This window comes from Saccopteryx leptura, chromosome 5 (genome assembly GCF_036850995.1).
Source record: "Saccopteryx leptura isolate mSacLep1 chromosome 5, mSacLep1_pri_phased_curated, whole genome shotgun sequence".
Taxonomy (NCBI): Eukaryota; Metazoa; Chordata; class Mammalia; order Chiroptera; family Emballonuridae; genus Saccopteryx; species Saccopteryx leptura.
In genome coordinates, this window is record NC_089507.1 from 199004975 (window position 1) to 199076556 (window position 71582).

Genomic DNA, 71582 nt, shown 5'->3' on the forward strand with positions numbered 1-71582 from the left:
GTAAGCAAGTTTCGAAATCTTAGATCATTTCATGAATGACTCAGTGTTTCCTTCTGGAAAATTGGCTTTCATTAAAAACTGAGCTTTGCAAAAAGGTTCTACATATGGAGTGTCCTTTGTGCTATCTGAGCCCAGCCATCCTCCAATCTTCATTTTTATAGTTTCCCCAGGAATTTCATTCACTTGATAACATGGGCTTGTTGAAAAATAACCTGTCACTTACTTCCTCCTTTAGGCTTCCTGTTCTTTCTGAGAAAAGCATTGAGGTTGTCTCTTTTTCTCCCTTTGTTCTTTTATTGTAAAATATACAAAATAGCATGTATCAAATCAACACAACCTTAAACTTACGCCATGTTAGGAGTCCATTATAGCTCAATTAAGCTGGAGAAAAATATTCAAAATATAAAGCTATTACTCTTCTTTAAGAGACAAGAATAGCCTGTCACCGTATGAGACCATCATACGATGTATCTTTGAGTGTGTGAAATACATGACTAAGTATGTTTCAAGTTATCTTTAATTTGGGCACATTTCAGTTTTAGAATTAAAAGAAAAAATTAAACAGAGAACCCCTGTCTCTTTCTGCACATAAACAGTTCTAAGTTCTAATACAGAAGACATCCATTCTTCCGGCATTACTGCTATTTGAATCCAGCTCAGAGCTATAAACGCAGAAGATGTCTCAAATGACTCATTACTGGAATAAATGTTGCTAATGTTAAAGGTATGCAAATAGAGCTTAAACGGGTGAAGGAAGACTCTGCAATTCAATAAATAAAGTTGAGAATGTTACTGTGGTTACCGTGGACTCTATTTGCATACAGGCTTATCTTGTTTTTAAAGCAGGAGGTGGGGGGGGGGGCAGAGGAGGAAGAAAAAAAATCCCAACTTTCACCGCCCGTTCTCAAAATGCAATCTCTTAAGGCCCAACCGTTCAAGCCACGTTAACAAGCAAAAAGTGCTTTGTGTGGAAAATCCGAAACAAGTTGAACACATTTTCTAGTATGTAGAATGCAAACACGGGACTGGCCTCAGGTCATCTTACTGAGAAAATTGCACAATCCAACGTTGTGTCACTCAAGTCTAGTGTGTTCAGTTAGGACTGATTCTGTCATTACTCGGGTCTCAGGAGTGGCCCTGCCTGAGGTTGTTGGGCTCATCACTGGGGGACCCCTGGCTCCTCTTCCAAGCCAGACCCACAGTCACACTAAGATAGAATGAAAGAGACAAAAGAAAAGAGAGGCGCCCTAGAGTAGAGCCTGACATTATCTATCAAATTACACATCTTGCAATATTGACTCCTGTGAATGAAAGCCAGAATGACTTGTCATTTGAGAAGCAAAACTCACACTGTACATCTTATTTACGTCTGTGCAGGCACATATTTATCCATCCCGGGCTCTGGAAAAAAAAAACTGCTTCCTTGCGACTGCTCATCCGTGTAAGGTGGAAACAGTTCAAGGAAATCAGATGAGCAAAGTCCACACTGACTCAGGAGGAGAATGGATTTGAATAAATGCTTCAGAAAATGTCTAAATTTAGTCACACCGGTGTAGGTAGGACAGGGGAAAAGCTCATCAGAGTCGGGGTCATGGAGAAAGCCCTCATATGGCGTCTCACACTTCGCATTCCAAATGGGACAGCAGTCCACCATCCAGCCCCTGATTCAGCATCTTTTAGTTTTTTGAATTTATTGATTGATTTTAGAGAGAGAAGAAAGGAGAGAGAAACATCAAATTTGTTGTTCCACTTCTTTATGCATTCATTAGTTGTTTCTTGTACGTATGCGCCCTGACCAGGAATTGAACCCCTAACTTTGGAGTAAGGGGATGATGCTCTAACCAACTGAGCTACCTGGCCAGGGCAAGATTTTTTTTTAAAGGGAAATAATTACCCTGTCAATTTGGTTTTCCTTTACAATGTGAATACACTTTTGTGCTCTATTTCAGGATAATTCCCTCTGAAATATCTTAAGCTACAGAGGGATGAAAAAAAGAAAAAGAGTTTTGGTGGTATGACCATCTTTGCCTGTTAAGGTTTTAATTCAATTGTCACAGAAACCTTTTTTTTTTTTTTTAATTTACTTACTGATTTTAGAAAGAGAGAGAAACATTAATTTGTTGTTCCCTGTATTTATGTATTCATTCGTTGATTCTTGTATGTGCCCTGACCGGTGATCAAACCTGGAATCTTGGTATGGCGGGAGGACTCTCTAACCAACTGAGCTACCTAGGCCTGACCTGTGGTGGTGCGGCGGATAAAGCGTCAACCTGGAATGCTGAGGTTGCCGGTTCAAAACCCTGGGCTTGCCTAGTTAAGGCACATATGGGAGTTGATGCTTCCTGCTCCTCCCTTCTCTCTCTCTCTCTCTCTCTCTCTCTCTCTCTCTCTCCCCCCCTCCCCTCTAAAATGAATAAATAAAGTCTTTTAAAAAAAAAACAAAAAACTGAGCTACCCAACCAGGGCCAAAACCTTCTTCTTCTTCTTTTTTTTTTTTCCTGTTTCACTTTGCACAGACATTCTGCCCCATCCTGCTCTACCAGAAGGTGTTGTGGGAGGGTGGGGAGGGGAGCTAGGGAGGCTGTACAGCATTTGTAGTTTCTAAATTTTTGTAAGAGAAAGAAAACAGGTGTGATTGAAGAAAGTAACATTTTTAACTCATGAGGCAAATCATCTTTGGAAATGACAGGGTGAAACAAAAGCAAGATACTACCAAGTATTACAGCCATTTTTTTTTTTTCAAGAGCTGAAAGCAAACACCAACATGGCTACTGTGATTCTTTCTTTCTTTCTTTTTAAAATTTTTTAAAATTGATTTTAGAAAGAGAGGGAGGAGTAGAGAGAAAGTAAGACAGCAACATCAATCTGTTCCTGTATATGCCCTGACCAGGGATCGAACTGGCAACCTCTGCACTTTGAAACAAAGCTCTAATCAACTAAGCCACCCAGCTAGGGAACGACTGTGGTTATTTCTGAGTGTTATATGTTGGGTTTACATGTGATTTCTGCAGCTTTCAAATTTTGCAAAATAAACAGTAAGATTTTCTTTTTTTAAATTTTCCTTTGATTTGGGAGAGAGAGAGAGAGAGAGAGAGAGAGAGAGAGAGAAGCATCAACTTGTTTCACTTCACTTAGCTATTCCATTTAATTCTGCACTCATTAATTGCTTCTCCTACATGCCCTGACCAGGAGTTGAACCTTTGACTCAGTTTGACCCTGGTTGGGTCAACACTTTATTCACTGAGCCACTAGTTAAATTTTCTAATCATAAAAAAAAAAGATGTTTTAAAGATTGTACATTGTGTACTAGAGTGTATCCTCTGGTGTTTTCTAAAGATACTGGAAACCAGGGGTCTCAAACTCGCGGCCCATGGGCCGCATGCGGGCCGCAAGTTTGAGACCCCTGCTGGAAACTCTGAGAATTCTTGTATTTAAAAAATAGTAGGTACACAGGCCTAATAACAATATTATTCTAGCTTATTGTGCAGCTATTCCAAATAATTCTGATTCATTTACTGAATATTATAGTTACATTTGGTTAACACACATTTAATTATAGTTTAACCAATGATAGCTATATAATTTCCATTCCTGTCCCCACAGTTTAGAAGATGGTATTTCTTCATATTATGCAGGACATTCTTTAACAGTTCAATAAATAAAAGTTAGATTTGAATATTGAGGATTTGATCAGCTTTTTTTTTTTAATGGGTGTGTTCTGACACTTATAAAAAGCCTCAGAATGGACCATAGACACTCTATTAATATTCTATAAACTCCTCTGGCAGTAGCTTCTTGGCTTGATCAGCTTAATGATTCATTTATACTTGTAATGTTATTTTTCAGTTGTGTGCCTGTACTTAAAGTAAAAAGGACAAAAATAAGTTTGAGGAGGGAAAAAAGACATTTTAATTGCTTTCAAATGTTCCAATAAAATTCAAACCCATACACTCTTGCTTCAGAATTTCTTTGCCAGATTATTACATAGTTGCTTGCCAAATCTCTCTAGCTTTCTCCTATTTTCTTAATCTTGGGAACTACAGATAATATTAAAGGTTGCTGGCTGGTCAGAACACGTAGATGTTTTCAAAAAGCCTTTAAACACTCAACTGTCATAGGAAAGAATAAAAGAAAAAATCAGATCTCCACTCTTAAAAACAACTAAAAGTTTATGAGTCAGAAAATAGCAAAATAATCTTAAGTTCCTGAGAAGAAAGTTTTTTATTTTTGCATTCATGTTTAAATAACCATTTTGTAATCTTTTTAACTGTAGTTCCTACTTGAGAACATCCCAATAAACAGCCCGTCTCTGTGACTAAGGAAATACTCCAATTTATGATTCACTGATAGGGGAAGAACTATCAACAAGGCCAGGAGGTCTCATAGGTCCCTATCTAACAGCCGGTGGCACCACCGGCACAGGCCCAGCAAGATGATGAAGGAAGGAACGGTGGTTGTGCCCAAACCATGACAAGTCTGTTAAGATTATTTCAGCCCATTGAACAACACCAGGCGGGCACCATGCCTACCAGATTTTATGGAGATGAACGTAATAGAATATGCTGTGGATGGTGAGTGTCCTGAGTTCCAAGTCAAAGCTCTGAATTATCACAGGGTGAAATTCCAGTGTTTCTGTGATAGATTTGCAGTGTGTTGCCACATACTTGAAAACTAAGAAAGACTTACTTTAATAACATGGAAAAGTAAAGGGGAGGCAGAAAATTTGTTTTTTAATATACAGAAATATAAGGAAACAAAACTTTAGTGTGAATTCAAATATCTTCTTTTTGTCACAAGCAAAACTATCTGAGATGTCAATACCATCCCCCAGTCTGACCTGTGGTGGTGCAGTGGATAAAATGTCAACCTGGAAACGCTGAGGTTGCCGGTTCAAAACCCTGGGCTTGTCTGGTCAAGGCACATATGGGAGTTGATGCTTCCTGCTCCTCCTCCCTTCTCTCTTTCTTCTCTAAAATGAATAAAGTCTTAAAATTTAAAAAAAAATACCACCTCCCAAATATTCTATTTTTTTATTAAGTAAGAGGCAGGGAGGCAGAGACAGACTCCCGCATGCGCCCAACTGGGGTCTACCTGACAAGCCCACTAGGGGGCAATGCTCTACCCATCTGGGCTGCTGCTCCGTTGCTTGGCAACTGAGTTATTTTAGTACCTGAGGCGAAGACATGGAGCCATCCTCAGTGCCAGGGGCCAACTTTGCTTGAAGACTGGAGCCATGGCTGTGGGAGAGGAAGAGAGAGTGCAAGAGGGGGAGGAGAAGGGGGGGGGGGTTGGAGAAGCAGACGGTCGCTTCTCCTGTGTGCCCTGACTGGGAATTGCACCCAGGACATCGACATGCCTGGCGGACTCTCTACCACTGAGCCAAATGGCCAGGGCCTGCAAAGAGTATTTTTAAAGTGCCTGTCAGCCCGTTGTCCCATAGCTCAGTGGATGGAATGTTGTCAGTTTTGATCCCTGGTCAGGGCACATAAGAGAAGTAAACAATGAGTGCATAACTAAATAGTACAACTAAGTAGAGCAATGAGTTGATGCTTCTCTTTCTTTCTCCCTTTCTCTCTCCCCCTCCCTCTCTTTCAAATCAATGGAGAAACTAAAAAAAAAAAAACCCCAAAACAAACCCCCCAAAACAAAAAAAGTGCTTGTCAAATCTGTCCATCACTTGCTTAGCATTATTTTATATTACTTTAAAACCTCAAAGTTCAATGTAAATAATTGTTAGTAAGGGTTAAATCCACTATTTACACCGAGAATGTTTCCTGAGAATTGACCTTTCAGTTAAGGTTGCAATCTTGTCAAAGGTGATCAAATAGATCACATTGGAAAATTATAATCTTGTTTGGAAATCTTCCCTACAATCTTGCATACTGTATGAGTTCTGCCAGAGAACTTTAGTACAAATCAGTAACTTAATTTAAGTAATTTGTACTAAAAAAGAAACTTCTGGCCCGGTACATTACTTTGAATCTTTTGACTATTTTTTTTCTTTTGACTATTAATAATGAATAGAACTGTATTTTCAAGTTGGTGAAGCATTCATCTGTTCTGCTCCCAACGGTCATCTCAACACACACAGGGTGTCCATGAAGTCCAGAAACGACGAAGAATATGCATAATGAGGTCATTGCAACATTGTCAATCTGCAAAACGCAGACCACAGTGGAATAGAGTATATCAGAATAAAACAGGGAAAAACAAAAACAAAGGTTAGTCAAGTCAAGTCAGTAACACTATGCAGATTTCCAAACTTATGGAAATCCTCTTTGTGAACTCACAGGGTGCTTTGGGCCAACTGAGTAGCTGGATGAAATGGGAAACTCCGCCGCAGGAAGTGCTGCGGCCGCTAATTAAGGAATGTGGAACCCTTCCTTCTGAGTCAGCTGGGCGGTGTGTCGAACTGAGCTGCTTGCTGCTTACACGGTGATTGCAGGAACTTTAGAAAGAAAACCAGTGTATCCTGCCCCCTAACATTTAAGAGGCAAGACGTGGTGTGTAGTGTGTGTGTGTGTGGTGTGTAGTGTGTGTGTGTGTGTGTGTGTGTGTGTGTGTGTGTGTGTGTGTGTGTGTGTGTGTGTTTTAAATGGCTCCTAATCTTTAAAATGGCTCATTGCAGCTGGCCTTTCTATCAGCTGATTATATTTCCAGCATCATCTCCTCGGATGGCAGGGCACTATCCCCTAGACAGGATATGGACCATTTATTTACGAGCTTGCATTTTCAGGTACAGAGCCTTATCTCAGCACTCCGAGGATTCCCTACTATTACACAGCAGTAAAAATGTCTCTGGCAGACTGTCAACTCTCATTTTTAACTTCTTTTTGGAAAAAGCAATGTTCATTTCTCTGATTTCAAATGTAATACAAGCATATTATAGAAAATAATTCAAGAAAAAGAGGAGCCAGGAAAAGTTGGGGCAGCTTTCATAAAAAAAACAACAACCAACCATTAAGAAATTTTTTATATGTGGCTACTAGCCATATATGGCTATTTAAACAAACATAAAATTTTTGAAATGTATGTGGAAGTAGAGAATCAATCATAAAACAAAGGTTTCATCCATAACACCCAGCTCTGCAGTTTCAAGATGTTAATTAAGCACCTTTGTTTCAGTTCTCCTAGTTTTTATATTTGCTGAAGTATTACAAATTGTAACATGCCATGTCATTCTCCACCTAAATGCTTGTTTATGTTGCTAAAAATATATATACATTTTTTCCTAATAACCCCTAACGACATTATCAGCTAATGAATTAATGATAAGTTCTCGGTAACACATAATAATGTACTACCCATACTAAAATTTCCCTGATAAAGAAACCTATTTGAATTTTTTATATATACCTATATCCTCCCTTATTGCTCCCTAATAAAAATAATTTATAGTTTGTAAAAAAAAAATACAATTTTTGCATCTTGATTTTTTTTAATTTGCTATTATAACTATTTCTCAATGGCTGATTTTTCAAAACTTGCTTATTTCGAAATGGCTGTGTGCAAGAGTGTGTGTGTGTGTGTGTGTGTGTGTGTATGTGGTGGGGGGGTGGTAACTTGGGTGATTAATCATTCTTCTATTTGTCTGTTTCCACGTGTATATATGGAGAGTGTGTGTGTGTTTTTCTTCCCCTTATAGTAAGCTTGTTGCCATGAATATCTTTGTTCATAACACCTTTTCCTCCATGAGGACTGTTTCCTTAGGATTCATTCCAGGAGTGTTATTGCAGCACCCAAATGTATGAACATGACCAGGCCCTTGACATGTCTCTCCGAGTTGTTTACAGAAGGACTGTACCAATTTACACTTCCACTTACAAAGGATGAGAGAGCCTCTATTAAAATGTTTAAAGGCAGTGCTTTTCAGAGCTCTTATAAATCATTGGCTAGGGCTGGCTTATGTTTGTCATACAGTTATAGCCATCTCAAAATAAATAAATACACATTTTCTATAGCTCTGAAAACACGGCGTGCGCAGACTGCCAAACAACCGCAAACTAACTTTGATTAGAAGAGAAACCGATCTATTTGAAAATGTGGTAATGAGATAGTTTCCACCCCCCGGGAAGCCCAGTCCTGGAGGGGGAGGGGAGCCTGCGTTTCTTCTAGCCTCTCTTCCCATCCTGAAGAAGGTAGAAATGAACAGGTCAGCGTTCTCTTCGTTTACTTTACGATTTAAAAAAAAAAAAAAAAAGCTGGGTGTTTTATTTGTTTCCATCTGCTTGAGTTGAGGATGCAAAAATACGGTTGAAAACCAGCAGAAAACTTCTGGTGGCGGGCGTTTCCTGTAAACGCAGCCCCGGAGTACTGGGTAACAGAGGATTAAGGCAGAGCCATTTTAGCTGCGAGTCCAAATTCTACTTTGTTTCCTTGGGGACACGTTGTTCTTATTTGTTGACTTCAAATGAAATTGCCTCAGAAACTGTTTAGTTCGGTACATAGCATTCTTATTTTCTTTAAGGAATATAGCATATCAGTTACAAATCCTTGTAGAAAATTCAGTTGTCTTGGTTTGGAAAAATTTATGTGACAGATTTTTTTTTTTTTTTCCTGGAGGCAGGGAGAAAGAAAGACTATCTCATTACTGTTGTGTTTATGGGGGAGAGGGGAAAAAAGAGGAACTAATAAGAAAATACTTAGCAAGATGGTCTTTAAAAGTCCAACATCTGAATCTTTATTTTATTTTTTTGTCTCTCTCTCTCTTTTTTTTTTTTTTGGAAAAAGTTCAGGAAAGATGATCCTATTATCCCTAATTACTTTTTACCTCACTCAACGACGCTGAAGTCGTTCCTCAAAGCAAGTGGGGACAAAATGTAATCTTTTAAAATATTTTTAAGAGGACATGCAGATTTGGCATTTGTAAAAAAAAAGAAAAAAATCAACAAATGTGCTAACCACATTTAAAAAGAAAAGTTGGCAAAGGAGCCTGAGGGACTTAGTTGAGAGCTGTTTTATAATAGGGAGACATCCAGGAAGAATAATGGCTAATGTCATTTTGACTGACGTTTATTGAGTGATCACCATGGGCCAGGCAGTTTTAAGGTTTCATCACAGTTAGTTCATTTAATGCTCAAAAGTACCTGATGTGCTGAGCCACAGTGTTATTCCCATTTTACAGGTGAGGCGCCGGGGTTAGGTTACTGGGCTGAGGGCTCCCAGCCCCCAAGCAATGGAGTCAGCATGGGGATTCAGGCAGGCTCTGAAGGCTGTATTTTATTCAGTTCTGGTTTCTGGGAAGACCTACCGTGTCTGTGTTGTGAGCAAAAGCTCATCAGATGATGGTGGAGTGGTGAGGTAGAGTGGCTTTGGGTCTACTGAAATTTAGGGCAGCTGTCTGAGCTTAGGTCTAGACTCCTGACTGTTTTGATCAATTTATGCCTATCAAGGGTGTGGCTCTGACTTTAATCTCTTCTCCAGCATCTTCCCCAAATCCCAGTATCCTCTTTGAGGGCGTGGCTGGAGAAGGCACACCTTACAGTCTGGAGACTTGCTCATCCATTCCGGGTCTTACCCTGCTGCCACTCCCTCCGGACCCCTTCCCGAGTCTCTCAGATCTCGCTTGGAGAAGATGCCCAAGGGACACCGAAGGGCAGGTCGTCTCCCAGCTTTCTGAGGATCACCCAGATCCAGGTAAGTTTTGTACTTCATCTGTGTTGGTTGGTAGCTGATGATTGATAGTTATTCAGGTTTTGGAGCGGACAAATGCAGGTCCAAATCCGACTGTCTCTCTTGCCTTGCCTGCTATAAACATATTTGCTTCTTTTAATTCACCTGCTGGGCCCTGTGGTGGTTAAGAACAGACCTGGGTGTGTAAGCCTGTGAGCTTCTGTGCCATGGGCAATGGTCTTTATAATAATGGCATGTCTTAATTGAGTTCTTGCTATGTGCCAAATTCTCCTAGAGCATTTTACATGTGAGGACTTGTTTATTCCATCCAAATATACTTGTCAGTGAATACTCTTACCTCCAGCTGTAAAATGGGTATGCAGAAGCAAAGGGGGACACGTGAGGTGGCAGAGGCAGGACAGCTGGAGGCCTGGTTTGAACCCAGAAAGCCAGATCCAAGAGCTCACTCGCCATATCATCTCTCAGGCACAGCTTTCTCTCTGGGAGATGGGTACTGACTCTGCCTGGTTATCCAGAAATGGTGCATATAACATAGTTGTCCTATAATAGGTTCTTTTTATTCATTTATTTATTTTGTATTTTTCTGAAGTGAGAAGCAGGGAGGCAAAGAGACAGATTCCCTCATGCGCCCCATCGGGAGCCACCCGCATGCCCACTAGGGGGCGGTGCTCTGCCCATCTGGGGCATTGCTTCATTGCAACCATAGCCATTCTAGTGCCTGAGGCAGAGGCCATGGAGCCATCCTCAGCGCCCGGGCCAATTTTGCTCCAATGGAGCCTTGGCTACGGGAGGGGAAGAGAGAGACAGAGAGGAAGGAAAGGGGGAAGGGTGGAGAAGCAGATGGGCGCTTCTCCTGTGTGCCCTGGCCAGGAATTGAACCCCAGACTTCCACACGCCGGGCCGACGCTCTACTACTAAGCCAACCAGCGAGGGCCTATAATAAGTTCTTTTTTTTTTTTTAATTTTAATTTATTTTAAATTTTTTTAATTTTTTTTATTTTTTACAGGGACAGAGAGAGGGATAGATAGGGACAGACAGACAGGAACGGAGAGAGATGAGAAGCATCAATCATCAGTTTTTCGTTGGGACATCCTAGTTGTTCATTGATTGCTTTCTCATATGTGCCCTGACCCCAGGGCTTCAGCAGACCGAGTAACCCCTTACTTGAGCCAGCGACCGTGGGTCCAAGCTGGTGAGCTTTTTTGTTTTTGCTCAAGCCAGATGAGCCCGCACTCAAGTTGGCCTTGGGGTCTCGAACCTGGGTCCTCCGCATCCCAGTCCGACGCTCTATCCACTGCGCTACCGCCTGGTCAGGCTATAATAAGTTCTTAATCAGTGTTTGCTATTATTATTGTCTGTTCTCCTAAAGCTAAGGTCAACCACTTATAACAAAACAAGAATGGCATGAGTCAGTATGGGCAATTAGATCAGGTTAGAATTTCACTTTATTCTTGTTGTAGAACCTCAAGGAAGTTAGAGAAGTTAGTCAGAAAGCGAGTTAACCATGGGTGGCCATAGTTTCCTCATCTGCCCAATGAATTAAATACACAGATTATTAGGAGAAGGAAGTAACACCATGATTGGATCAACTGCATGTGGAGTTCAGACTCTGGCACATAACAGGGGCTCGATAAATTGTATTATTTTCTCCTTTTCTTAAGCTAAGCTCTTCTTATTATTACTATTGTGAAAATAGCAACACATTTAAATATCTGAGCGATTTCAGCAAAGGAGACTGACTATTTGCATTACTATTTTAGGAGTAGGCTTGGTTTTATCAGTCTGTTTAATAAGCCTCTTAATATTTGAGCCAAGTCATTATTCCTCTGCTTATACCATTCAGTGACTGTCAGGTTCATTCAGAATAAAATGAGGTTTTAAAATTTGTTCTGTTATTAATTATTATTTATTGAATTTATTAGGGTGACATTGATTAGTAAAATGTCTAAGGTGTACAGTTGTATAATATGTCATTTGTGTACTGTGCTGTGTGTTCACCACCCCAAGTCAAGTCTCTTTCCATCATCGTTCATCCTTTTCTACCTCCCCCCACCCCCCTTAAAATCTGCTCTTTACAATGACCCAACAACCTTATCTTAATTTTTTTAAATTATTTTAATTTATTTATTCATTTTAAAGGAGAGAGAGAGAGAGAGAGAGAGAGAAGGGAGGGAGGAGCAGGAATCTTCAACTCCCATATATGCCTTGATGGGGCAAGCCCAGGGTTTTGAACCGGCAACCTCAGCATTCCAGGTCAATGCTCTATCCACTGCACCACCACAAGTCAGGCTTAATTTTTTTTTTTTTTTTTTTTTTTAAATTTTCTGACTTGTCTCCTCTGCTTACACCACACAAGCCACATTGCCATGCTGGCTTCCTTGCTGTTCCTTGAACCACCGGGCACATTGCTTTGAGGTCTTTGCATGCCAGTCTCTTAGTCTGGAGTGCCCTTTCCCAGGAACTTTGCATGGCTTCCACTGTTGCCCTTAGAGGTCTTCACCTGTGAAGTCTCCCTGTACGAGAGAGCGTACTTAACATCACCCCTACCTACGCCCCCACTTCCTGACCCCTTTGGCTCCCCCCCCGCCATTTTCCTCCATAGCATTTATCATTTACTGCATGTTATTTAACACACTCTGTTAACTCCACGATGAGAGGCATTTTGATAGGTTTGCTTTCCTGTTGCGTCCCCAGAACCTAGATCAGTGGCTGGTAGGTACATGGTGGGTGCTTAATATGTATTGAGTGAGAAAGTAAATGAATGAATGGATAAAAGAATCCAGGGAGCATATTTATTTAATTAAACAGAACAGGTATCTAATGGGACACATGGGACACTTCCTGTGTGCAGCCATTTTCCACAACAGGGAGGAAATGGGCCCTCCCTTTGAGCGGCCTGCAGTCTAGTCAGCTGGTAGGACAAACACACATCCAGGGTGAGGGTAATCAATCTAGCCACTGTCACAAAGGAGGCGCCGAACAAAGGGTGGCTGAACAAAAAGACAGTGGTGACATCCGGAATGGTCTTTGGAGGATGGTTAGGATGGGTGCAGATTGATTTTGGCATACACAGGGCATGTGGTTTGGAGAGACTGAGCGTCAGGGTGGGTCAGGCAGCAGGCCCAGAGTGAGGAGCTGGGTACTTAGAGAATGCTTTCTGGAATGTGTATCATAAGGTAGTGTGTGGGTATCCTGCACATTTTATCTTTCATTCCCCAGGGCATTGAACACTTTGGGATTCTTTGTTAATAGGCAACAAGTGTTAACTGTACAGGTTAAATATGAGTATGTTTTACTTGTAAAAAGATCAAAATACTTAGCCACCACTAAACTGGCCTTGAGTCTTGTCCACATTTGGGAATTAAGCGCTTTTGCTAAAGATATTTCCAACTTTCATGTATTTGCATCTTTCTTTTTTTTCTTCTTTCTTACTTATTGTCTTGTTTACATATAACTGACATATATTAATTTTACATATAAAACATAATTATTTGATATTTGTATATATTGTGAAATGATCAGCATATATATATTTATAATCTGTGTACTATATATAAAACATATATATTATGTGTTTAGTATATGTGTATAGATGTATATACCTATATATTATACACATCTACATATTTTCCTTTACAAAATATGTTTTAATGTATGTGTTGAAACTTTTTTTTTAACTTCTTGATTTCTTGGTGATTTAACCACATCTGTACATGTAGCCTTACTTTATTCTTCATATATATATTATATATACATATTTTTTAATGGATTTTTAGAGATTAAGGGAGAGAGACGGTGATTTATTGTTCCACTTATTTATTCATTCATTAGTTAATTCTTTTTCATTTTCATTTTTTGTATTTTTCTGAAGTTGGAAACGGGGAGGCAGTCAGACAGACGCCCGCACACGCTCGACCGGGATCCACCAGGCACGCCCACCAGGGGGTGATGCTCTGCCCATCTGGGGCATCACTCTGTTGCGACCAGAGCCATTCTAGTGCCTGAGGCAGAGGCCACAGAGCCATCCTCAGCACCCGGGCCAATTTTGCTCCAATGGAGCCTCGGCTGCGGGAGGGGAAGAGAGAGACAGAGAGGAAGGAGAGGGGGAGGGGTGGAGAAGCAGATGGGCGCTTCTCCTGTGTGCCCTGGCCGGGAATCGAACCCGGGACTCCTGCACACCAGGCTGATGCTCTACCACTGAGCCAACCAGCCAGGGCCCATTAGTTAATTCTTATATATGCCCTGACACGGAATCGAACCCACAACCTTGGCATATTGGGATGACATGCTTATCAAATGAGTTTCTTGGCCAGGGCCTTCTATCTATATTTTTAAATTCTTTAAACCATTTTTATTTTCAATTACAGTAGATATACAATATTATATTAGTTTCAGGTATACAATCCAGTAGTGATTAGACATTATATAACTTACTAAAGCAATCCTCCTGATAGGTCTTGTACCATTTGACGCCATACCTAGTTATTAGAATGTTATTGACTATATTACCTATGCTGTACTTTACATCCCCATGACTATTCTGTAATAATCAGTTGGTGCTTCTTAATCCCTTCACTTTTTTCACCCGTCTCCCCAACTCCCTTCCCATCTGGCAACTGTCAAAATGTTCTCTGTATCTATGAGTCTGTTTCTGTTCTGCTTGTTTGTTTTTTTAGATTTGATTGTGGATAGATATGTACGTATTGCCATTCTATTTAGTGTTCATATTTTTAATTTATTTTCTCTTCTTCAAGAAGACCCTTTAACATTGGAGATATACTAATTTATGTAGCCATTTTCTTTTTCATGGACATGTGGGTTGCTTTTAACTTTTCACTATTATAAACAGTGTTGCAGTGAACATCCTTGTGTACCTGAGGGTTTATTTATTACTCTAGGGTAGGTTTTATAATTATATGCTTATCTATTTATTTATGCTTTTATTTGTTTAATTCCTATTTCTCCTATTAAAATATAAGTTCCACGAGGGCAGAAATACATTTGTTTTGTACCTCACTCATTAATTACTACCTTAGCTAAGTCATTGAGACAAAGGCGTCATCGGTAAATATTTATGGAGTGAATGTGCTGGGGCCATGGAGTGGTTTTGCATCCTTAGAGAGGGAATGATGACTTTGGTACAATGTGAGATTTTTGCACAAGGTGGTAGCAGATGGCATTAGTGTAGGGGTTTAGGAAGAAGTGTCCAGGGCTAGGAAGAAGACTGGTTTGGGAAGCACGGTGATGAGAGTCTTGTACAGATCAGAAGGAAACAAGAAACAAGGAACAGAAAGGGAAGGGTGCGTTTGAGAGCTATGGGGAGGATAGGCTCTCTGACGTGTTAATTGATTAGCTCTAAGGACTTAGTCTACACATTCGTTTTATAAACATTCATTGCCTCCCAGCTCTATGCAAAAAGCACTCTGCTAATTGCTGCTGGGACATGAAATTGCATGACCTTTCTCCCCTACCGTCAAAGGAGAGTGCAGTCCGTTGGGGCAGATGGACAAGTACACAGGTACACCAAGAATGCAGGGAGTGACTGAGGTGGGAGGGGACTGGCCCTGGGGCGACCAAGTAGACTCTCGCTCTTCCAGAAATAGGGGGAGGGGTGGGAGGTTAGAGTGAGGATGCTTCACCCTTGCCCCAGAGCCACGTGCAGCTGACAGGTGAACATTCAGGAAATAGGGTGTCCAGAAATGTGCATCAGTGTAGATTTTTAGAAATTAAGGAAATTTAGGTTGGTGACAGAGCTGAGGGTGGATCCTGAGTTCACACGGCCCTTTGGCTTCAGTGTAGTCTGGAAGACAGGGACTCATATTGTGAGCCCTGTGACCGCAGGCAGGCTACTCCACCATCCTGAGCGGCAGTTTCCTCTTTTTATTTATTTATGTATTTTGTAAATAACTTTTTTTCTTTTAGATTTTTATTTATTCATTTTTAGAGAGAGAGGGTATATATATATATATATATATATATAGAGAGAGAGAGAGAGAGAGAGAGAGAAAAGGGGGAGGAGCAGGAAGCATCAACTCCCATATGTGCCTTGAACAGGCAAGCTGGGGGTTTCGAACCAGCGACTTCAGCATTCGAGGTTGACACTCCACTGTGCCACCACAGGTCAGTCTAAAATAACTACTTTTTTTTTTTTTTTCAGAGACAGAGAGAGAGTCAGAGATAGGGACAGACAGACAGAAACAGAGAGAGATGAGAAGCATCAATCATTAGTTTTTTGTTGCGCATTGCAACACCTTAGTTGTTCATTGATTGCTTTCTCATATGTGCCTTGACCGCAGGCCTTCAGCAGACCGAGTAAACCCTTGCTCGAGCCAGCGACCTTGGGTCCAAGCTGGTGAGCTTTTGCTCAAACCAGATGAGCCCTCACTCAAGCTAGCAACCTCGGGGTCTCGAACCTGGGTCCTCCGCATCCCAGTCCGACGCTCTATCCACTGTGCCACCGCCTGGTCAGGCTAAAATAACTACTTTTTAAAATGTTCTTTTATTTATTGATTTTAGCAAGAGGAAGGGAGAGAAAGAGAAAGAAACCCTAATTTTTTGTTCCATTGATTGATTCATGTATGTGCCCTGACCAGGGATTGAACCTGCAACCTTGGTATATCAGAATGATGCTTTAACCAACTGAGCTACCTGGCCAGGGCTCAGTTTCCTATTTTTAAAGAAAAGATTACAGCGAGTCCAGTGACAGGTGTTCTGGTCAGAGCTCTGATGCTATGGTCATGCCCTGGCCACACGGCAGGAAGACGTCCATTGAAATGGAAGGACTGGTGTGTCTGTTTGCGTGCCCTCTTTGTGTAGCCAGGAGGAGATCGTGGAGGAGATAATCTGTCAAGGAAGAAACACTTGAAGTTAACAGTTCTTTTGGTTTTACCTCCATTTCCTTTCAGTGGTTTCTTTGTGCTCTTGGGAGTAAAATCCAAAGTCTGTACGGGGTCAGACAAATCCTGCTGGCCATGGTCTCAGGATTTCTGTCTCTATCTTAAGAGAAGGTGGGAGTTTTAGGCAGGGCCCCGATGTAATCAGATTTGACTTTTGAAAAGATCAGTGTGACAGGTATGTGATTTCTGCGGGGATGGTGGCTCTGTGAATATGGAGCTTATGTTCCTTCCAGCTGTATCCCTGGCACATGGGAAAAATGCCAGGAACGTCACAGAGTAGGTGTGTGTTCTGTTGGTTGAATGCACACTTCACCTCTCTGCCTTTAAAGGAAGACTAAAAATAGCCATTTGGTTGTGTTAGTAGGGGGATGTAATGAGATAATGGATACTATCTATGCCTGGTACGTGGTAACCATCCACTCATTTTTCATCCTGTATTTAATGAGCATCTACTATGCACTAGGCATGATTCAAGGGGATACTGCTAGGGTGTGGGGGTGAGGCTTGGCTAGTGTCTGCATGGGAAGGGAAGCTTCATGGTGAAGGATAGCTGGTGTGTGTGGGGGGGATAGGAGCTGAGATTGGGGACCAAGCAGGGGAGTGGCTATGAGAGAGGCTCCATATTTGTGGATAAGGACAAGACCTGAGAGGCAGGTGCTAGATTTAGATTTAGACTCCTAGCTCTACTGCTGCTTGTGAACAGTGGGCTTTGGGAGAGCCACTTAATCTCTTTTTGTCTAGGTTCATCAATAAAAATGTAAAATAGAGGTTCTAACTCAGAGGTTTGCTAGAAATAAGATGAAATGAGTTACAGAGAACATAATAAATGTTAGTACTTATCGGCTAGCCTCTTGGCGTGCTGATTCTGCATCTGGCGTAGAATTTTTTTTGGAAATACCAGTGCTCCATCCCATGGCAGAGAAATGAAGAAGTCACTCCTGGGTGTGGGTTTGGACAAGCCCCTGCTCTTGATGGAGTTAATAGTCAGATTCAGACCAAAAAATGAAAGAAAATAAAATTCCTAACCAACCAACTATACAAACAACTTACTAGACCATTTATGTCATTCCAAAAGGGAGGCCGAAAGGAAAAGGAAAAAAGGGAGGTCAAGGACTCTTAGTGTTTTTCCTAGCAAACTGTGGAAACTCTTGGGTTCCAGGTCTGATGTCAGTGGCATCAGGAAAGCTGAGAGTAAGGTGCCAAGTATATTCAAAGGGGAGGCCTACACAGCCCTTTGTGGAGTTGATACTCAGTACAGTTGACCGCTGGGCACCACAGGAGTCAGTGGTGCCCACCCCTGTGCAGATGAAAATTCAACTCTAACTTTTGACTCCCCCAAAACTTAACTACCAAGAGCTTACTGTTAACCGGAAGCCTTACCAATAACATGGATCAATTAATGCATATTTTGTATATTATATGTATTATAGACTGCATTCTTACAATAAAGTAAGCTAGAGGAAAAATGTTCTTAACAAAATCATAAGGAAGAGAAAATAGATTTCCAACATTGTTTCTATTGGAAAAAAATCCATGTGTACGTGGGCCTGTGCAATGCGAATAGAGTCATCCTGAAAACAGCCTTTGGCTGGTGTACAATACAGAGCTTCCCCTTTGCTATGACACAGGGCAACCCAACTAACCAGTGAGGCAGGGGAGCGCAGGTTCCAATCTCTATTCTACAGATGAGGAAACTGAGCCGAGGCCCCGGTGACTGGTCTGAAGACCAAATTTTAATTCCCTTCCCATTGGAACTCACTGTGGCCAAGCTCTGTATACTATTTCTTTTTTTTTTTTTTTTTCATTTGTGACAGAGATAGAGAGAGTCAGAAGGACAGACAGACAGGAAGGGAGAGAGATGAGAAGCATCAACTCTTCATTGTGGCACCTTAATTGTTCATGATTGCTTTCTCACATGTGCGTTGACCCGGGGTCTACAGCAGACCGAGTGACCCCTTGCTCGAGCCAGCAACCTTGGGCTCAAGCTGGTGACCTCGGGGTCTTGAACCTGGGTCCTTCGCGTCCTTCGCGTCCCAGTCCGATGCTCTATCCACTGTGCCACTGCCTGGTCAGGCTTTTATTCCTTTCTATATTCGTTTTATTATTTTTTATTTTTCTGAAGCTGGAAACGGGGAGAGACAGTCAGACAGACTCCCGCATGCGCCCGACCGGGATCCACCCGGCACGCCCACCAGGGGCGACGCTCTGCCCACCAGGGGGCGATGCTCTGTCGTGACCAGAGCCACTCTAGCGCCTGGGGCAGAGGCCAAGGAGCCATCCCCAGCGTCCGGGCCATCCTTGCTCCAGTGGAGCCTTGGCTGCAGGAGGGGAAGAGAGAGACAGAGAGGAAGGAGGGGGTGGGGGGTGGAGAAGCAAATGGGCGCTTCTCCTATGTGCCCTGGCCGGGAATCGAACCCGGGTCCCCCGCACGCCAGGCCGACGCTCTACCGCTGAGCCAACTGGCCAGGGCCTATATTCGTTTGTTTTGAACACATTTATTGATCGCTGCTACAGGCAGACATGGAGATACAACAGAAAACAAGACAGAGTAGCATCTATTTTTATGGAGCTTAGTCTCAGAGGAGGACAGGCAGGATCAGGTAATTACTACGGTGTAATGTGTAGGGAGTATTGTCTGCATGGGTCTGAGCTCCAGAGGTATCTGGCAGGGGTGTGTGATCTAACGACCGTGGCTAACCCATCTCTCCGTCCACTCTTTCTTCATCAACATTCACTTCCCACAGAGTCTCATAAAATCCCATGATATTACATATCCTTTGGGGGTGGAAAGTTAGGGGAGAAGGTCTGAGAGTGAAATCTAGAATTCATTACTGGACATCTAAGTGGAGATGGAGTAGGCAGTTGGAAATATGTTTTGGGAGTTGAGGGGAAAGGTCTGGGTGAGAAATATATACATTTAGAAGACTTGTAGGTCTTTTGAGCCATTGAATTGGATGAAATCACCTGGGGAATAAATAAGGAACAGAAGGTGCCAGCATTGGGCCCTGCGCACCTTCAAGTCTGGGGTCAGGGAGCGGTGAGAGAGCTGGCCACGGGGACTGAGAAGGGGCAGCCGGTGAGGGCTGGGGAAATCTGATCTCCAAATCAAGGCGAAAGGAGTTTCAAGGAGGAGGAAGGGAGAGACTCCACCAAGCACTGCAGATGTGGCAGATAAATGAGGATGGAAAATTGTTTTTCTGACCTCCTGCTGCAATTAAGAGTCAAAAACCAGTTCTTGCCACTGTTTTTCCAAGGCCCATCCCGCCTTAATTCCTGCTGCCCTGTCTTCACTGGCTGGACCCCAGGTGGTTCAGGCCAGCCTCCCTGCCCTCCTGAGCCTTCCCACCTTCCGCTCCCACCTGGCTTCCTGGAGGTCCCTGCTTCGTGGGGACCCCCAGCCTGAAACAGCAGGCCCCTTCGCCTCCCCAATGGCCCTTCTGTTGCAAGTAAAACTACACTGCTTACAAAAATTAGGGGATATTAAAAATGAGTGTGAAGCAATAAAATATCCCCTACTTTTTGTGAGCAGTATATCGGATGTTGTCTGTCTCCCTCTAGAACAGTGATTTCAGGGGCACTGACCTCTTTTCCCCAAGATTGTCAAATAAAAAAAGGACAGCTAACATAATAGCCATCTGGTACAAATGAATCAAAATTATATCTTTTTTTTTTTTTTTTTTTTTGTCAGATCGCCAAATATATATATTTTTTGGTGTGCCACAGAATTTTATGTGTTGGTGCTGAAACCCTAAAACAAACCCAGAGAATTCTTTTTAAAAAATATTTTATTTATTGATTTTAAAGAAGGGATATATAGAGAGAAAGGTAGGAAGAGGAGCAGGAAGCATCAACTAGTAGTTGCTTCTCTTATGTGCCCTGACCAGGCAAGCCTGGGTTTTGAAGCACCCTCAGTGTTCCAGGTCTAGGCTCTGCCCACTGCACCACCACAGGCCAGGCTGAACCCGCAGATTTTTTTTTTTTTTTTGGTGAGACAGAGAGAGGGACAGAAAGGGACAGACAGGAAGGCAGAGAGAGATGAGAAGCATCAATTCTTCATTGCGGCACCTAACTGTTCATTGATTGCTTTCTCATATGTGCCTTGACCGGGGTGGGGTGGGGGGCTACGGCAGAGCAAGTGACCCCTTGCTCAAGCTAGTGACCTTGGGCCCAAGCCAGCGACCATAAGGTCATATCTATGATCCCACGCTCAAGCCAATGACCCCGTGCTCAAACTGGTGAGCCCCTGCTGAAGCCGGCAACCTAGGGTTTCGAACCTGGATTCTTCGTGTCCTAGTCCGATGCTCTATCCACTGCGCCACTGCCTGGTCAGGCTGAACCCGCAGATTTTTAGTAATTAGTTTATGTGTGCCATGAGATGAAAAAGGTTGAAAAGTCCAAAGGGGCAAGGACTTTGTTTGGCTTACTCTAAGCTCTATCTCTAGAGTTGTGCCAGGATCCCCCAAACTCTGGGCATACAACTTTGCAGTGTCTCACTTAATTCTCTATAGTCTTATATGAAAATAAATATCATTTATAATATATATTTATTTTACCAGTTTTATTGATACAATTGACATGACACTGTATAAGTTTGTGTGCAACATGATTTGATGTATGTATATGTTGCAAAATAATTACCTCAGTAAATTAACACCCATCATCTCACATACTTATTTTTCCCTTGTGATAAAACTTTTTTAAAATAATTTTTAAAAGATTTTATTCATTTTTAGAGAGAGAAAGGGAGGAGGAGCAGGAAGCATCAACTTCCATATGTGTTTTGACCAGGCAAGCCAAGGGTTTTGAACTGGTAACCTCAGTGTTCCAGGTCGACGCTTTAACCACTGCGCCACTACAGGTCTATTTAAGTGGTTTTTTTTTTCTTTTTTCTTCCTCCACCGCCTCCTCTTCACCATCATCCCATTTTAGAGATGAGGAAGCTGAAACCCAGAGAGATTAAATAATATTTCAGAAATTAATGCAGTTTTCAAGAGGCGGAAGCTGAGTGTTTGAGTCCAGAGTGATTAGAGAAGACATTCCACACCTTGGCAGAAGTCCCCCTCACCCCCCAGGAGTACACGGGGTTTAAACCACTGGTAGGAGGAACGGAAGTTGATTTCCTGAACGAATGGGGAGGGAGCGCTAGGCTGAGGGAACCACAGGACTGAAGGCTCTGGGTCAGACAGGCTGAAGTTTATAACCCTAAGTGGAGGGTTGGTCAAGACTCTTGAGGCTGGGAGTTACTTAGGCAGAGGCCAGATCTACTGGGCTGGTGAGGCAAGCTCTGCAGTTTGTTCTTTTTTCCTGAGGCAAAAGGAAGCCATTAAGTAGGGCGGTGACATGATCTGATTTACACTGTGAAGGATCTCTTGGGGTGGAGAATGTAGTAAGGCAAAACCTAGAAAGAAGCTCAAAGAAAGCGTCCTTTAGTCAAACAGGCGCAAGAGTTTGTGGTGGCGTGGAGTGGTAGGCTCCTGTTAGAGATGAAGTGGATGGAGTTGAAATGTATTTAGAAACGATAGGGTTTGCTCATGGATTCAAGGTGTGTGTAGGAGGTGAAACATAGTTTGGCTTCTGGCTTTTCACTTGAGTAAGTGGGTAGATGGAAGAGGATTCCATTTATTGACATGAGGGTGGGAATCGGAGTTCAAGAAATGTTACTTACCTTCCTCTTCCCTGGCTTCCTCTTATCCCCAAAGGTCCCCATTTGCAATATCAGATGAGGGCAAAAAGCTTTAAAGAAGTGTTCCCAAAGTTATGTGACACGTAATTTTTAAAGAAAGTTTACACTTACATGTCAAGTGACGTCAACCTTGGAAAAACCATCCAGAATATTAGAGGAAGACAAAAATTGTGCTTGCAAAGGGGAGGGGGGGTGGTGCACTGATCAGATTTACCAGTGGGACAGATATAGTTAAAATACACCCCCCACCCTGCATGTTATCAAGTTAATCTCGTCGTGATGGAATTATCTAGACCTCTATTTAAATTGAGCTTTATTCTTGGCCCCTCCCTTTTGGGTTTGCTTGTAAAATCCAGCAATCACATCTCTTCTAGTATTGTTCTGAGCCAGGTGGACTGGCAAACCCGGAGAGGAGAGTCTCCAGGTTCCAGACAACTGCTTCCACTTCCGAAAGGTAATTTCTGCTATTTATTTTTGCCATCTATTCTATTAGGATGTGTTATAGAGGGTTTACAATTTTGAGATCACTTGAGTGAAATCAAGAAACTTCACAGAGAAGGGAGAAGTGTGGTATTCCCAGCAGTGGTTGGTGATCCCTACTTAATTTAGTGCATTCAGTCGTGTTAAAAGGGCTGCCCCGGTTTCTTCTCAAATGTCCTTTGTAGTTTGCAGAAGCTGGCAGGTTTGGCTAACTTTCTCATTCTCCTTTCCTGCTAACTCCTCACTGCAGTTTTTCAGGTTTTCCTGCCTTGAACACTAAATTCTTTTTAAGTCAAGTATCTATGTTGGCTCCGTTTCAGCTCCTGGGTTTTACAGAGTTTCCAAATTGTTTTTCTGTAATAGTTCCCCAGTAAAATAAATACTTGTGGAATAAGAAGATTATACTGCATTCTGTTCTTCTAATTAAGGCTAAGTCCCAAAGGATGATTCCAATAAATGTTAAATATAGCAATTCAGAAGGGTTTTTTTTTTGTTTTGTTTTGTTTTGTTATTAGATCTGGAGAGAAAAATCATAAGTTAGCTAAAAGAAGAGGTCTCACATCACTAGGATTAAATTAGAGATAATGGTGCGATTTTTACACCGGGAAATATCTTAAGGAGGGCTGGTCTGTTTAGATAATTGTGAAAAATGAAGTGTAGCTGATGTTTGTCGCATTAAAAAGAGGGGAAGTGGGCATTTTCTGCCCTTTCCCTGAGTAACATGTGTAGAGCATCAGCTCACATGTGAAGGGACATTTCTGGTTCCATTCTTTCTTTGTGTTGCCTGCGTCTCTGCAGCACCTGACTCCTTAAGAATTAGTCTAGCTAGGGGGTGATGGCAAAACAGGATTACTCGGGGGTGGAGCTAAATCTATGTAGACCAACGTTCGATTTTCATTTTTCATTTCATACAATAATATGAATCCTTCGCTTTTATTACAAAACCAAATGTTCCCAGTGTCCTGTTACTTTTGGAGTTTCCATTTTTAATTCTTTTAACTCTATGCGCTTTCCAAATACATCTTAAATATGCTTCTCTCCATTGTGAGGGGAGATTGTGTATCTCAGACACCCTTACAGTGGATTTAGATCACTCGATGTCCAGTTAAAAACACAGTATGTGTTTGCAACCCAGCACTCAGTCAGTGGCAGAATTTTGCAACCATTTCCCAGTTTTTTTTGTTGGCATGATTCCAGGAATAAGGTTCTTTGTAATTCTTGCTCAAACATAAGGATCACATATAAAACTCTTAGCAGATAGATCAGTTAATGCAATCATCTTTCAATTTCAAAAGCTACAACATAATAAGGTTTTTTCGGGGGGGGGGGAGGTAGAGAGAAACAGTAGCTAACAAACCATATGATGTTATTATGCTAAAACAGTGGTAGCTTTGTGAGGGCAGAGAGAAAAAAAGCACAACCGTTTTTGCTCTGAAAATAATTCAGTAGCAACAAGGTCTGAGAGCCAGGAGCCTATTGTTCTTAGTGAAACGATTATTTGTCAAAACATTTTATTGTTTCCCTAGTCCTACTGAAAAGTTTGGACTTTCCCTTTTTGCTCAATTTTGATAGGATTTTAAACTATCACTGGTATTGTGTTTACAGCATTCAGGGCTTCAGGGTTCAAAGGTTATCCATTCACATGTAGAGTGAGGCTACACTTAATGTTGAGACTCAACCTGGTTCCACTAGTAGTTCATAGTTTCTTTGTTTAGGAGCAATGCTGGAAGTCATTGTTTTGATAAGTTAAGTGAAGCTTCTTGTTTATGAGGAGTAGGTCTCTGGACTGTGTTTTAGGATGTGACTATTTATAAGGCTCTAAAAAGTATTTTAAAGAAAGGTATTTGTCTTTTCTGAGAAAGGGAACCCTGGTATTAGAAGTAATCGTATCTGTGTACTTGAGTGAAAAAAGAAAAAAACCAAGAGTTCTGGCCTAAGAATCTACTTCTGGCACTGCTAATTAATTAAGTGTGAGTAAATAATTGGTTCACTTCCTTTTTAGAAAAGACTAACCAGACCATATGTGAGGCTAGTAGTTATATATAAAATGACAGCAAACCATCACACTTGGCAAATTCTTCCTCTTTGCTAAGAAGCTGCCTCTCCAATTCCATTTCCTATTTACTAGGGATTGCATTGCTCACCAGCCTAGCATTTATGCAGTGTTTTTTTTTGGTCTTGATTTATTAAAATATATTTTAAGTGCCTTTCTTAATATTTTTTAAGTTTTTCCATTTTGGATATACCGAAGGCCAAAAAAAAAAAAAAGGAAAAAAGAAACTGGCCTGGTTTGTTTGTGGTGACTTGCAAAGCTCCGTTTTTATTTGCATTCGTTTGCATCTTGGGGTAGAAAACTTAGTGGGTGTTGATTGTGCTTCTGTGGTTCCTCTTGGGGCTTAAAATGGGGGAAATCACTGTCCCTGGAATCAGAACCTTTTTTTGTTTGTGTGTGAGCAAGGGAAAGGAAACGCTTTAAATGAACTGGGCGTGGGGAGGAGAGGGAAAAGTTTTTTTTTTTTTTTTGGTTCCCAGTTTAACAAACCCGGTTTCATCCATGTGGATTTCTACTAAACCCAAGTGGGTTCTTGGAACACAGGCCAAGTTTAGAAATCTCAAGTTATAATAGCAGTGCAAAAATCAGTCCTTTCAGAAAAATAACAAAGGATAGCTTTATTTAGATACTAATTAAAAAACATTTTAGTCATCTTGTCTCTTCGACCTTCTTCACACTTGAGGAAAATCTGAAAAAAATGTTTGTGTACAGCTACCTTTTAAACCACCCAAATGGGTGTAAAGCCTTTTTGTTTGTTGGTAATTCAGGATGACCCAGGAGTTCGGGCTACCAGCCCCTCCCCTCGCCTGGGCACACCTTGCAAGGGAGGGGGAGGCGGTGAGGCGGAGGCCTGCATCTGCGCCTGCGCGCTGCCCTCGTGGCCCCCCGCTCCGCGTACCTGTCACTGGAACCGCGGGGCGATCGCGGGCCACGTTAGGCCGGATGGCGGTAGGCTGAGGGGGGGGGGGGAGGAGGAGGGCTAGGGGCGGTGAAAGGCGCGCGCGTGCGCGAGAATCCCGGGGCGAGAACAGGGAATGCGCGTGCTCGTTCGTTTGCTCGCGCCCCGGGGGCGGAGCCCGCGGCGGTGGGCGGGGCAGGGGCGCGCCAGCGGAGATCACGTGGGCGCGGGGCGGGGTCTCGGGAGCGGTCGCGCGGCCGGTGAAGACAGGAGGCGGAGCGTATTCGAACGACGGGGCTGAGGGAGGGCGCAACAGCTGCTCCCTGAGCACTTTCTGACCCAACAGTCCCGGTGCGCCGGACGCGCCGCGCCCCGGCGGCTCTAGGGACCCCCCGCGCCTGCACTGTCCCCTCGCGGACGAGTAGGGGGCGCCCGAGCCTTTGCCCCCCGTGCGCACCCCCACCCCGCTCACCTTAGCCCCGCGCCCGAGGTGAGCCCGGCCCCCAAACCCTCCGGGCGGGGGTGGGGTGGGTGTGGGGGGGCGCCCCTTTGGGGGGTCTTCCAGGCGCGAGGCGCTGCGGGGGATGGCTTCGCCTCTGGCCCCGAGGCCCCCCGTGTGTGTTGGGGGGCCGGAGCCGGCGCGGGATCCGGGAGGTGTCCGCACAAAAGGCTGAGAGAAACTCCCCGGCGCTCCCCTCCCTCCTGCCTTCCCCGCCCCCTCCCCTCCTCGCCGCTCCCTCCTCATTCAAACCTCGGCTCGCGCGTGTGGTGTCAGTTCAGTCCCGGCCGCCGCCGAGCGAGGAAATGGCCGAGGAGCCGGAGCCGCAGGTAAAGGGGGCGCGCCCCCGCCCGCGCCGGGCCCCAGGGGGCGCCCCGCGTCCCCCCGCCGGCGTCCCCCCGCGCCCGCCCTCGAGGCTCCGGGGCTCGTTACCGCGGCCCCGCCCGGCCCCGCCGTCCTGCCCGGGGCTGCCCCTCGGCGGCGCCCCTGCCCTGCCCTGCCCTCCCGGCCGGGAGGTGTCGGCGAGCCCCGGCGTGCACAGACAGTGTTTGACCAGCACACACTCTCGGAAACAGTCGAGGTGGCTCGGGGGGAGGAGTCGCCCCTCGCCGGGCCGGGCGCCGGGGGCCGCCGGCCGGAGGAAGCCGGGGCTGGCGTGCGAGGGTGCGTGGGGCTTCCCTGAAAAGTTGGCGGCTCCGTCGGGCGGGTCTCCCGGGTTGCCGACCCAACCTGGGAGGCGGAGGCCGGCAGCCGACGCGGGGTCCCCGTGATGGCCCGGGAGGGGCCGGGGCAAGTTGGAAACAACCAAAACAATGCATCCTAACAGGCGTCCCCCGCAAACAATGGCCGGGACCGTCCACACGGGCAGGGCGGAGGGCGAGTCTACACGGGCCGGGGGAGGGGCCTGGCCTGGCCGCGGACCCCGACACGCACCCCCGCTGGTCCCCTGGGTGCCCCCAAATCCGTGCCCTGGAGTCCCGCTCTTCTGCCCTTGTCTGAGGAGGAGGTGCGCAGGGCTACGTGTCCTGGATGTGCGAGTAGAATGATTTTCCCCCTTTAATTTTAAAGGTTAAAAAAAAACAAAAACACTTTAAAAATAACCCTTAAACGCTTAAAGAGTATCTTTATAACTCAAGTCTAGCGGGAGCCCCAAAGCCAGCTGGAAACAGAACTAGGAACTCCAAAGGGCAGGAGGAATTGAAATGTTAGCCTGAAAGGGTTTTTTTTGAAGAGGGAAGTTTCTGCCACCAGGCGCTGAGAGGCGAAACCGCGCAGTTTCTGATGTAGAGCCCTCTTCCCTCTCTATTTGGCCCCAAAAGGCGAGCGGCACAGGATGAGGAGGGCGCTGCTGGGGGCCCGGGAGGTTGGATTTGGGGAGGCCTGGGCGGTCCTGCGCCAGGCGGGGTGCTTAAGCCGGTACCTGCGCTCTGGGGACCACAACCATTCAGATCCCGGGTGGGACCCCACATTTTAGGATTCGGGGTAGGGCCCCCGAAGGACTGGAAGCCGCATTCTTCGGCGGATGGGGTGGGCGGGCCGGAGTTTTCCCGCAAGGTTTAGTTCCAGGAGCTTTTGGAAAGTGCTACCACTGGGCACTTAGGGGACCCCTATAATCTGTTCACACTTGGAGCAGCAGAAACTTTCCTTTTTTTACCGCCAAGAAAAGGATAGTCAAGAGTTTGAGGTTTTGGTGTGTTGTTCCCCTTTGAAATCTTCGAACCTCTATTTGTCTCTGAATTAGCCTGTAGGGCTTGAAGCGTTGAACATTCCTGAATGTGGATTAAATTAAATAAATGGCGGTTGTAGTGGTCCTATGGCCAGTTTGGGCCCCTGTATTATTGACCACTGTGCATAACACAGCCTAGCTGGTTTCCTGGTTTTCTAGATCGTTTGCAACCATTAAGCTGTATGTTTTAAGAAGCCTAGGTCTGATTTAGTTCAGGTTGATTCAATTATGTCTTCATCGCTTTTGAGTTGGTTGAATGAGTTGACATGAGATTAAGCTCAACAAAAGAAAGGCAGGGTAACAACAGCTGCGGGCCAGGCCTGGCCACTAGGTAGGGGTCTTTGGAGACCTTTTACCTTCTATGTGTCAAGAAGTTCATTTAAAATGCCCTTTTACTGTACTTTGCCCTGGAATGGATTGCCTTGATATCAAATAAGACTTAAAATACTAAAGTTGAAAATATTCTGAGAATGAGTAATAGATCTAGAGCCCTTAGTGTTTGTAGTGACAAGTGCAGAGCAATAACGAGTAGTTTTTGTCTGAAAAATATAACAGCCAAACCACTAGTTTGTGCTTGCTTAGTTAATGTGTGCTAAGAACTTTTAAGGTGTGTCCTTAATGGTAGATAACTTTTTCTGAGAAGTCATGTTTATTTTAGATACTGTTTTGTTCAGTATTACAAAGACTAGTAGTAGTGTGTGTATATGTTTAATCTTGGTGTTTTAATTGAAGTCATCCCTCCTCCCAGTTGCTGCCTTTTTAAATGTTATGTAAGTATAAAATTCTAGAGGCACAGTGCCTTGTTAAAAAACCCAGAAGTCAATAGCTCCAAGATAAAATTTTAATTTATTTGGCTTGCTTGTTAGAATAGGGTTAATAATCTGATTGGAATTTTAGTTATTGTGAGGAGGAAGGCTGTTCTTTAGCTCTCTCTGCACATTGATTTGCATGCTGGAGGAGGAAGTAGGGGGAGATTACAACTTCTAGGTGGACATACTTTTCTTCAGTGTGGAACTTTCAATCCTTTTATCTTCCCAGCACCTTGTAAGACTGCAGGTTGACCTTTGCTGTTTTTTAAATAATAATTTAGGAGATTGAAGTTTAGCAATTCTTGGGTTTATATTATTCCCTTTCACTTCTTTATCAAATAAAGGGGAACTAACACCCCTGAAATAAAACTTGTAGAAAAACATATTCCCTTTTCCGCCTGAAGAATCTATTTAGATAGCAGCTTGGACCCCCCCCCCCCCCCCCACACACACACACTCACACACTACTCCCATAGGTAATTGGGGAGGAAGAGGGAGGGGTGAAGGTGTTTGGCTTTGCCTTTACTTTTAAGATGGAGGTAGATTTGCATTCTTTCTGTAAGCCTCCATTTTTTGGCAGTGGAACTTCTGGAAGGAATAGCAGCCTAGTGGTCTTTTTAAGAGGAAACCTGAAAATTAGACTTAGATCACTTACAAACGGATGAAATAACTAAGGAATCTAATGGCCTGGCAAGGACAGTCCCTCTGTCTCATTTCAGATAAATGCTAATCACTTTTCTCTCTTTTCACAGTAGTTATGATGAAATGGCATGTTTTTGTCACAGCAGGGTTGCCTTTTCCTGACTCCGGAGCACTCACAATTCTGAGAGGCTTGATGAGAGCCTCAGGGGTCCCCAAAGATGTGTTTTCCCACTTTATAAAATTACATTCTTTTCTCTCAGTTGTAACAAACATGATATTGCCTGATAAGAACTTGGAGTAGTTTTAATGACTCTTGACTGCCTACAGTCTACTACTTACATATTAAAAAAAAGATATGCTCTTATCTCTTAGAACTGTGATTGGCTCTCTCCTACGTTTTACATGAAGCTTTGTTTCCATTAGCTCAAAAAAAAAATTAGTTTAAATTGTTCCATCTTGTGGATGCCAGTATGGCCTATATGTTATGGTATTTGAGGGTTGCTGTGTATGACATTTTAAATGATTTAGTCCTGATTTCCTATTTCAGTTTAATCTTGGAGCTGTATGGTTGGTACATGAAATGAAAAGGTGAAGCCCAAGTAGTGAACAGTGGTTAGGTTTTTTTTTTTTTTTTTTTTTTTTAGTGGCTAGGTATTTTTAAACCTTTGAGTTAATACACTAGGAATAAAAACAGACAGTTCTATATACCAACGAGTATGCCAGTAGAATAAAACAAATGTAATGAGTTGGAATAAATAGAATAGTTTTCATATTACCGAGGTGTTAACAAAATAAAAACCTGGAAGGTATTTACAGACCAGGCATTAAAGGAATCCAATCATATCAAGTATTCTAAATAGTAAAAGGTTTGGTTCCAGCATGTAAATTAAACCGGGACAGTGGGGAGAGTGGATTTGTCCACCTCATCTCCAGATGTGGGGGAGGGGTGGTGATTAGTTTAAATGCACATGGAAGAAAGTGAATTACACAAAGACAGCAGGAAATTTCTTAAATTCGGGTGAGGGAAGCTTGATCATTATAACTTAATGGCCTCATTTTGGGTGCAGCCCAACAACTTGACTGAAATACTGGCTTTTAAGGATAAGGTGATTTGGCTTGTTTTTCTGCAACCAGTAATACGGTTAGGCGAATTTGCTGCGGTATGTGGGGCAAAGGATTTTGAAGTGAGACCATGAGGGCAGATAGGAATCTGACTTTGAGGAAGTGGGAGGACAGAGGGACCATCCTTTCTTAAAATCTGCAGTTCTGATAACCAGGGTCAATTCTTATATAAATCTTCCTTCCAGCTAAATAGAGGGGCAGCCCCCTGCCAGCACCTGCCACCTCCTATTGCCCCTTTATGTCTAACGTTGGAACACTCGCGGAAAAACCTTTGCATTTGAACATTTGTTGGCTGCCTGTTCTTCACATCCTCATTACTTCCTGCCCAGGGTAACAGCATAACTGGGTTACTGGAAATTTGGGGCCTGTTTGGTAATTTTATAAAATTGAGAAATAAAATTACTAAACCTGAAAAGAAAATGAGTAAGTTGTATGAGAGAATCAGTTTAATTCCTTAGCCTTTGTTCTTAAACTTTACCAGGATTTAAGATGCTGGTTTTTATTCTGGTCCTGTTTTGTGTATTGGTGTTCATTATTTTCTATCTAGTGTCAGTGAATTTCTAATGTCTAGTGAATTTAAAGTCATTTAAAATTTGTAATTCTATGGCCTGGATACTGAGGGCCCAGATCTGTTTTGTTCTTGAATAAGCATTAGGAGAAAATATTTGCTTTTTCCTATATGTATTAAAGTGGAGAACTTCAGAAACAGTCCACTAACACCAGAAGTGTTTTTTTCTTAACAGTGGATATGTTTTGTTGTTTTTGTTCTATATATAAACCCACTGAACACTGACTATGCATTAATTGGAAGGAGACTTTTTTTTCATTAATTTTGAAAGCAAACAGGTGATTTGAAAGGGCCAGACATACAACTTTAGTATTTACTCTTTGCAAGAACAGGGAGAGGGAGTATTTAAATATCTTTAAGGAAATCTATCCTGCCTTAAAAGGCATTGCTAAATTTATATTTAATCTGAAGTTAAGTTGTGTGCAATTATTCACCATTTGGCCTGGTGGAAAAAGAAGTATAGTAGTGTAGGATAGTGGTGTGGTATAATGCTTGAAGTTACTTGTATATCTGTGTATATACAAACATGTATTTGTGTACACATTCAGTGTTTTCTTTTTAGAGAGTTACAGAATACAGGTAAAGATAGAACAGTTTATTTTTTTTAGTTGTCTGAACTTAACCCTGTCTTTGGTGCAGTTAACAATATTCAAAATATTAAGGTAGTTCTGGTTAAGTCATAAGATGTAATAGGAGCTCACTGATAGGAATGCTTAATCTTGTTTAATTAATCTTTTTTTTATCCTCTTTCAGGACAGGATGAAAAAATTTAAAAGTCTGTTTACAGTTCACAGTATCTGATAATAATTGATAATACTGAAACTAACACTAATATATGGTGCCTTATATTCCTTTAATTGACCTTATTGATTTGGAGTGAATCAGGCAGAGGTTTTTGTTTTTTGTTTTTTCAATGTTTCATTTCATTTAAAATTTTCTTTTTCTGGGGCAGAATTTTTAATCATGACATTCAAATATGCTAATGTGATTACATTTTTACAGTACTACTTTGATCTCTAATCCTATTTAGAACTGAGCATTTATATAGAATTTCAAGAAAATGAGACTGCCCTGTAGGACTTCCCAAGCTCTGCCTTTGAACAGTCATTTGCTTTTGAATAGTTTAGTTTTGGGATGTTGAATATCAACTTGGAGTATTTAATCTTTTTCTTTCACTTAACTTTTAATCATCTTTGCACAGCTATATTAGGAAAGTTGGGTTGATCATTGAGCTCATGGGTATGACCTTGGTGATTTACTTAAAATAGTGTTGAAGGATTTTAAGTTACAGGTCTTGATTGCTACTGTAGATTACTTCACTCATCAGATTAAGAAAAACTAGTATGTGTAAAACATGGAAGGGAAACTTCTCTAAAAACTATAAGTTACTGAACCAGATCTTGGAGATAAATAATTTTGTAGTTAAAGGCACAAATGAATTGGTCAAACGACTAGCAGTTTGTTTAGGTTGAATGTTTTAATGATCACTTAATTGGGCACTTAAGTAATAAGGAGGGTGGAGGGGGCCCAGTAGATTTGCTGGATACCTCAAATTACTTAGCTATAAGTAGAATTTTATGTGTTTTTGACAGTTTTTGAGGACCATGAATATCTTATTGCTCCGTACTATTGTAATGAATATTCCGTGTCAAGAAATGTAAGATAAGCTGTTTGGCTGCAGTACAGCGGTGCTGTCTACAGGCTAACAGTTTGAGACTGTCTGTAGGGAAAGAACATTGAAAAGTTCAGTTGTCAGCATGGTGGCATTTACGTCTAATTTGTTGTGCTTAAGCACAAATTACTGTTTTTCATTAAGCATCATATCTTGAAATTAGCAAATACTACACTTTTCAAGATTTATGGGTAGTGGCAGAATTCAGAATTCACAGTAGCTCTACACACGAACGAATATTAAAAAAAAAATGAAATGAAACAGAAAAAAACAGAAGAAATGACTTAAAGTAGTGGTCCCCAACCCCTGGGCCACAGACCGGTGGCGGTCCGTGGGTCATTGGGTACCGGTCCTCAGAGAAAGAATAAATAACATGAAACGTCAGAATAACAAATTTAAATATAGCCTGAATAATGAGGACATGCTCATTTCTCCTTTAACTTAGCTCAATAAATATCGTAAGTTCGACAATTATATTTTAAAATACCACAGTTTTTACGCTGGTTGCATAATTTTATTTTGTGCATTTATCCGTCCCACCCTAAAGGCCTGTCCGTGAAAATATTTTCTGACATTAAACTGGTCCGTGGCCCAAAAAAGGTTGGGGACCACTAACCTAAAGAACATCAGACATCTATTTCAAGTAGTTATAGCAATAGGGTTCCTACTTCTTTTGAAAGATTATGTTGTAAATTAAAACTGAGTAATCACAAAATAAATTAAGCCCTAGTACTCTCTCAGAATGTAAGATTATATTGAATAACCTCGTGCCTTAGGGTATATGACTGAAGGTTAAGTGCTGTTATTACCTAACTAAAGGTTTAGAAAAATTTTTTTTATATGTTAAGAAATATTTTTGCCAAATGCCTTTCAGTAAGCTTAGAGTGTTCAGAATGCTCACTTTTCTACACTAAAGCATTTGTACTGTAGGTGTCAGGTTAGACTGTTCTCCTTCCCCTGCCAGTTCTTTGTGAAGAGACAATTGACTTGGTGTCTATCAGCAGTCATCGGTTCTGTTGGCTCCACACTGAAGGTCTGGGAAGGCTGTGTGCACGCATACTTCATTTGATGAGAAATGGTGGTGGTTACTAACAGTGATTAGGTTAGAATGTCTTATGTCTCCTAAGTTCTGTTATTATTACAAAGTTTTTATTGTAATCACTAAACATTTTTGCTTAGCTGATTGGTAAGTGATGTAGAAACTGATTTATAGTTTAAGCAAGTGTAGTGTGTTGTCTACATATAGTTCCTAAGGCAAGAGTCCTGGGCATTTGCTATCAGAGGCTTCCCTAGCATGGCCATGTCTTTGTTTCCATGGATCCATGAGGAGAGTGGTTTTAAACCCAAGTGATTGCTTGTGCTAGTCAACTTGATAATGTGGTTAAGTGATTTTTTTTTATTATACTCTTGAAATTGCAGAGAATGGTAATTAGATGGCAGTCATAGATAGCCATGTGGAAGTTTTGATGAACATTTAAGTTAAATTCAATATCAGTTATGGTTGCTGACTGTGCAAACTGACTCTACACCTGTGCTGATTATATAGTGTGTGTTCATTTATTTGTCAGGTGTTTATTGAGGGCCTAACCTTGTGCCTGGGATCCCTTCTTAGGCACTGGGGGGCAGCAGGGGAACCAGGCTGACCAGGTCTCAGCTCCTAGGAACTTTATAGGGATGGCCCAGTGTTTTCATGTCTTTTGGGTGAGTAGTAAGGATTTCGATGACCCAAGGTTGTCTAGTGCTTAGGACAGTTGGGTAAAGGTGTAATGACTATCAGAATCTGTCTCAAGCCTGCCTATAGGAAGAGCTTCAGTTTTCTCTGGGAAGGTGGTCTTCCCACCTACTACACTAGAGGACTCCCTGCCCAGGACCATCCTTACCCTCATCTTCAGGCCTCGGCCCAGTTCTCTACCCCTCCTGCCCTCCCCAGACAGAACTGAAGTTTTTTCTCCCAAGATTTTTATTTTATTTATTCATTTTAGAGAGGTGAGAGAGAGGGAGAGAGAGAGAGAGAGAGGAGAGGAGAGGAGAGACAGGGGAGGAGCAGGAAGCATCAACTCCTATATGTGCCTTGACCAGGCAAGCCCAGGGTTTCAAACCAGCAACCTCATCTTTCTCCCAAGATTTTAACACTGCCTCCTTTACCAATCCTTTCGGTCTCTGTTAGAGCTGATGAAACCTACTCAACCCAGATTCTTAATATTTCATAGATAAAAATTGAGACTAAATCGTCTTTCCAAGCCGTACTTCCAGTCTTTGCCATTGCCTGGGGTGGGAATACAGAGATGTACCCACATCATGTTTTAATCCAGAGATTAGGGTTGTGTCTTTTTGGAAATGATTATTTATAGAAAAGTGGAATTCCCTAAAACTTAAAAAGTCACAAACGAATCAAATTTCTTTTTTTTAATAGTTTTTTCTTTTTAATTTTACACTGATTTGAAAGAGAAAGGGGGGAGTGGGGAAGGGAGAGAGAGAGAGAAGCATCAACTCATTGTTCCACATAGTTGTGCCATTTAGTGGTACATTCATTGGTTGCTTGTCATATGTACCCTGAACACAGATCACACCCACAACCTCGGCACACTAGGACAATGCTCTAACCACTTAACCACCCAGCCAGGGCTTCAAATTTCTTTTTTTATTTTTAAATCAGTGGGGGGGGGGAGGTAGAGACAGACTCCCATTTGCATCCGTACTGGGGGCCCTTGATCTGTAACTGGAGCCATTTTTTAGCACCTGAGGCAGAGGCTGTGTAGCCATCCTCTGCGCGCCTGGGGCTAACTTGCTCTAATTGAGCCAAGGCGACAGGAGGGGAAGAGGAGCGAGAGAGGGAGGAGTGGAGAAGCAGATGGGTGCTTCTCCTGTGTGCTTTGACCTGGAATCAAACCCAGGATTTCCACTGGCCAGGGCCTCAAATTTCTTTAAAAAAGAAAATATAGTAATGTTGAGGTTTGGATATGGGAGACTAACTTTGATTTTTGCCCAATTAGCACAGTAAAAAAACCCCTACTATTTGCCATTGCCACCCTTTCATTTTTTAAAAAGGGTATTTTGGTCAATAAAGGACAGTCTTTATTCAAGTTGAAATTAATATGAATTAATATGTGTTTCTGTTTTTGGCCAGTGAAAACACTGTTGTCAGAGTTTTGTAACTACTTTTCTAGAATATTTTCAGTTAAAATATTACCCGGGACACTGGCATTCAGTAAATATTTGATGAATGAGTAAATGCCTTTATAGAAACCTAAATGATCAGTTACATATCCAAATATCACTTAATATCTTGATTAATATAGTCATTAAATATTCTTTTGAGAATATCTGTGTATAAATATAGATCTACCCCCTAGAATCATAGTATTTTAGTACTCTGAAGCAATCCTATAATTTATCCATCTGCAGTAATAGACACAGTTGAGGTGGCCATGTTAAGGTTGTGACTCAGAACAGGACTAGAACTCAGGTTTCTGGAGTGTTCTATTAGCTTTCCATGCTGGTAGTCAGCCCATAGGGTTTATCTTCCATTGTGATGGCAACAAAAGACTTAAGAAATTAACATAAATACTTCAGTGTATTCTTTCTTTACCCTAATCTTTGATCTGCAGTCTTATTTAGAAAAGTTTAAAGTTTAGTTTTTTCAAAACAAAAGATTACAAGGAATATAAGAAATTTCTCTTTTATGAGTGTGAAGAAGTGTTTCCTCGTTCTCTGAGTGTGTTCTTTGAGGAAGTGGAGAGAAGGAAAGTAAAATTTTTTTTTTTTTTTAACGCTGCTTGTCATGGGAGTAGTTTGTATGCCTTTCTTGTTTTTTTGGGTAGAATTAACTGACTTCGGTTAAAGTAGGTGGGATTATTTTTAAAAAGTTCCTATGCTTGCCATAAAGGTGGTGGGTTTTGGCTTTAGAGGTTAATTCTTCTCCAAGAGTGAAAATTAGCTTCTAAATCAGAGCCTGCAGAGCTAAATAAAGTCATTCACGTTTCACCTCACTAATGCAGGATGTGAAAGGTGGATAAAAAAGAGGATTGATTTTTCCGAGGTTTATAGCATCCAGTGAACTGGAATTTATCACGGATCCCCATGGCCAAGATGAACAACTGATCTGAGGTGTTATGTATTTCTTGATTGGGAATTATAGGGAAGGTTCCTTTTTTTGTGTTGATTTGATGTGTAACCTCCGTATGATTGTAGGCATGCATGTTTCTTGTCTGTTTGTATGAAGCTCTGACTTTTAAATTTTTACCTAAAGTGCTTTCTTTGTCATCTTATTTTTACTATTCTTATAGTTTCTAGATTTGTAGAGGCTGTTTATGAGGATACAGATGTGCATTTCAGTGACATTTTAAACCTATTCAGCGGAATTTAACAGTTTCTGTCCTGAAACTTCACATTTCAGATTTAAACCATTAAACCTACCATGTTTTAAATTTCTTAATTGGATGAAATTCTAGTGATTTAATAAATTTACTGATTGGATAAAATGAAATCATTAGATTTAATTACCAAGCATGCCTAACAGGCTGGCATTGTACTAAGTTAAAAGGGAAGCAGCTGTATTAGGTACCTTCCCGGCTATGTGGGTAAGGTCCCTATGACTCATACACCCAGCCTTCTCTTTTCTCGGATGGTAGCTAACTGTTTCTATTTTTTCCCCCCTGTAGGTTTTGGAAATCTCCTTGTCTCCAGGTTGCTGGAATTGACTTCTTGCTCAACTGAGTCACTCACTCAATGGAGACAAAGAGAACTAATGCTTTGTGCTGACTCATATTTGAATCAAAGCATCGGGGAGTCTGTCTGCCTTGTTTGTGGATAGAACCAGTGATATTCTCTGTCACTGAGCTTCTAAGACTTCTGAAGATTAAGTTAGAGGAATATATACTTTCTTTTGAACTTTTATAACAAATATTTGCTCTAGTTTTGAAACCCAGGGCTGCTGGGGGTGTGAGTGACAAGTCTTACAAGTGGCCTTATTCCAACTCTAGAAGTTCCTCAACCAGATTCTTATTTTTTACACAGTCCTCAAGTGACAGGAAACATGCCCACTCAATCCCTCTTAGTGTATATGGACGGACCGGAAGTTATTGGCAATTCCCTTGGCTCCCAGATGGAGCTAGATGATGCCATGTCAATAAAAGGGCCTGCCGCTGTCCCTTTCAGAGCCACGCAGGAGAAGAGCATCATCCAGATAGAAGGCTACACGCCGATGGACTGCATGTTTTGCAGTCAGACCTTCACACACTCTGAAGACCTTAATAAACACGTCTTAATGCAGCACCGGCCCATCCTCTGTGAACCCGCAGTTCTGCGTGTGGAAGCCGAGTATCTTAGTCCTCTTGATAAAAGTCAGGTGCGAACAGAGCCTCCCAAGGACAAGAGTGGCAAAGAAAACGAAGACTTGAGCTGTGAGGTGTGTGGGCAGACGTTCAGAGTCGCCTTCGATGTGGAGATCCACATGAAAAAACACAAGGACTCTTTCACCTATGGCTGTCACGTGTGTGGACGGAGGTTCAAGGAGCCCTGGTTTCTGAAGAACCACATGCGAACACACAACGGCAAGTCGGGGGCCAAGAGCAAGCTGCAGCAGGGCTCAGAGAGCCCAGCCACCATCAACGAGGTTGTCCAGGAGCAGGCTGCCGAGAGCATCTCTTCTCCTTACAAAATCTGCATGGTTTGTGGCTTCCTATTTCCAAATAAAGAAAGTCTAATTCATCACAGGAAGATGCACACCAAAGACAAGGCTTCCGGTGGCAGCAGTCCCCAAGCAGACTCTCAGCAGGCGGGGATGCCGGGCCCCGGAGACGAGTTCTTGCAGTTCCTAAACTTAAGACCCAAAGCTCACCATGAAACTGGGAAACAGCCCGCCAGATGGATACCTCAGCTCGACCCATTCACCACCTACCAGGCCTGGCAGCTGGCCACCAAGGGGAAAGTCGCCGTCTGCCGGGAGGTGAAGGAGCAGCCTGGGCAGGAAGGCAGCACTGACAACGACGATTCGGACAAAGAAGAGCTTGGAGAAATCTGGAATGTGAGTAAAAGCCATCCTGAAAGTTCTGGAAGGTCCAGAGCAAATAAGAGTGGTTGTGCAGGCCTTGCACAAGATAAGGAGAAGCCTAGACATGCCAGCGGTGAAGTGCCTTCCGGGGATGCGGACCCCAAGCTGTCCACTAACAAAGAGAAGCCCACGCATTGCTTCGAGTGTGGCAAGGCTTTCAGAACCTACCACCAGCTGGTCCTGCACTCGAGAGTCCACAAGAAGGACCGGAGGATGGATGCTGAGTCCCCAACCATGTCTGTGGACGGAAGGCAGCCGAGGATGTGTTCTCCAGACCTAACCAGTACCCTGGACGAAAATGGAGCCATCGATCGAGAAGGTGGTTCTGAAGATGGATCTGAGGACGGACTTCCCGAAGGGCTCCATTTGGGTAAGGCCTTCTGCAGGACATGGGCAGCTTATAGGGTTCAGGGGCTTTGAGTCCGGGCTGTTTGGGTATCACTGTATCATAAGTCACTTAATCCTTTGTGGGTTTTGTTGAAAGGCCTACCTATCAAAGTTTCTTCCTGCTCTGAAAAGTCTGTGATTTTATGTTTTGCTAACAAAGGACACACATTAGTTTAACTTGTTCATCAGCCTAAAGCAGTGTTTCCTAATTGGAGTGATTTTGCCCCAGAGGATGCCTGACAGAGTTTGGAGACATTTTTGGTTGTCATTATTGCATGGGGATGTGTGCTGCTGGCAACCAGTGGATGGAGGCCACAGATGCAGCTAAATATCCTGCAATACACAGGAACTCCTACAGCAGAGAAAGATCTGGCCCCGAATGTCACTAGCACCAGGATTGAGGTGCTGGTTGTCGCTTAAGTTTGTTTTGGCATTCTTGATCTTTTCTGTGATAATAAGTTATTCTTATATGCAGTAAACTTGCCTATCTGTCTAGGCCCAGATCTTACGTGTTTATTGCAAGTGGATTTCCAGTGGTGACAAAAGGTGCTAGGAATGATGGTTAACTGGAGCAAGAACACTGCTGTTAGGGACACCATTTGGTGTTGCCTGGTAAACTGTCCTTTATGTCTGGGCCTAGTGTTCATTAACAGCTCAGAAACTAAATATGAAGAATACAGCGAATGTGAACACACCACAGATGTTTTTAAGAAATCTCATTTGCTTGGTCAAATTTTTAATGTGCTAATGACATTTCTGGGAAACAGAAGCTGCTGTTGTAGGCTGGTTGACATTGTTTCTGGAGTCCCACTGGGCATTATTCAAGGCAAAGGACTCTACATGTGGAAAGTCTTGCCCACCTTCACTTCATCCATTTGATCATACTGTTTGAATAAAGGATTCTGCTGTTTGAAAACAGTTAAAAATTCCAAGTGGATGATGAGAACTTGAGTTAGTTTTAGGGAAACATTGTGATTTAGAGAAGTGTTTTTCAGTTGAGGGCCTTTTGTTGTGACTTGACTGTGTGGATGTCTCTGAGAGCTCTGTGTGAGACCCAGGATGAGTTTGACCAGATAGTACATTGGACTCTCCATCCTTTTTAAGCCCTGCCCTGTTCTTTTTCTGATCAGGTGATGGATGTGAGAGCTGTGATTTTTAATATCAAATATTTAGAATGTTTTGAGTTTCCTGGGACACAGGAAACCTAGCACTTAGAGAATTGCCATCTTCAGTTTTCAGAAGTCCAGAAAACACGTTATGGTGTCTTACGGACATCATAAAAAGCTTTAAACCCAGACCTCTAGTCTTCTAAGTGGTTTCTTTGAGTGTCAGTACTATTCAGGGCCATGTGGTCATGAGGAAATAATTAGGCCCCAGGATGCCCCAGTGCCCTGAAAGAAATGATGTAGTCATGTTCTGCCAGTAGGTGGTGTGGCAGAAGAATCTGGTAGAAAACTTGGGCTCGGTCCTCAGGCAGCTAGAATACCCATAATAGCTGGGAGCGCCAAGACTTGAGTTCAGTCTGGTTCTCCCACTGCATTGTTTTGTGACTGATTATCTGTTGCTTAACCTCTCTTTGCCCTGATTTCCCTGCTTTCAAAATTGGTTCATTGAAATTATACTTACCTTTGTTTCCCAAGGATAATTTCAATAGCCTATTTATAAAAAGTTTAGTCCTTTAAAGGACAGCACTGTAAAATCAAAGGTAATGCTAGAAAGAGCAGACACCAGGTATGTGTGGACATTTCATGTCCTTTCTGTTAAAACAAAGGCATTTCATAACTTTTTAGTTGTGATGCAACAGACCATAAATCCTGACACATAGTTGGAAGTAGGAAATTGCAAATAAGGTACAAGCCCAGCTACAAACTCAGCTAGTGGGTATGATTGTAGAAGGAAAGCTGGGCTTTCTGTATATAGGGAATTGTTTTTCCCAGGTTTATACGGGGTGGGGGCAAAAGGAAGTTTGCAGTTGTGAGGATGCGAACAGTTTATTTTTGTATTATTACTTATTAAATTATGTATTTTTCATATGAACAACTGCAAACCTACTTTTGTCACACCCTGTATTTGGAAGTCTTCTGGTCTCAATTTCTCTTATTATAATTTACTATTAACCTGGCTTTCTTTAGATTTACTTTTAAGATCAAAAAGCAAAGTTAAATAATTCATTAAACTCTTTTTCTCTTTTTTTACCTTTTATAAGTGGGTTTAATAATAGTTGCTTATGTGATGGTTTATTTTTTTAAGTCTTCACGGCACCTTTTTAGATCAAGGGCTGTCTCAGCCATTGTAGAATGTTTGGAGGTGTTTAGAGGTATAGAGGTGGATACGTTCTCCTTGGGGATTTAGGGGTGACAGATTGTACATTCCTGTCTTTATAGTACCTGGAGGCTCACCAAGGGGTTGCTTATAAGCTGCTTTGTATTTATTTATATTTTGTATTTTTCTGAAGTGAGAAGCAGGGAGGCAGAGAGACAGACTCCCCGCATGCACCTGACTGGGATCCATCCGGCATGCCCACTAGGGGGTGATGCTCTGCCCATCTGGGGCATTGCTCCATTGCAATCGGAGCCATTCTTGTGCCTGAGGCGGAGGCCATGGAGCCATCCTCAGCATCTGGGCCAACTTTGCTGCAATGGAGCCTTGGCTGAGGGAGGGGAAACTAGAGAGAGAGAGAGAGAGGAGAGGGGGAGGGGTGGAGAAGCAGATGGGCGCTTCTCCTGTGTGCACTGACCAGGAATCGAACTTGGGACATCCACATGCCGGGCCAATGCTCTACCAACATCCAACCGACCAGGGCCAAAAAGATGCTTTTTAAAATCAGTGAGCCATAAATAATTTAGAATGAAATGTGGAAGGAGCCAGGGGCCTTTTTGTTAGAAGTTAAGTTTTTCAAAGCAAGGTGACCAGTTTAGTTATGCTACATTTTAAGAGATGTCCCAACATGTCATATTGTAATGTACATAAGATGAGCTACAGTAAGAGGAAGTTTATCTAAAACTTACTTATTTTGGGAGGAAGTGGGTATTTTAACCGTAGCATATCTAATGTCTTTTGGAGGGCTGGTGTTATGTGACATGTAACTATCACAAACACCAATTAGTGTCCCCAGCGGGTCTTTACTCTGTGGCATGTAACATACACTGTCCCAAACATCCTGTTGAGATGGAAGTTTAAAGTTTGAAAGCATTGTAATATGAGGACACAGTTTGATTAACAGATATGCTGCGGCCATGTGAATGCTGTGGACAATGCAATGTGCTTTCCAAAATGTTGCTAAATTTTGACAGACTTCCCTAGGTGTTGGCCTGTGGCAGGCCTTTATTTTCTGTGAAGATTAAGTTGTGCTTGCTACCCTCTAGTGGTAACTTGCCCAACCTTAAGATAAAAAACTTATTTTTCCCAAGTGGTTGGGAAAGGTGGCGATTTATATTGGCTCTGTTTTCTAAATGACTTACTCTCAAGAAGCTGGTTATTCCAGCCGTTGGTGTAGGTCCGGCTCCAGCTGGCCAGGTCCTACTCTGCCCAGCCATGCTTAGAAAAAGAAAGTGTCCATGCTTCTGTCTGTCGACCTTTCCTGTTACTACCACATGGAGAGCTCAGTCTTGAACAGCACCCCCCAAAGAACAAAAAAGCACGGTCGTGTTATAAAACTTGAGACAAACAACATTTGGTGTGTTTTTAGGCTTTTTGGTTTACCCCAACACTAATATAAAGGTTATTTTATGCTTTCCAAAACTTTCTATTAAGAACATTGCAGTCAACTTGCCTTATTCATGTACTTGAGCTGTCTTCTTACATATTTTTGTTTCTGCTTTAAGATAAAAATGATGATGGAGGCAAAATAAAGCATCTTACATCCTCAAGAGAATGTAGTTATTGTGGAAAGTTTTTCCGTTCAAATTATTACCTCAATATTCATCTCAGAACGCATACAGGTAAGGAATTTATTAAGATTAAAAAAACTTAATTGATTTCAGAGAGAGAGAGAGAGAGAGAGAGAGAGAAGACAGACAGACAGACAGCAGTGTCTTCCTGTGTGTGCCCTGACTGGGGACTGAACCGACAACCTTTGTGTATCCGGATGATGCTGTAACCAACCACACTGTCCGGCCAGGGCTTCTTAGATATTTTTAAAGGATGTATTAGTCAAAAGAATTAAGATACAGTGTTCTGTGTCTGATCATTTTTTTTTAATTGTTCCAATAATCTGGTGGGTCCTCAAAAGAGCTTAAGAATAAATGTGTAGTGTGTGAATTATAGCTGTAATTTTAATTTTTTTAGTGTGATTGTAGCAAACTATTGTTCCTGTTTTGAAGTTAATATCCTGTTTAGTTTCTGATTATCATATCTTCTTATTTTGAAACCTCTTTAATGTCTGCCACTGCTTATTTGTATTTTTATGGTGTAGAATGAAATGAGAATATATTTCGTAGTCTTTATATTCTAGAAACAGCTGTAACAGTAGTTTAGGAGCCTGCATGCACTTGAATTTTATCTCTTCTTCTTACTCGCTGTGCAGGCTTGGGCAAGTTATTTAACCTTTTTGAGCCCCCATTTTCTGAGCTGAGAAAGTGGGATGGTAATATTTACTTCCATATGGCTATTATGAGAAAATTAAAGTTTAAAGTGTTGCTTTTTTTTTAAGGTAAAGACATGTATACACATGTTTAAATATTAAATATTCAGAATAGGAAGCTGATAAAGCAGACACTTCGTGGAGTCCTGGATGTGAGGATTAGTAGAGGGGAAAGGACAGACCCCTGTATTTCCTCTTAACTTCTTCCAGTTTCCAAAGATCTCTTATGATTCTTTTTTTTCCCTTGTATTTTTCTGAAGTGAGAAGCAGGAGGTAGAGACAGACTCCTGCATGTGCCTGACCGGGATCTATCCGGCATGCCCACCAGGGGGTGATGCTCTGCCCATCTGGGCTGTTGCTTCGTTGTAACTGGAGCCATTCTGGCGCCTGAGGTGGAGGCCATGGAGCCATCCTCAGCACCCGGGCAAACTTTGCTCCAATGGAGCCTTGGCTGTGGGTGGGGAAGAGAGAGACAGAGAGGAAGGAGAGGGGGAAGGGTGAAAAAGCAGATGGGCGCTTCTCCTGTGTGCCCTGACCAGGAATCAAACCTGGGACATATACACACTGGGCTGATGTTCTACCACTGAGCCAAATGGCCAGGGCCTCTTGATTCTTTTCACAAACTCTGTAATAACAGCGGCATTTTTCGTTTTAGGTGAAAAACCATACAAATGTGAATTTTGTGACTACGCTGCAGCCCAGAAGACCTCTCTGCGGTATCACTTGGAGAGACATCACAAAGATAAGCAAGTTGACGGTGCCGCTGAGGTCAAGAGCGATGGGAAACACCAGGAGTCCGAAGATGCACTACTCACTGCTGACAGTGCGCAAACCAAAAATTTGAAAAGATTTTTCGATGGTGCCAAAGATGTTAAAGGCAGCCCACCTGCCAAGCAACTTAAAGGGATGGTCCCTGCCTTCCAGAATGTTCTGGGCAGTGCTGTCCTGTCGCCAGCACACAGAGATACTCAGGATTTCAATAAAAATGCAACCGAAGACAGTGCTGATAAAACAAGCAAAATCCCTGCCCCTGTTTATTTGGACCCGTTAAAAAAGAGACCAGCTGTTGAACCTCAGGCCAGTAACCTCATCTGCAGAACGGATGGGGATGTTGCTCATTCTCACCCAGATGCCGCTGCGGTCCGTAACACCCGTAATGCCCGAAACGCCAATGTCAGCCACAAAGAGAAGAAGGCAGAGGTGGCAGCCGACGGTAGAGTCAGGCCAGTCATGGACTGTCAAGAAAAACCTTTAGACTTATCCCTCAGGGCTCATCACAGTTGCCCTGCCATTTCTTTGAGCAAGAGTTTAATTCCAAGTATTACTTGCCCATTTTGTACCTTCAAGACTTTTTATCCAGAAGTTTTAATGATGCACCAGAGACTGGAGCATAAGTACAATCCTGACATTCACAAAAACTGTAGGAACAAGTCTTGGCTTAGAAGCAGACGCACTGGCTGCCCTCCAGCTTTACTGGGAAAAGATGTGCCTCCCTTGTCCAGTTTCCCCAAGACCAAGCCCAAGCCTGCCTTCCCAGCCCAGTCCAAGACCCTGCCATCGGAAAAGGGGAAGCCAGGCCCCCCAGGGCCAGGCAAAGCCCCTCTGACCTCAGGAACGGACTCTAGCACTTTAGCCCCCAGTAACCTGAAGTCGCACAGGCCACAGCCCAGCGTTGGGGCACAGGGGGCTCCGGTGGCCAGGCAGCCGCCATCGGAGATGTTTTCTAAAAGTGGAGTTTCTGTTGCCGCTGAGAAAACGAAGAGGCTGGAGACAAAACTCAAAGCTCCAGGGGTCACTGTGTCCCAGCCCGCACTGGGCAGTGGCGCCGTTAACGGCTCGGCCGACTTCCCTGCCAAGCATGATGGCCCATGGGTGCCCCCGGGGAGAGACTATTTCTGTGGCCGGAGTGCGGGCACTGGCCCGGAGCTTGGAGAGCCACTTCCCAAACGTCCGAAAGCCGGGCCAGTGGCTCTGGACGCAGAGCAGCCTGGGCCTCACTACAGAAGGGGCCTTGACCTGCCCAAGTACCAGGTCCGCGGAATCACGTCGCTGCTGCCCCAGGAATACGCTTGCCCACCACCAGCAGTACTGCCCCCCAAGCCGCGGTTCCTGGCTTCTGGCGAGATTGACTCTGCCAATGTGCTGACAGTGCACAAGCCCTATGGCGGGCCCGGGCCACTCTACACGTGCGGCCCTGCGGGCCCTGCCAGCGCTGCACTGGAAGGTACTGCCCAACCCTTGCATGCCGCCTGAGCCCGGGTGTCGGGGCTTGTGTGGGTGAGGGTGGCAAGGGGTCACAAAGTGGTAGGGATTGGACAGTGGGACATTCTCAGGTTAGGTCCACAAAGCTCAGCCCTCCAAGGTGCAGTCTTATTTCTGAGTGAATTTCTCTTGCTAATTTAATTTTTCTCCCTTGTGGGGGTGATAAAAAAGATGGTTGAGAGCCACTGTCTGACCCCCCTCCTTGCTCTTGAACTCTCAGGTGTCTTTTAGGCCCATGTACCTCCTGCCAACCTGGTGTCATCTCCTTGGTACACTTGTGGTGTGCCCAGGTCTTGCTCCCAGCCCACCCTGGGATTTGAGATTGCGGTATTGTGCCCACATCTTACCAGCCCTCCTGGGCCGTCAGCTTCTGTAGAGCAGAAAGCACATCTTAGGGAACCTTGATCTTCCTGGAGCCCTCAGATGCCCCCACGAAGGGGATACAGGGCCTGGCAGTGAATACCCCATGAAGATCTCAACCTGTCAGGAGCAGACCCTGTATGGACTGTAGGTTAAACCATCTTTTGAGCAGTTTTGATGTCAGGACTTCTAGAATTACATTGCCTCTTTAGTCCTCGTGAAATACTAAGACTACTACTTCCCCATGGATGTCAGTTGTCACCTTGTATAGACTCTAGAGCTGTCCCTGTGGAAATGTTTGTAAAACTGGCGGCAGCATTTCATAGAGGTGTGTGGCATGTGCTCGTTCGTGCTCAGTGAGTCCTGGGGGCCAGTCCCACTCGGCCGACTGGACTACACACTGCACCTCCCTCTGGGGTGAGCCCTGCTGGTTTGTGCTGCCTCAGAGACAGACCCATTTTAAACCTCTCAGTTTGTATTAATTTCAAGTTAACAGATTTTGTGTGGTGACAACACTCCATCAAGGAGAGCTTGAGGCTCATTGACTTGGTAGAGGTAGCGAATTAAAAAAAATTGCTTTTGCCCTGGCCAGTTGGCTCAGTGGTAGAGCGTCGGCCTGGTGTGCAGAAGTCCCGGGTTCGATTCCCGACCAGGGCACACAGGAGAAGCGCCCATCTGCTTCTCCACCCCTCCCCCTTTCCTTCCTCTCTGTCTCTCTCTTCCCCTCCCGCAGCCGAGGCTCCATTGGAGCAAAGATGGCCCGGGCACTGGGGATGGCTCCTTGGCCTCTGCCCCAGGTGCTAGAGTGGCTCTGGTCGCAACAGAGCGACGCCCAGGATGGGCAGAGCATCGCCCCCTGGTGGGCAGAGCGTCGCCCCTGGTGGGCGTGCCGGGTGGATCCCAGTTGGGCGCATGCGGGAGTCTGTCTGACTGTCTCTCCCCGTTTCCAGCTTCAGAAAAATACAAAAAAAAAAAAATTGCTTTTATCATTCCAGTGACTTAAAAATTATGATGAAATATTAATTTTTGTTGCCTTTTGATTAAAAGTGTCCATTGCTCCCACTCAGCACTTAAAATGGACATGAGTCAAAAACTTTGTACTTAACGAGAAAAGACCACATTGACAGTAAAGTATTTTTTTAGTGTTTTTTTTGTCCTCCCACAGTTTTGGTTTATGATGGATATAGATTTAAAGTATATATGCAGCCTTTTTCTTTTGGCTTTTTCAATCTGTGGCAACTCAGTACTTAGCTAATTTTAGCTTTAGTGACTCAAAATTCTGTGGTAACAGAAGTGTTCATGGCACTTGGGAACCCTGCAGCTGTAACCTGACAGCGTGTGCGTGGCCGGTGGCTCTGACCACGTTATCAAGAGTTAGGGATTTTGTGAATTGACCTTCAACAATCTGCCCACAGCTTACCTAATTGGATGAACTGAATTCTAAATACCCTTTTATACTTTTTTTTTCCGATCAGGAAAAAGGCCCGTGTCGTATCAACACTTATCTAGCAGCATGCTACAAAAGAGAAACTATGAGACTTTTATTGGGACTGCACATTATCGACCAAATGACAAAAAGACTTGATTTTCTATTTTGTGGAAGAAAGGTGAGTATATATAGAATGTATTGATTTTATTTAATTGAAAATAGCCATTTAGTTTATCCAATATAACAAAGTTGCTTTTAATTTTGATTTTTTAGGTGTTTTTAAAACTTAAGAGTGCTTAGCACAGAAACTGTAAGATAGCAACTGAAAGTAAGCATTGATTTGTGCTAGGTATCAAATGTTTTATAAACACGGCCTCATTTCAGCCTTCTTGCAGCAGGGGGCGGTAGGTCAGGCATTAGCAAATTGTGTTCTCTGCTTGTTTTAGTGAGTTTTATTGGCACCTGGCCATGACCTGTTGTCTGTGGCTGCAGAATTGGGTAGTTGTGACAGGGACCGCCAGGGCCTGGGAAGCTGGAAATAGGTTATCTTGTCTGCTCCTTACAGAAAAAGGTTTCTGACCCCCATGTTAGGATGTGTTTCACACACCATCACAGATGAAGAGGCCAAGACTCAGATTATGTAACTTGCCAGCATCCCACTCTGCCTGGTTTTTGTCCTAGGCCTGCCCGGCCCCAAGCCTGTGCCCAGCCCTCCATTAAGAAGAGGTTGTTTAGCCCTGGCCGGTTGGCTCAGTGGTAGAGCGTCGGCCTGGCGTGCGGAAGTCCCGGGTTCAATTCCAGGCCAGGGCACACAGGAGAAGCGCCCATCTGCTTCTCCACCCCTCCCCCTCTCCTTCCTCTCTGTCTCTCTTTTCCTCTCCCGCAGCGAGGCTCCATTGGAGCAAGGATGGCCCGGGCGCTGGGGATGGCTCCTTGGCCTCTGCCCCAGGCGCTGGAGTGGCTTTGGTCGCATCAGAGCGACGCCCCGGAGGGGCAGAGCATCGCCCCTGGTGGGCGTGCTGGGTGGATCCCGGTCGGGCTCATGCGGCAGTCTGTCTGACTGTCTCTCCCCATTTCCAGCTTCAGAAAAATAAAAAGAAGAAGAGGTTGTTCAAAGCCTTTGTAAATCCTTACCTACTTGGGGAGGGGATCAGGACAGGACCAAGTAGAAGGTTTAATTTATTTTGACTTTTTGATTCACATGGCAGATGTATCTAACTAGAGAGTAACCCCAAAAGACACAAGTAGTATTCTCAGAGTTGCACACATATATTTATTCCATGTTTGTGCGAGGGTCTGATGTATACGAGGACTTAAGATTATACTAGGACTCGCTTAACAGTAATTTGAATGAAAAAATTGGGGCTCAAGAACAGATTTAGTTCTCAGATAAGCCAGCACCATAGATTCCTGGAGCAGCGTCTTGACTGAGTGCTGCTAGGTCTACATGAAAAGATACTTTGGTGAGGGTTTCTTCTGTTTCCATGGGGTCACGCGTGGGGCCCATCAGCCATGTGCAGGTCTGTGTTCTCCCACTTGGATGCTGTAAGGAGAATGAGTTAGGTGAGTGAGGTGGTGTCATCACAGGAATGCGATAAACCCACTCTGCTTTGAAACAGAAAACCAATGTACGAACCAGGAGGAGCAGATTATGACTGGCCAGTGACCTGCACTGTGCATTACAGCCAGTCAGTAACGGCAAAGGCTGCGGTCCTGGTTATCTGCCGCTGGCCTCTCTGCTTGCATTTCCCACTACCCAGAACATCCTTCCTGCACCCAACTGGTCAAACAGCCTCTTGATGCTTCAGAACCAGCTTACGTATCATTTCTGTAAACATGCAGAGAGTCAGGGGCTTCTTCCCCATTTGTGTAGCATTTGCACGTGTGATTCAGACCCATTTCCGCCCATCTCACCTGTGTGTGACTTCCATGACCAGTGGACCTTGAGGGGAGCTTCCTTGTTCACACTGCCCAGCCCAGTGCTGGGAATATCATTGGTAACTTGATAGGTGTTGGTTGAACAAATAATGTTACAAATATTTTATGCACCTTCCTTCTCATAGATGGAGGTTATCCTGTCATTTTGTTTTATTAACAACTCCATACAGTTTCCTTTCATAAGTATAAATTATAAGAGCTTCTTGGCAATTGGCTTTGCAGACTTAGTGTAACTGATCTGAATTCTGAGTCTTGGTTAAGTCATCTTCATTAGACCAGTTAGTTATCTGTTCCCATTTAAGTGGTGCAGTGTGATCGGTCTTGAGTCTCCCGTGGAGCACACAGCAGGGCTGCAGCTCTGTACTTCTGTATGTTTAGTACACGTACAGTTTTTAAAAACCAGTCTTCAGTTTTGTCTTAATCACTTTTAACCCTTTGTTTCCCTTAGGTTTTGATGGATGTGTGTACTCCCTGTGAAGTTGTTCAGCCTTTGAGAATGCGAGTGGTGAGAGCTACTGAAATAAGCTGTGATTGTACTGTACATACAAGGAACACTACAGTGCTGCAAGGTCGTTCTGGTCACTCTGGTACCAAATAGCAATAAAAACTCGTTGGAACAGTTGGGTTGTACACAGATGGGGACTGGGAATCTCTATTTTGTCCCTGAATAATATTTTTTGTTTTAGAATTGACCAAATAAGTGGGGTTTTTGCATCCTTGAGCGCTGCTGAACAGAATCATTTGGGATGGGATGGGGGACGGGGAGAAAATCTATGATGCTTGCACCTCAGGTAAAGTTGTAAATATGTTAGTTGTACCTGCTTGTTTAAATGCCCTGTGTATTTTTTCATGTATCTCATCACTTTGAGCAGATTCTGCTATTTGTGCTCTTTCATTTAAAATGTACGTTTTAAACAATTTCTTGATGATTTGTATTATGTTAAATCATCTGCTGTTGTCTTAACAATTGTTAATGGAAGTACTCTACTGACGCTCTGGGAGTATGTGCTGCATAGATTGAGGTCAGCCACTCCAAATTTGGTGTCCTTTTAGTGCCAATGTCACTGTCCACCCAGGAGCCCAGCTGTGCATGTGCAGAGCGGCTGTCCTCTGTGGATCGCCGGTGGCCGCGTGCGCACAGCATGTGCTCTGTGGGGCTCCTTACCTTCCTTTCCTATCAAATGAATCATTTTCTTTGGAAAATTCAGGTTTTTGGGCATTCACCTGAATTAGCATATAAAAATATGAATGCTAAATTATACACGTGATATACGGATTTTGGTAGCAGTTGTCCAGGAAATGAAAGTTTGGGGATAAATCTTAGATCTATATTTGGAAGTTGTGATTCTGCATTGGGGTCCACAGCGGGCATGATCAGGCATGTTGGCTCTGGACGAGAAGGGCGTTGAGCCTTCTCGTAACCAGGGAGAGGGACTGGTTTCCAGACCTCAGTTGCCCCCCACTTTTGGTTTTGAAACAGCAGTGTCTTCTCAGTACACACGCAGTTTGAGTTTTAGGGAGAGGGTAGCCACTAGTTGGCTCACTGGATGTTTCAGATGTTTATTCCCTTAATTTGTAGTCCATAGCTGAGTTTCTTCAGCAGTCCCTGGGTTTAGTAACTACAAAACATTTTATTAAGGAAACCTTCAAAAATAAATTTGCACTGTTAATGTTTCTTGTCCTAAAGGTAAAGTCCTAGAAGATTCCTGATTTTTGTTTCATTATGCAACATGAAGCAACGTCTTAACTCCCGAGTGACAGGGAGCCCTGATTTGAGATCAGTCCGCTAGCCTTGTGATGAAGTGCTTTGTATCAGGAAAGTGTACACTATTAGCCCTATTTTCCTGTTCACAAGCTGAGCCATATGTACATAATCTAGATTTTTGTTTTCATAGTTTTGCACTTTTATAGCCTATTTTTGAAGATTAACACATTTGCAAAGATGATTGACTTGATCGTTGCCTATTCCAATGAGTGTTACAAACAGCTTACTCTGACTATAAATGTAAATCTTAAAAGGGATACATCATAATAGAGGGCTGAAATTTAAACCTGTTTAAAAAAAAAAATCACCAAATCTATTTGAAAACAAGTTGGTTTGTGTTATGCTGAAATTATTCGGGTTTTCGTATTTCTCCTTTCTAACCACATTTCCGACAGCATAAAAATACCAGTTTTTTTTTCTTTTCTACAGCCCTTGTATTCCAAAATGTTATTGTTATTATTTTGTTCATCAGTATTAACTATTGGGATACTACTGGTTTTGTATTTTTCCTTTGAGCAGCAGTACATATAATGGAGGTACAATCTGTTGGATTTTTGTTTATGTATTTATTTCATTCCAGTCTGATTTATTTTAATTGTTGATAAGTTGTCAAACAGTAGACATTACTTGTTTTATTTATATTTCAGCTTAAAGTTATGTTATTATATGTGGATGTAAATATAGATTTGGTGTTTTGCAGTCTTGGGTTTTGGTCTTTATTGCGTTCCTGGTTTCTGATTTTGTTTCATTTAACTTTGTATAAAATTTATAAACACACACGAGAGTGGCGAGGTTAGTATGACTACCCTTGTTCTTGGCAGCAATGCGTTGTGTCTTTTTTGCGACTCCCCACCTGTCTTCCCCAGTACTCTAAAGCTGATCTCAGCTGTGATTGAATTTCATCCCTGAAGCAGTGAGCGTGTGTCTGACGGGCCTTTCACGCACACACGTGTCTGAACGGACAGCGTTCCCATCACCGTGGCTGCACTTCCCGGTCGTCTCAGAACATCTGCTCAGTCGGTCGGTTGCAGTCAGGACCCAAAACAAGATACACTGTTCAGTTTAGGTGACAGGTTTTTTAAGCCTCTTTTAATCTAACCCTCTTGCTGCGTGACAGTTTATTGAAAAAACTGGGCCATTTGTCCTATAGACCAGTGGTCCCCAACCTTTTTTGGGCCACGGACTGGTTTAATGTCAGAAAATATTTTCACGGACCAGCCTTTAGGGCAGGACGAATAAATGTATCACATGACCAACACAAGCGTCAAGAGGGCGTCTTAGACGTATGTAACAGAGGGAATCTGGTCATTTTTAAAAAAATAAAACATCGTTCAGACTTAAATGTAAATAAAACGGAAATAATGTAAGTTATTTATTCTTTCTCTGTGGACCGATACCGGTCTGCGGCCTGGGGGTTGGGGACCACTGCTATAGACGTTACCATGTCCTTGTGTGGGTTTCTGGCATGTTTTTGGAGTCCACTAACCTGTTTCTCCAGCCTCTGTATAGCCTGTAAACTGGAAGCTGTATCTAGAGGTTTAAAGTAGATTGGAGCTCAGTTTGGGGGAGGAGGGGGCTGTGCATTTCTATGGCATCTCCACTGGACACGACGACCTTTGGCCTTCCAGCCTGTAATGATGTTGAGTTTGATGGGTGGATTCAGATGTCACACTAAGAGTTTCCCTTGTCACCTTTCTCTTGGGTTTTAGCAGCCCTTGATGAACATGAGGAATGTTATAAACATTAGGAATGCTGAAAAAGATGAATCTTAAAAGTTCTCTCAGGCCCTGGCTGGTTGGCTCAGCAGTAGAGCATCGGCCCAGCATGTCAATGTTCCTGGTTCGATTCCCAGTCAGGGTACACAGGAGAAGCGCCCATCTGCTTCTCCACCCCTCCCTCTTTCACTGCTCTCTTTTTCTTTCCTGCAGCCATGGTTTGGTTAGAGCAAAGTTGGCTCCGGGCACTGGGGATGGCTCCATGGCCTCCGCCTCAGGCGCTAAAAAAATGGCTCTGGTTGCAGCAGAGCAAGAGCCCCAGATGGGCAGAGTAGCACCCCCTAGTGGGCTTGCCCGGAGGATCCCAGCCAGGGTGCATGCGGGAGTCTGTCTCTGTCTCCCCTCCTTTCACCAAAAACATACACACAAAAACAAAAAAACCCCTCTCATTCTTTCCACATTTACCAGTTGGAATCCTAGAAAGAAGACCTTGCTGTGATTATTTGGTCACCCTGACACACTTCTTAAAGACACAACCTTGGTTCTCACTTATGATTAACCAGGCTTAGGTATAACAAGCTGGCTCCTGCCCAGACCTGCCACGATTGGCTGGTGAACGAACTTTGGGATTTTTTTGTTACAAACTCACGGGTGTGATGCATTTTAAGCAATTGCAGGTGTCATTTTGCCGCTCAGTCTCCTGTCTTTGGTCAGTGGGGCCCCTTTAACTTGGCTCTGTGTTTGGGAACTTGTTAGAAGGTGAGTCAGGGCCTTGGGGGGGGGGGTGGAGGCTGGTGCTTGGATATCTTCTGGGGGTCACTGGCCTCTGCTGAGGAAGTTCCACTTGTGGAACACAGTACCTTACCAGAGTCTGGCGTATCCTGGTGGGTGTGCCACACCTTCATACACTGCCTCTCCTCCACCCCTGCTTTTCAATATGATTTTGTTCATGTAAAACATACTTTCACAGTCAAAACTATGAAACCAGGTATATTCAGAATTGTCTACTTTCCACCCTTCATCCTGTCCCCTCCCTCCCTTCTATCAAGTAACCATTTAATTAATTTATTTATTTAATATTTTGTATTTTTCTGAAGCTGGAAACGGGGAGAGACAGTCAGACTCCCGCATGCGCCCGACCGGGATCCACCCGGCACTCCCACCAGGGGCGATGCTCTGCCCCTCCGGGGCGTCCCTCTGTTGCGAACAGAGCCACTCGAGCACCTGGGGCAGAGGCCAAGGAGCCATCCCCAGTGCCCGGGCCATGTTTGCTCCAATGGAGCCTCGGCTGCGGGAGGGGAAGAGAGAGACAGAGAGGAAGGAGAGGGGGAGGGGTGGAGAAGCAGATGGGTGCTTCTCCTGTGTGCCCTGGCCGGGAATCGAACCCGGGACTGATGCACGCCAGGCCGACGCTCCACCGAGCCAACCGGCCAGGGCCTCAAGTAACCATTTTTATTATTTATTTATTCATTTTTAGAGAGGAGAGGGAGAGACAGAGAGAGAAGAGATAGAGAGAGAGAAGGGGGGGGAGGAGCTGAAAGCATCAACTCCCATATGTGCCTTGACCAGGCAAGCCGAGGGTTTCGAACTGGCGAACTCAGCATTTATCTACTGCGCCACCACAGGTCAGGCACAAGTAACCATTTTTAAAAATTAGATTTTTGGTTTATCCTTCCATAGTGGCTTTGTGAAAGGATGGGCAGACATGTCGGTCGCTTTGTATTCCCTCTTTTTTTTTTTTAGCAATGAAAGCACACTATTCTGAAAAGTCAAAACAACTTAGGGGAAAAAGAAAACAACTCATTTGGAGGTGAAAGTCAGTGGCCTACCTGTCTGATTTTATTTATTCAGCACATAGTCACCAGACTTTCACTCTTACCGTGTGTGGTTTTGGGATCTGCCTTGCATGTTCCAGGTCCTCTGCTGGTGGAGCTGATAGTCTCCCTGGTGGCTGGATGGGCGGATGAACATCGGGGGTTTATTCTAGCTTAGCGGTTCATGAATGACAGGAAGTTTGAACGGTCTCAGAGTAACCTCCTACCTTTGAGATTTACTAAATTGCTCTACGTATATATTTCCATATATGGATATATCCATAACAATAAATGGTATGCACCCTCAACAGGTATTGGCTTATCACTCCTTGCACATACAGCAAGTGAAGGAGTTTTACAGAGAGGATGTGTTGGTGGGCAGGTGTTCTCAAAGAAGCAAAGGTCTGGTTGGTTTTTCCCTGGGTGTGCGGGTAGGACCGAGTGGTGGAGGCGGCTGGCGGGCAGTCTGGTAACCTGACGGGCAAGCAGAGGCGATTGTGCCTCACTTTGTTGCCCTTTAACACTACTGCTTTTTTTTTTTTTTTTGCCCTGTCTGGGTCGTTCCGGTAACAAAGGTTGTGGGTTTGGGCCCCACCAGCACACATACAGGAACAGATAGATGTTTCTGTCTCTAAAATTAATAAATTAAAAATGTTTTTGGATAATCCACATTTAAAATATATATTTAAAAATTTTACATATTGAGCCTGACCAGGCGGTGGCGCAGTGGACAGAGCGTCGGACTCGGATGCTGAGGACCCAGGTTTGAGACCCCGAGGTCACCAGCTTGAGTGAGGGCTCATCTGGTTTGAGCAAGGCTCACCAGCTTGGACCCAAGGTCGCTGGCTCAAGCAAGGGGTTACTTGGTCTGCTGAAGGCCTGGGGTCAAGGCACATATGAGAAAGCAATCAGTGAACAACTAAGGTGTTGCAACGAAAAACTAATGATTGATGCTTCTCATCTCCGTTCCTGTCTATCCCTCTCTCTGTCTCTGACAATATGTAAAATTTTTTTGTGGCAACCCTGTGTTGAGCAAGTCTATCAGCACCATTTTTCCAACAGGCTCAGCTGATGGTCAGCATTTTTTAGGAATAAAGTATTTAAGTTAAGGTATATACACTATGTGCCACAGACAGCACAAGGGACTTACATACAGTATCTTTTTTTTTTTTTGTGACAGAGAGAGGGACAGACAGGATCAGACAGACAGGAAGGGAGAGAGATGAGAAGCATCAACTCTTCACTGCGGTACCTTAGTTGTTTATTGATTGCTTTCTCATATGTGCCTTGACCGTGGGCCTTCAGCAGACCAAGTAACCCCTTGCACGAGCCAGCAACCTTGGGTCCAAGCTGGTGAGCTTTTGCTCAAACCAGATGAGTCCGCACTCAAGCTGGCGACCTTGGGTCACGAACCTGGGTCCTCTGCATCCCAGTCCGACGCTCTATCCATTGCGCCACCGCCCGGCCAGGTGAGAGTTACATACAATATCTTAAGGTGGCCAACATATTCCCACCAGTTTATGGATGAGAAACTGAGGTCCACAGAGACGAAATAATCTGCCCATGGCTGGCTAAAGGGTTGAACTATGTGCTTTTTACCTATAGAGAAATAGCTGGCTACAGTTCACACATGAGTGTTGTTTTTAAAAGGTGACTATTTCAGTGAGTTTAGCTGAAGTAGCAAAGCAGATTTGATTACATTTGGAACCCAGCCTGTCTGGTCATGAAGAAGGTAACTAGCATAATAATCTCGTTATTTTGAAGAGGGCATTCTTGAAGACAGGCAATAAGTGAACACTGAATAATTCAAGATTATTTTCCCATAGAACAAACTAACTGACCAGCGACCATGGACATTTTAACAATGAAGTGTTAAACTTTGCCACAAGGCGGCGCTGTTTCAAACTACATTTACTTGTCCCACCTGCCTTTTTTTTTTTTTTTTTTCTTTCCCCAGAGACAGAGAAAGAGTCAGAGAGAGGGATAGACAGACAGGAACGGAATGATGAGAAGCATCAATCATTAGTTTTTCGTTGCGCATTGCTACACCTTAGTTGTTCATTGATTGCTTTCTCATATGTGCCTTGACCGCGGGTCTTCAGCAGACCGACTAGCCCCTTGCTCGAGCCAGCGACCTTGGGTGCAAGCTGGTGAGCTTTGCTCAAACCAGATGAGCCCGCGCTTAAGCTGGCGACCTCGGGATCTCGAACCTGGGTCCTCGGCATCCCAGTCCAACTACCTGGGTCCTCGGCATCCCAGTCCAACTGCGCCACTGCCTGGTCAGGCTTTTTTTTTTTTTTTTTAAGAGAGAGAGAGTAGTTGCATCACTTTAGTTGTTCATTGATTGCTTCTCATATGTGCCTTGACTAGGGGTGGTGGGCTCCAGTGTAGCCAGTAACACCTTGCTCAAGCCAGCGACCTTTGGGCTCAAGCCAGTTACTTTGGGTTTGGAACCTGGGTCCTCAGCATCCCAGGTCGATTTTTTTTTTTTTTTTTTTGTATTTTTCTGAAGCTGGAAATGGGGAGAGACAGTCAGACAGACTCTCGCATGCGCCCGACTGGGATCCACCCGGCACGCCCACCAGGGGCGATGCTCTGCCCACCAGGGGGCGATGCTCTGCCCCTCGGGGCATCGCTCTGCCGCGACCAGGTCGATTTTTGACTCACTGTACCATCACCTGGTCAGGTCCCCAGCTTTGATATTCAACTATTTGGGACAAAATTTCAAAGACAGACCATTTGTATTACTGCCAATGCTGCAGAAAATATGAGACTATTAATACAGTTTTATTGACATATTTGAAGTTTTCATAGTTCAACTTTTCAGGAGCTAGCCTTGACATTCATTACCCAGATTAGTCCTTGCACCGAGTGGCTGAAACGACGCAAATTGACATCACTTTCACTTTGGTGTTTATTTCTGGTAATACTCCAAACCCTGTTTTATTGCTTTTGCTGGCTTCTAAGAGAGCCAGGGACCGGACAGACGTCCCCCGTGCAATCTGGCTTGCAGGGAGGGTGTTAGGTCTCGGCTTAAATCTATTATCCTGGCAAAGAGGGGCCAAGTCCTAATGGAAAAGGAAATGAGTCCCGGGGGAAGGGAGTCTCCCGCTGCAGGTGGGGCAGATGGAGCCTGTCATCTCTCCCTCTTTCTCGACCGCACCCTCCTGCTTGTCCTGTCTCTCCACTTCTCTCCTCCACCCCCTAGTCTAAGGTGACTCCACTGAGAACTTCCGGAAAGGGATCTGGCTTCCTGTGGCTTGTGCAACCTAAAGAAAACGAACATGGATGCTCAAACTCACAGTCGACCTCGAATGGGAATTAAAACGACAGCATGACATATCACAGACTTCCCGAACTTCTGTTCAGACACAGAGTTTAATACATCAAATATTCCCTTGGGTGTGCTACATGTTATAAAATGTTATAAAAATTTCTGATTTTAGATTTTTTTTTTTTAAGTACAGAAAGGCAATGTCACATTAACACCTTTTGATTGAACTTGTATTAAAGTCTCCCTCCTTATAATTGGTTGGATTTTGAAGGTGAGCCAGTTAGCGTATCAAATTGGAATCCTCCAATGACTCTTTTTTTTTTTTTTTCTGTATTTTTCTGAAGCTGGAAACGGGGAGAGACAGACAGACTCCCGCATGCACCCGACCGGGATCCACCCGGCACGCCCACCAGGGGGCGTCGCTCTGTTGCGACCAGAGCCACTCTAGCGCCTGGGGCAGAGGCCGAGGAGCCATCCCCAGCGCCCCGGCCATTTTTGCTCCAATGGAGCCTTGGCTGTGGGAGGGGAAGAGAGAGACAGAGAAGAAGGAGAGGGGGAGGGTGGAGAAGCAGATGGGCGCTTCTCCTGTGTGCCCTGGCCGGTAATTGAACCCAGGACTTCTGCACACCAGGCCGACGCTCTACCACTGAGCCAACCGGCCAGGGCCCAATGACTCTTTTTATTGCTTTTCACTGATTAGTATAAAACAAAACCAGAGATCACAGCTAGCTTGATGGCATCCTTTCCAAAGTTATTTTACTTTTATTGATTTTAGAGAGAGGAAGGGAGAGGGGAAAACATCAACCTGTTGTTCCACTTACTTATGCATTCATTGGTTGATTCATATTTTTTTAAAAAAGATTTTACTTACTGATTAGAGAGAAAAGAGAGAGAAAGGAGGGTGGGGAGAGGAAGCTGGGGCTTTCGAACTGGCAAGCTCATCACAGGTCGAGGCTTTAGCCACTGCACCACCACAGATGAGGCTTATTGGTTGATTCTTGTACGTGTCCTGACCGGAGTTTGAACTCGCAGCCTTGGTGTACGGGGAAGATATTCTGAGCTAACTGGCTGGGCCTCAAATGGCTTCCTTTCATCTACAATACAAACGAGAACTGAGGCTGAGGAGCTGAAAGATTTTCAGATGTAGCATCAACTTGACCAGACCCCGGCTGCCACATTGAGGTCTTCTTGTATGCAGATCTGAAGTATGGCAAATCTAAAATTGTGAATTAGAGATGTGTTAAATAGAGTTCCGTTGTATGTATCCCATTTGCAATAGTGTTATTTCCACAAAATCAGAAATTCTCTGATTTCAGGCAGGGAGAACTGAAAAGCGCATAAACATCACTGCCACACGGGGGCGCTCGTCATCAGGTAAACGGACCTTGGGGCAATCCTTTGTTGAGAAGAGGCTTAAATTCTGCCGCTTCAAATGAGGTTGGGTTTTGGGTTTCCTTCCCTTGAAAAAAACAAAAAACACAAAAACAAACCCAAAACAAAAAAACCGCAGCTGCTTGTAATTTCAAGCTGGGTATCCCTCTGAAACCAGAGGCCATTTGGCCAAAGGAAACATTTTTAAAAAGTCAAATGAAAGATTGTAGCTGATGCCTTAACTGACCAATGATCGCGTTGCCTTATGTCAGAGCCCCTCCTTTTTTTTGTTGTTTTTTTGTTAACACGAGTTTATTTGAGCCAAACTGACAAACTGCCCCGTGCGTGTCATAGCCCTTTCAGTACCGTTGAAATTGTCATTGAAATAAAAGTGAACAGAATTATATTTGTAGCCAGTTAAAACCATCAAACAGTATTGATGATGAAAACAGGGGTCTTTGCACTGGCCGCCCGCCCCCAGTCCTGCTCTTAGTGGAGCCTGCCCGGTGGCCAGCACCCGCCTCTCCCTCCTCTGCCTCTGCCTCTGCCTCTGCCTCTCCGCTCCGTCTACCGGGACTTCCAGTTCGCAGTGTTTTCTAAGAGGCCCTCCGCCTTTGGGGAGGACAGTTTTTTTTTGTATGGGGCTGTCTAGCCACGGCCGCACCCCCACCCAGAGTGGAGACTCTGCCGGACTTAACTACGAGAGGAAAACCACCTTTGAGTGGTGCCTCGTTCAGTGGAGCCTGTCTGCTCTGCTGGTCACACTTGTAATGCCCGCAGCGGCGCCGCGTCCGCACCCTCCATACTCAGTGTTTCTCGCCTCCCCACGTTGTGGACGGTGCTGTAACACACGTACACGAGTTCTAGTTTGAGCCCCTGTTTTCAGTTCTGCGTGCACAGCCCGGGGTGGAATTATTTGGTCGTATATCAATCACCCTACGAGTTACTGTATCACCCTCTTTTTTCTTTTATTTTATAATATGAAAGCCCCAATTTTTGCTTTGTTTTACAAAATTTTAAATAAAGTTTTTTTTCCATAGGTTTTAGGTATAATGCTATAATACTTCATCTATATATTGCATTGTGTTCACCCCCTACCCCGATTTTACTGTGAAACTTTCCCTAGACTTTTACTCTAAACGTTAATACCCCCCCCCCCCCCCCCGTTAATTTCTACTGTGAATGACTGCAAACAGACGCTGAATACAGTGGTCCCTCGTCTATCGCGGGGGTTAGTTAGGTTCCAGATCAATAGGAGAAAATCAGGGAAGTAGTGACCTTATATTTATTTAATTAATTTATATATATATTTAAGGCTTTATTTCGATTTCATATTCTTTTAATATTTTTATATTGTTTTCAATTTTTTAGGTAGAAAATGCTTATTTTACCGCAAAAATAATTAAAATAATAAATATATAAAAATACCTATATACTGCAAAATCTCACGATATAGCAAAAAATCCTCAATACATTATATATATACAATTTAAAAATTCGCGATACAGTGAGACTGCGAAAAGTGAACTGCGATACGGCGAGGGATGACTTGTAATTATATTTTAGTAAACGACAAGTGATATCAATGCAACCCATCATGACAAAAACCACTAAGACTTTTTCTCAACGCACTTGCACCTTATTCATGACATTTGAAAAAGTGTTGTATATGTCATATACATTCTGGGTGCCTAATTGAGTCTCTGTTACAAGAACTGAATTATAATGAATGGGTAGTGAGCCCTCATTCATACCAAGGTCTGTATTTTGTTTTTAATTTTTTTGCCTCAGTCTCACAACTAGTGTTCCATTTTATTGGTTAGGGAACTAGTGGCCTCTCAACAGTGAGGCCTAGATTCCCACCTACATCCTCTATTTAATTGGGTTATTTTCTCTTTCCAGAGAATTCTAGAACACTCAGAACCCAGACACAGGTAGAGAGGGCACTTTCGTAGTTTTTTTTTTTTTTTTTCCAAAGAAAGCCCATTATAGCAACTTCCTTAAACAGCGAACCAACTAAATTGGAGAGCTTTCTCCTCTCAGGCAATGGTAATGCAACATTTGTCCACACGGGGACAGTATTAGCCAAGAATAACAATTGTTGGAACAAAGAGAAGCCGGCTACTAGATTTCTAGGGCAACTTCAGGATATTAATCAGCAACTGTAGAACTCTGGGTAAACAAATATAAAACAGACCAGGCATCGGCTCAGAAAATCACAGTGAGGATTCTCACTTATGCGGTGGGAGGGGAAGGGCTCCCATCACGCTCTGTCTACTGGACAATTACATCTAGAGCTGCCCAGATGTGATCCCAGGGTTTACTCCAAGTTCTTATGTTGCCATAGACAGATGGTGACGCAAAGTTAAGGGTGCTGCTCAGCCACGGAAGAACGTTTTAACTCTTCTTTTTCTGAGAGGGCAGGCAATTGCATGACATGCTTGCTTCAAAAGCAGATAAAAGCAAGTGTCCAGGATGACCTTTCATTGTGGCCAGGGGCAGATTTGTGTAATTCATTACCCAATCACATCAAACAAAAGGGGTGTCATCATAAAGATGGTTACCAGGTTTTGATTTTGCCAGTTAAAGATATTTAAAAATAATGTTGGTAGCATGACCGATGGTAGTGCAGTAGATAAAGCATTGATCTGGGACACTGAGGTCTCAGGTTCAAAACCCTTAGGTCACTGGCTTGAGCTCAGGCTCACCAGCTTGAGTATGCAGTTGCTGGCTTGAGCAAGGGGTCACTGGCTTGGCCTTAGCCCCCTGTCAAGGCACCTGTGAAAAGCAATCAATGAGCCTGACCTGTGGTGGCGCAGTGGGTAAAGCGTCGACCTGGAATGCTGAGGTCACCGGTTTGAAACCTCTGGCTTGCCTGGTCAGGGCACATGCGGGAGCTGATCCTCACCCTGGCGCTATCTGGCCTTCCTAGTCTCCTGCTGCTCAGGTTCTAGGAGGAAAAACCGTGGGGTTCCTGAGAACTACCACCACCCTGGCTGACCAGCAAACAAACAAAACCACTCAGCATGTCCCATTTCAAGGCAGCTAATGTGTGTGACTGGGATTCTTTTCATTATTTAAAAAAATACTTTTTTTTTTGAAATTGAACTTTATAAACAAATTTGCATCCTCCTCAGCTCACATCAAAGCACCCTGGCCAGGTAGCTCCATCGGTTAGAGCATCTCCTCATACACCAAGGTTGCAGGTTCGATCCCCTGTTAGGGCACATAGAAGAATCAACCAATGAGTGCATGAATGAGTAGAACAACAAATTGATGCTTCTCTCTCTCTCTAAAATCAATCAATAAAAAAAAATTAAAAACAGTATAAGATAAAGCATTTCACTCAGTTACTAATATTCTTTGTAGGTGTAAGTTTTAAAGGTTGTAACATCTTCCATTGATGAATAAAATGAGTATGTTGGTGCTACCAGCCTATGCCCAGTGTCTTCACTGGTTTGGGGTGTGATAGCAAAATAGCACAGACTGAGTGACTTCTGAACAGCATTTATTTCCCAGAGATCTGGAGGCCAGGAGCCTGAGATCAGGGTGTCACCGTGGTCAGGTGATGGCCCTTTCTGGGCTGCAGACTTCTTGCTGTGTCCTCCCATGAAGCCCCCCCTGGAGCCTCCTCTGTAAGGCTTGTTCCTATTTGCCATCCTTGTGACCTACTCACCCCACCTCCTGACACCATCTCATTGGGGGTTAAGTTTCCACAAGTGAATTCTAGGGGGACACAGACATACAGACTATAGCGCTCACTTTAAGTTGCATCTAAGTCTTCATTGTGCATAGAAAACACTGCATTGGACATCTCTGTGCTTTTTGGCTTTGTTCATCTTTCAGATGTTCCCCTGGTTAGATTTTCCAGATGTGGAATGACTGGGTCAAAGGCCAGAATATTTAAAAATTTCTCAGAAAGTGTGCACAACGAACACCTGGTGGTTTATCAGAGGCCACGTAGAAATAGCAATGCTCGTTTTGTTAATACACTGTACGCAGTTAGTACCAGTTGTTTTTAGATAGTGTCCTGGGATGGGGTTTATTCGAATCCAGTTAAAAGACGGCTTTTTACAGTTTATACTAAAAAATAAAAAAGCTGTTTACATTCACCCAGAACAGTGATTTTCAACCATTGTGCTGCAAGAATTTTTAAAACTATTTAGTCAGGGGCACTGACCTCTTTTCCCTTAGATTGTCAAATAAAAATATGACCACAGCCAATACAATAGCCGGCTGGTATGTGAATGGATCAGAATTATAGTTTATTTTGTCAGATTGGCATAAAATACATTTTTTTGGTGTGCCATACAATTATAGTCATTAGTTTATGTGTGCTGTGAGGTGAAAAAGGTTGAAAGTCACCCACTTGGGACTCTAGAGCAGCAGTTCTCAAAGGGGGGTGATTTTGCACCTGGGAGACATCTGGTAATGTCTGGAGACTCTGGGTTGTCACAACTGAGGGGAAGGTGTGCTTTGCCCACCTTGTGGGCTGGAGATGTGGCTCAACATCCTACAATGCCCAGATGGTCCCACTACAAACTATGATCTGCCCTGAAATATCAAGTAAGGCCAAGGCTGATTAAACCCTGTCCTAGATCTAGAGTGGTAATTCCGACACAGTGTTCCTTGGCATATAATAGTCCAGAATGTTATTAACAATAATTCTTAGCTCAGGATTTCTTAACTCTGCTGAAGAATGTGTTCTTCCCTGGCAAACGCAGAGCCTGGTCCTCGGCACATGGTCAGCATCTAATAGCGTCGGTTATTGCTGTTGTTAATGAGATGTCTGGGAGCCACGGGCTGACAGGTGTGTGTCTTGCCGCTTGGCTGAGAACATTAGCACAGTGATGACTCCAGGGGAGTCATCTTTCTTTTTGAGAGACACCTGTTACCATCTCGAGGTAGGCCTAGGCCTCAAGGAACATGGTTTGGAAAACCTTGTCCCAGCGCAGATGGTTTGGCAAATTCTGGCCTGAGAACCAAGTCTCGTCCGCTGTCAATCTTAGGAGTAGGACCAGCAAGATAAGAATGGTGTTTACATTGTTAAATGGTAGAAAAAATGACCAAAAGAAGAAAATATTTCATGACACACGAAAATGCTATGAAATTCAAATGTCAGTGTCTGTAAATAAAATGTTGTAAGAACACAGATTTTTCATTTGTTCACATATGTCTGTGGCTGCTTTTGTGTTGTTTTGTGTCGCAACGGCCGACTTGAGTGGCGGTGACGTGGACCGTGTACCCCACGAAACCTAGTGCCTTTACTGTCACGTTCTTCATGAGAGAAGTCGCTGCTCCCCAGTTTAGCATCTCTTCTTTGGAATGCTCGTCTGTTCCCCCGAAAACATGATTCTCCGAGAAACTTTCTGACTGTTGCCGTAACAAAGCGCCGTCTCACTAAAATAGTTATTTCCTTAAAATGTGTCCAAATTTCTGTTTTAAGTTCTTTGTGAAATGAGGCAGAACATAAAATTTAAAATGTCATAATAAAAGGCCATGTGATTTAATCTAATATACATAGAAAAATCATCTATGAATGTTCTTACAAGAGAAGAGAGAGCATTTCTTCCTATTTAAGTTGTTTCTGGAGCCAAAGTCTAATCAGAAACACCTTTTAGAAATTAGGTTTTATTTTATTTTTTGGAAAAAATCTGAATGTTGAGAGAAGGGGGCTTATTTCTTTCTCTTTTTTGCTTTTGCAAATACGTTTATTGAATCCGACGGGGGCTTACTTCTTAAGGTCCCAGCATTTCAAGATGGTCTGTTCAGGCAGCTGTAATAAATATACCATCAACAGGGTGGCCTAACAGACCCTGATTCCGCACTGTTCAGAGGCCGGAGGTGGGGTCAAGGCGTCAGCAGATCCAGCGGCCAGTGAGGGCCCACTTGCCGGTTTACAGACGGCTGCGCCCTCACGTGGGGGGCAGAGAGAGGAGGCAAGCCCTCCCGTCTCTTCTGATAATTCACATCGTGAGGGCTCTGTCTTGACCTAATTGCCTCCTAAGGCAAACTCATTACACACAAGCACACACACGTGGCCTTGGCCGGGTGCTCAGTTGGTTAGAGCATTGTCCCAATAGGCCAAGGTTGCGAGTTTGGTCCCTGATCAGGGCACATACAAGAATCAACCAATGAATGCGTAAATAAGTGGAACAACAAATTGATGTCTCTCCCTTTCTCTTTCTCTAAAATCAATCAATTAAAAAAAACCTCGGCATGCCCACATGTACACACACACACAGAACCCTACTAACAAAATGCCACAGCTTCCTGACCAGGTGGTGGTGCAGTGGATAGAGCATTGGACTAGGATGCGGAAGGACCCAGGTTCGAGACCCCGAGGTCGCCAGCTTGAGCGCGGCCTCATCTGGTTTGAGCAAAGCTCACCAGCTTGGACCCAAGGTCGCTGGCTCGAGGAAGGGGTTACTCAGTCTGCTGAAGACCCGAGGTCAAGGCACATATGAGAAAGCAATCAATGAACAACTAAGGTGTCACAACGAAAAACTGATGATTGATGCTTCTCATCTCTTTCCGTTCCTGTCTGTCTGTCCCTGTCTATCCCTGTCTCTGACTCTCTCTCTGTCTCTTTAAAAAAAAAAAAAAAAAAAAAAGCCACAGTTTTCTCTCACACCCACACCAAAGGCTTCTGGGCCCATTCACACGGGCAAGGAGACCCCTTCCAAGGTCACTGAACTACTAGGCAGCTCAGCCAAGAGCCAAACTTGAATCAGTTTGGGTTTGCCGAGCTCCTTCTGCTGAGGAGGGTAGATTTTTCTTTTTAAAAGAGAAGACAGTTCAACTTTGAAACACTGCTAAACTATACAGTGAAGAGCATGGATCTTTGGAGGACAGCTAACATCCTCACCAAACACTCATTCACCCCGAAGTGTAACCCCTGAAAACAACTCCAGGCATCCCAAAGATTTGCTAGCAGAAGTCACAACTTTCAGCTAAATAAGAGAATTATGTGGATGGAATGTTAGGCACCTCATAACTGAGGGTTTTTCTTATCTTTGTGGCCCTACCATGGAATGGAGAGAGAGTTTGGAAGTTGGTGATAAGCAAGTCCATGACTCTGTACCTTGATTGCAACTATAGTCAAAGTCTCATTCGTGTGGTGCAGTGACGCTGGAAGCTGGGCTCAAATGCCAGCACTGACCCTCCCGGGCTGCACCACCTTGGTTGTGTTACTTAACCTCTTTGAGCCTCGGTCTCCTCATCTGTGAGATGGGGCTATTGATAGTAACAATCTCACACTGTTGGCGAGGAATTCATGAGTTAATTTTTTTTTTTTTGTATTTTTCTGAAGCTGGAAACTGGGAGGCAGTCAGACAGACTCCCGCATGCGCCTGACCGGGATCCACCCGGCACGCCCACCAGGGGGCGATGCTCTGCCCATCCGGGGCGTCGCTCTATTGCGACCAGAGCCATTCTAGCGCCTGTGGCAGAGGCCATGGAGCCATCCCCAGTGCCCGGGCCATCTTTGCTCCATGGAGCCTCGGCTGTGGGAGGGGAAGAGAGAGACAGAGAGGAAGGAGAGGGGGAGGGGTGGAGAAGCAGATGGGCGCTTCTTCTGTGTGCCCTGGCCAGTAATCGAACCCGGGACTTCTGCACGCCAGGCCGATGCTCTACCACTGAGCCAACCGGCCAGGGCCTCATGAGTTAATTTATTCCAGTTGAGAGAAGCCTGGCACATAGAAAATACTCAATAAAGGGAAACCATTATTATTTAAAATTTATTGCCCAGGACTGTGCTACAAACTCCGGGAAGAGCAGGTGACTCAGGAGGGCTGAGTGACATATTCCATGGGCCAAGTCTGAAATCAGAAGAGGTGTAGGTTGAACTGTGTCTCCCCACCCCCAAAGATATGGCCACCTGGAACCTCAGACTGTGACCTTATTTGCAATAAGAGCCTTTGCAGAGGTAAAGACCTCAAGATGAGGTCATCTTAGATTCAAGTGGGCCCTATGGCCGATAAGAAAGAAAGGAGAGCCTGCCCAGTGGAAGTGCAGTGGATAAACGTGGACCTGGAATGCTGAGGTCGCCGGTTCGAAGCCCAGTCCTGCCCAGACAAGACGCATGAGAGAAGCAACTATTGCAAGTTGATGCTTCCTGCTTCCCCCCTTACCACCACCCTGCTCCTCTCTCTCTCTCTCTCTCTCTCTCTCTCTCCCTCCTTTCTCTGAAATCAATTAAAAAAATAAAGAAAGCAGAAGACAGACATGGGAGAAGGCCATGTGAAGACAGAGGGCAGGAGGCAGGGAACACCTGGAGCCCCGGGACCTGGGAGAGGCAGGAAGACTCCGCCCCCAAAGCCCCAGGAGGGAGGTGGCCTGGCTGACACCCTGCTTTCCGACTTCCAGCCTCTAGAACCACGAGAGAAAAAATTTCTGTTCTAAGCCCCCCAGTTTTTGGTCATTTGTTGCATTCAGCCCCTCCTAAAACAATTAAAAAGCAAGAAAAACAAAGCTGCTATTTCTATCCTTGTGGTCTGCAGACTGAGCCCCGGGCAGCTGGGCTGTTGGGGTGACCACGCCGGGCCTCACCTGCGTGTGAGGGCAGCTTGGAATTCTGAGCCCCCCCTCCCCCGGTACCAAGCATCACTGTGTCCCTCACAGTGACCTGCAGGAGCCTTGCTCTCGCTCTCCCTTCAGGCGTCAAGGGACCTGGGCAGGCCAGGATCCCTAGCCTCCGCAATGACAGGAGTGATCAGAGCGGCCTCCGTTTGCCCAAGAGCAGGGCCAGGGCCACGTGTTTCTGGTGAAGAAGGAGGTTCAGGGTTTGATAAATGACTGTTTAATGCTGGCAGCACAGCCTGCTAATCACTGGGCAGCAACAATCATCATAATTAGAGATGGACGAGTCGTCTGAGGTCCCTGCCTGGCCACCCTCCCTGACTCAGAGACCTGACCCTTCTCCCACGAGCCTTCCCTGGGCCTCGGGCGCTGGGGGAAGCGAGGAAGTCAGCCGGCTGGGCTTTTCTTTTTGTTTTTTTAGAGAGAGAAACATCAATTTGTTGTTCCCCTCATTTATGCATTCATTGGTTGGTTCTTGTATGTGTCCTGACCAGGGATTGAACCCACAACTGTAGTGTACCGGGATGATGCTCTAACCAACTGACCTACCTGGCCAGGTCCCGGGCTGGGCCTTTTGAGGAGCCGAAAACCCAAGTGGGCTGTGGGGACCTGGAGGAGCACCTTAATCTTTCTAGATCTGCAAATTGTTCAAGAATTCAGGCTATTTCTTTCTTTTTACAGAGACAGAGAGAGGGATAGAAAGGGACAGACAGGCAGGAACGGAGAGAGATGAGAAGCATCAATCATTAGTTTTTCATTGTGTGTTGCAACACCTTAGTTGTTCATTGATTGCTTTCTCATATGTGCCTTGACCGCAGGCCTTCAGCAGACCGAGTAAACCCTTGCTGGAGCCAGCAACCTTGGGTCCAAGCTGGTGAGCTTTTGCTCAAACCAGATGAGCCTGCGCTCAAGCTGGTGACCTCGGGGTCTCGAACCTGGATCCTCCGCATCCCAGTCTGATGCTCTATCCACTGCGCCACCGCCTGGTCAGGCCAGGCTATTTCTTTTTTATTGTGGTAAAATACAGATCACAAAAGATTGTCTATTTTGCCCATTTTGAAGTGTACGGCGCTGTGACATTAAGTCCGGGACTTTTCATCTTCCCACACCGGAACTCTCAGTAAGCACTGACCCCCCCCCCCCCCCTTCCGCAAACACCTTGCGGCTTTCTGTCCCCATGAATTGGAGCAGCGGTTTTTTTTAGGGTGAGATTTCCTCCCTTGAAATGTGGGCTCACTTACCACTGGCCACCAGAATGCATCAGCAGATTTCCAATGGAAGCTGCCACATGAACACACCCAAGCTGAACTCTGCGTTTCCCGGTCAGACCTTGCTTCACCTTTGACCTCTATCCTGTCCTACCCAAAATGCAGTCGTCAGCCAATGCTGTCGATTGACCTCTCACCCACAGCTGATCGCTGCTACCACCTCCGCTTCAGCTCTCTTAGGGCAAATCGCCTTCACCTGCACCATCACCTGCTCAGAGGGCTCGCCTCTCCTTAGCCCCGCCCACTCCCACCCCCAGCCCATTGACTCTTTCCCAGAACGGTTCCGGTTTCGGTGGCTTTGGAACCAGGCAGCTGGGGCCCCAGTTCTGACTCCTTGATTTTGAATGCGTCTCTTAACATCTGGGTGACTCATTTTCCTGTCTGATGAAGGGGACCCATCTTGGAACTGCTGTGAAGATAAAATGGTTCATCTGTGTAAAGCCAATAATGCAAAGGATTTTATTATTATCATTATAAAACAATTGGGGTTGCTGTACGATGTCAAGATATGTGGTAATTATTCGTGTGCACGTCTCTCCCTCTGAGACTGCGCGTCCCTGGAGAAGACGGACCCTTCTTTTTTATTTTTATTTTTATTTTTATTTATTTATTTTTTTCTGAAGCTGGAAACGGAGAGAGACAGTCAGACAGACTCCCGCATGTCCCCAACCGGGATCCACCCGGCACGCCCACCAGGGGCGACGCTCTGCCCCTCCGGGGCGTCCCTCTGTTGCGACCAGAGCCACTCCAGTGCCTGGGGCAGAGGCCAAGGAGCCATCCCCAGCGCCCCGGCCATCTTTGCTCCAATGGAGCCTCGCTGGGGGAGGGGAAGAGAGAAACAGAGAGGGGCTTCTCCTGTGTGCCCTGGCTGGGAATTGAACCCGGGACTTCTGCACGCCAGGCCGACGCTCTACCACTGAGCCAACCGGCCAGGGCCCAGACCCTTCTTAACCGGTCTCTTTCTCCAGAGTCTGGCCATGCTTTGTACTTACACAGTAGGTGCTCAGTTAATGTTTAGGGCAGGAAGGAAGGAAGTTAGTTTTCCTAATGGAAGGTTAGGACACACCTGTCAGGTCTGAAGGAAGGACCCCTCCCAGCGTCCCCACCTTCACCCCAAATCACAGGAGTACAACCCTTTCCTATTCACGTATTGCCAAGCAACACTATTCCAGAACTTAGTGGCCTAGAGCATTCCATGCCTTGATTTTGTGGGTCAGGAATTTGGGCAGCATTCTCCCGGGCCGTTTTCTGCTCCTGGTGGTGTTCAGATCGCCTGAAGGCTGGTGGACGGGCAGTCTGGAAGGTACAAGGGGGCCCCACTCAGTGTTGGGGCTGTCTTGTATACAGGACCGACCCTGGCAGCATGGCGATGTCAGAAAGCTAGCATCCTCTCACTGGGGCTGGGTCCCCCCAGAGCAAGTGTTCCAAGCACAGCTCTTTCCAACCAGCCTCCTGAGCCTCGGAGCACCAGCATTCTGTTGGCCCAGCAGATCCCCACGGCCGCTGGGGTCCCAGGGGAGTGGGGCCAGACCCCACCCCCCTCGGAGGGGCAGCAGGCCACCTGTGGCCGTTAACCCACCACACTCCTCTCCGCAGCATGTGTTTTAACCAGGCGTCACCGGGCCTCACGGACAGTTTTCAGTGAACCTGGGAGTACCCCGGGTGAGTTTTGTTCAGCTGTGCAAAATGATGCATTTTTTCCAGTGAAATGAACTGTCAGAAGGATTATGAGTCACTGCATGGTGGTCTTCCTTTTTACTGGGCCTTATCTCACCCCACTCCTCTGCAGGACTTTCCCAAGAAAACAGAAACAGAGACTTGGAAGCTATTCCAACAACGCAGAGAAATCGGCCACCCTCTAATCCTCTGCCTTGCCTTCCTTAGCGCTAACCTCACTGTCTCTTCGATGTGTATCCTTCGTGACTTTTTCCCAGGCATCCCATAGATGGGTAGGGTTTTAAAAAAATGCAAATAGCCTCATTCTCTTCATAGTTTTTTGTTTTGTTTTGTTTTTGTTTTTGTATTTTTCTGAAGCTGGAAACGGGGAGAGACAGTCAGACAGACTCCCGCATGCGCCCGACTGGGATCCACCTGGCACGGGCG

General features: G+C 44.2%; 1 protein-coding gene across 4 annotated transcripts; it reads left to right on the forward strand.

Annotated features, from left to right (window-relative positions):
* The first annotated feature begins 22592 nt into the window (after positions 1-22592).
* Positions 22593-52208, forward strand: ZNF217 (zinc finger protein 217). 4 transcript variants are annotated; one of them, XM_066387461.1, is made up of 6 exons: positions 22593-22667; positions 37344-39104; positions 42946-43062; positions 44359-45927; positions 47801-47932; positions 50141-52208. In XM_066387461.1, exons 2-5 carry the CDS (start codon positions 37718-37720, stop codon positions 47908-47910), a joined length of 3183 nt encoding a protein of 1060 aa, XP_066243558.1. In that variant the 5' UTR covers positions 22593-22667; positions 37344-37717; the 3' UTR covers positions 47911-47932; positions 50141-52208. The 4 variants fall into 4 exon arrangements, with proteins under 4 accessions (XP_066243558.1, XP_066243559.1, XP_066243556.1 ...); XM_066387462.1 differs by lacking the exon at positions 22593-22667 and adding an exon at positions 25675-25694; XM_066387459.1 differs by lacking the exon at positions 22593-22667 and adding an exon at positions 25831-26134.
* Positions 52209-71582: the final 19374 nt, after the last annotated feature.

Excerpts from the sequence above, each read along its gene's own strand:
- ZNF217 (XM_066387461.1), top strand. The coding sequence starts at position 37,718 with ATGCCCACTCAATCCCTCTTAGTGTATATGGACGGACCGGAAGTTATT. Across the intron at positions 43,063-44,358 it reads TCATCTCAGAACGCATACAG|GTGAAAAACCATACAAATGT; the intron begins GTAAGGAATTTA and ends TTTTCGTTTTAG. Across the intron at positions 45,928-47,800 it reads TGCCAGCGCTGCACTGGAAG|GAAAAAGGCCCGTGTCGTAT; the intron begins GTACTGCCCAAC and ends TTTTCCGATCAG.